Source organism: Balaenoptera acutorostrata, chromosome 1, assembly GCF_949987535.1.
Source record: "Balaenoptera acutorostrata chromosome 1, mBalAcu1.1, whole genome shotgun sequence".
NCBI classification, from domain to species: Eukaryota; Metazoa; Chordata; class Mammalia; order Artiodactyla; family Balaenopteridae; genus Balaenoptera; species Balaenoptera acutorostrata.
In genome coordinates, this window is record NC_080064.1 from 60116580 (window position 1) to 60188668 (window position 72089).

Here is a 72089-nt window from a genome sequence, read left to right on the forward strand (position 1 = left end):
CTTTTACTGAAGTGAGCCCAATAACAGAGAAGTGACCTTTTTGGATTGTCAATGACAGAAAAAAAAATATGGATACTTAAAAAAAAATCCTTTTGGGCTTTAAGAGAAGGTATTTTTCTTGCGGCGGTATTCCACAGTTCAGTGGGGCTAGCCAGATCTTATACTAGAAAGGATGTACACATGGTGTCTGAGGAACATGCCTGCTGCTCTTTGTTCTAAATTTCCCCACGCTGCCGTTCAGGACCATGCTCCCCATGGAAATGTTACATAAGGCCCTCCTTTATCCTGAATTGTTTATTAAAACCATTTTGAAATGAAGATTTTTATCTATGCTACCATCATCCACATCGATAAAATATTTTCCTGCTTATCCTCTCAAGCTCTAAAGCATGCCCTGACTCCTGAGATGATTACATTTTATGCTGGCTCATGGCATAAACTTTCAAAACCACTAGGTGAGTTGTCTTTGTAGTACAACTCATTTCTTGATTGATGTACAGTGTCTGACATGGCTTTGTTCTCCTGGCTTCCCATTGGTTATCAGATTATAGATAAGGAGAAAAGAAAAGAGTGTAACAATCAGAGCAACCCTGGGATCACTAATGATATTAGAGGTTACCTTCTCTTTAAGAGAGCATTTGTTATTTTAAAATGATTGGATCATCCAAATATGTCATGCTGGGCAAGTCAACTCAACTACAGACTGGGGCTTTGGAAAGCTTTCTTCCTGATCCCAGAGTTCATCTCATTTTTGGCTGCAGGAAATCTATGCCCTGAGAAATTAGATGTCTGGAATGATCCTTAATCTCAGCAGAAAGCTTTTTTGTTGTTGAAATGCTGCCCAATTGTGAGGAAAGACACAATTTTCCTTACAGTGCAGAGAAAGAAAAAAAAACTTTTTTTATTTAAAGGAAGGTACTTAATGCTGGCCTATTACTTTGCAAAACGGAGATAATACTTTCCTCTTGTTCTGAGAAAACTTCAGCTGTTTTGTTTTCCTTTCTTCCAAAGTGGAAGAAAATTGACATATTGAGACATTCTTTGGAAAGCACATAGGACATTTAGATTTGGCTTGCAGTCTGTAGATACTTGGCCTATCAAAAGATCCGGAAATACGCTTTGATGAATCAACCAATTTTCCTGTTTTGAAAACTTCTCTGAATCCATTATTATGTAAAACAAATAAAATTGGTTTTTCTTTCAAATATGCTTTCTAATATCCACTGTGCTTCAGTACTAGTTAGAATTGCAACTTCCTATGTGCATATACTGTTTTTCTAACACAAATGGCTACCCTCTCCTATTCTCTATGGTGCAGTGGCTCTGTGAGTGTAACAAGGTTAAATACTTTGTGTTTAAAAGATCTTTACTGAATCCCAGCTGTGGGCTTTTAATCCTAATGGAGAACACGGACAAATCTTACATACGTGTCTCATGCACCAATTACTTGGTGAAGGAAGTTGACATGCAGATGTGACCTCTAAGAAGGAAACCTCAGACAAACGATAGCAAATTATATTGAAATAGGCAGAGGCTGAGGTCACCATAGAGAAAACATAGAGTCTGTAATTCAAATGGCCAAGGCAGATTGTTGAAAACACAAATCATCAGGCTGAAAAGCATCCTGCTTAGCAGTAAAATTTGAGTTATCCTTCCATCCCTTCAGACTCTTCTCGTCCTATTCAGCCCTACTACACCAGGCTTAGGGGCTCCAGTCACAGTTTGTAGCTCACCCATTCCCATTGTGTTGCTAGCAGGTAAGGCTGTTCATGCAGAAATCACTGATGACCGTGGGAATGACTTTACTTTGTTAGGAGCAGACCCAGAAGGCTCTGGCTCCGTCAGATGTCAGAGGCTGATGTACTCGTCTGATTAGTCACAGTGGGACAAGTGTCCGGCTGCTCCCTCTGGTCAAGCTCACCAACAGTGCAAAAACCCCACGGCTGGAATTGTCGTAACTTCTACCTTGTAACCAAAAGTTGCCCAGAGCTGGTGAGCACGCAGGCTTGACAGAGAGCTGTGGGTAGGAGAGCCGGGGGCCAGCACGTGGCTATTTCAGAACAGCAGCTCTAGCTGAGGAGAGAGAAGGGCAAGACCTAAGATAAAGTGAGCTTGGAGAAAGCATCTCCAGGAAGAAGAGGCTTCCCTTGGGTCTCCTGGTTCCCCTGGGATCAGATTCCTGTGCTAACCATATGCTCTGTTAATGCTTCTGCCCTGTGTCTGGCTGTAAATGACTCTTATTGAATGCCTGTGTACCAGGCACTATTCATTTAAAGTCTATTCTGTCAGGTATTAGTATTGTATCCTTCATGTTTTACAGATAAAGAAAATGAGGCTTCGGGAGATTAATTTGCCCCAGTTTAAACAGTTAGTGCATTTGTATTAGGATTCAAAGTCAGGTGTACCCAACTTTTGTGTTTTTAACACAACACACAGCTTCCCCATTTCCTCTCCACTCTTTGCTGGTCTCTTTTCTACCCTGAAAAGTCTCAGGTTTGATTGTCAAGTTAGTATCCTAGAGCAGAATTCTGCCCAGAGCATCCTTACTGAAGGAGTTGTCTAGACAGGCAGGTCATCAGGACAGGGATACCCACTGGTACTAGTACTAATTGACGGACCACAAGGTTCCAGTGCAAAAGGGGCAAGGCTGGGTGGACCTTGCAGAAACCCAGTTTAAAAGAGGAACTTTCGGCAAACAAATAGCATCGACTACACGACACCGACCAAGCTCAAATTATTCTCACGCATAAAGTCTAATGAAAAACAGAGGCATAGAGATTGATTCTGTTTTGTTTTGTTTTGTTTTGTTTCCTACTTGAGTTGGACCCACTGCTGGATCTGTATTAGGTCTAGGCCCATGTTCGCTTTTATGATTTACTTATTCCATTCTGTAATAGACCTTAAATTACTGATGTTTAATGAAGATACACATTCCCAGACTGATAGGTCTTAGGCCAAGACATTGATGCCACATAACCCTATTATGCTATTCCTAACAAGAAATACAGAATTTTTCTGATTCCCTCAAATCAGCAATGAGGAAAGCCTAAGAAGAGGAGAGAGGGAGAAGAGTGAATGATGTTGCTTTAGCTGAGAAGAGCTGGCATATTTGAAATCAGTCTCCAGCCATGAATCCCCAGCCTGCAGTCCCTTCTGCCTACAGTACCACCGCTTTGAGGCTTCTAAGGGACAGACTCTATGTCTAGGAAAGTGAGACTCAGAGCTTTTGAATTTAAAAACAAACTCTGGTTGATTTTGATTAGCAGCATTCTTTTGGGTTTGCTGAGGACAAGCTGTTGATGGAGAGGTGGACTTAAAGAAGTTTAGGATATGATCCCTAACTCAAGAAGCACAAGGGCAGGGGTGGTGATAGAAGGGAGAATGTGTGAGATGGCACAGTGCTCAATACAGGTACTGGTAAAAAGCTGAGTGCCAGAGTTGTGGGATGGAGATTCAGACGAAGGCGAAATCTTGCCATCTTACACGCCATATTCCAACCATGATAGTAGCTCATAGTTGTGAGTACAATTTTGAGAGGCTCTATGAATAATTTCTTTTCTTTTCTTTTTTGCTCAATGGCCTGTAGTCAGTCTGTCTGGCTTTGACACCCACCTTCACCACCTAGTAGTTGCGTGATGGTGTCCAAGTTTCTTTCTGTGTCTGTGCCTCCGTCTCCTTATCCATTAAACAACAACACTTGTACTAGTAATAAATACATCATTGTATGAAACGTGAGGAGTAAATGAAATAATTCGTATGAAGCACTCAACACAGAGCTTGGCACATGGAAGAGTCAGTAAATAATACTATGGCAGAAAGTGTTGATTGTCTGCTTAATATCCATTCTCTCCTTCCCTGCTGACAAACTCCAACTGAGTTGAGTGGCATTTTCCCTAGACGAATGCTCACTCTCCAGCCTCCCTTGAACCAGAGGTAGCCACGTGGTGCTATTCTGGTCAATTTGCTGTAGGTGGAAGTCTCCTTGATGTTTCTGGGAAAGGTTTCACTTCCCTATTCAAAGGGAACATAACCTGACATGTGCCTGACATAACCCCTTCCCCAGTTTTTCTTCCTTAAATATGGATCTAATGTCAGGAGTCAAAGCCACAATTTGTGACAGAAGCAACAAGCAAAGGGAAATTTCAAGAGAATTGAAGATATGCCAGCCCAAACCCTGTCAACCTACAAAACCAACACCAGCAGGAACCCATATCCAGGTTTCTTTTTGTGTGAGAAAAATGCCCCCTAATATTTATTTTTATTGTTTTAAATTGACTCTATCAGAAGGTCTTCCATTATTTGCAGGTGAAAGCATTTTTAACAGAGTTACGTATCACCATTTTTTTTTTTTTTACTTAAACCCAGGGATAATTTTAATCTTTGTAAAAACCCAGGAAGGTAAGGTATTATTATTCTGAGTTTTCTTCAGATGAGACTTAAATTGAGGCTTAATAATAAAAAGTAACATTTTAATATTAAAAATAATTAACAATGATAATACTACAAATAATGAATTATAATAAGGTAATAAAATGTTAATGTAATAATAGCTGACAGTTTTTGAATGCTTATTATGTGCCACTTGCATTTTATTTGTTTAATCCTCATACCTCTATAAGGCAGGTATTTTTATCACCGCCATTTTACAGATGAGAAAACTGAGGCACATAAAGGTTAAAAAACTTGCCCAAAGTCACAGAACTGAGATTCAGATTCAGAGCTTTTGGACCACAGATTCAGAGCTTTTGTGCCTAATTATTTAACTAATTCTACCTGCCTTCCTGCAGTTCCCAAATGTTTTCTGTCTTCTCCAGGTCTTTTTGTACATGCTGTTCATTGTGGCTGGAACAGTCTTCTCTCCACTACCTTTTCTTGGCTAAATGTCATTGATGTTTCCTACCTCAGCTTAAATATATCTTCTTGGAAGCCTTCCGCAACACTCCCTCCCCTCTATGTGATTCCATTTTCTCTTGTATTCACTCCTGTCACAGAACTTAGTCCACTCTTTTGCATGTTCTATTTATGAATCTTGCTCGCCCCTCAGAGATCGTCTTTCAGGACATTGGCTCTATGCTCTGTTCACTAACATTGTCCTAGGATTTGTCTTATAAAGACATTCAATTAAAGGTGTCAGAGTTAACTGATGCTTTGTTCTCATTGGATGCTTCAAGGGAGGAATGGTGCCTGAGGAGGTAAGAACAAAGCAGATTTAGGGAAAGGAGGAATGATGGACTCAATTCTAGGGGACCCAACAGGACTTGCATGCAGGCCAGTTCATGCAGTGCCAGTGAAATTATGCTCGCTATTTTAGCATTTACTGCAATCAGCCCTAGGAAGGCTACTAAGTCCACAGCGAAAAAAAAAAAAAAGGAAGGAAGAAAAAAAATGCTCTGAAAAGGTGGCAATGTGTGTCTCTGGAAGGCAAGCCTAGACATGTGGTGGGAGTTAAAGAAATGCAGAATTACAAAAAGAATCCCTCCCACGGATGTCTAAAAATGACGTTCCTAGCAGCTTTAGGTATCACAGTTGTTCAGGCAGAAAACTATTTGATTAACTCACTGGCATTATCTCCGAGGTGTGGGTGTCTTGGAAATCTGCATGCACAATATTTCCTTAAGATAAGCTACTGGGCATTGTTGTATATAGGCTTCATTGCTGCTCTTCAGCTCACTCTGTATATGGCTGAAGTCATGCACTTTAAAAATTGTCCCTCCCAAGGTTAAGATAGGTGTGCTGTGGTCATTTTTGTGCCTGGCCTTTGGGAACAAGATAATGAGATTTGACGTTGACATGAAATAGAATTTCTGAATGTACCAGAATGGGCAACATACCCAACCCCACCCCCTTCATTCTCTCTACACTGCTTTCCCTTGAAGGTTTTCAGGTAGCTCCTTTCTCATCTGCATTTTTCCTTTTGTTTTAGATATTTGGTGAATCAGACTTGGTTCATCTAGGTGGCAGAGTTAGTCATAGTGTGATATTGAAGTCTGCAGAGGCCACATACAGAAGGATCACCAGAAAAAATGGAATGAGTACGCGGGTTACTCAGTAATCCCTACTCTGACCCATACCTAACCCTGGGTCGGAAATACTCTTTAATCGATTTCCATGGTTAGAGAAGAGAGCTTTCCACCCCAAGTTTAAGAAGCCCAAGCAACAAGAAACCTGACTTCCCAAATGTGACCTTTCTTAAGTCCATTGATTTATAAATGATTCAGTTTCTCTGTTTGATTTAGTAGTAATGATAAATGATATTTTAAAATCATAGGAATACCTAACAGTTTTATTTGTTTGTCAAATTTCAATCAATCTTAGGGGGTGGCAGGAGCAATTTGTTGATAATGACTCTGAAACTATGTATTGGTTCGTAGAAAATTATACTTAATCCAGGGGTTGGCCAATTTTTTTTGTACAGGGCCAAATAATAAATATTTTAGGCTTTGAAGGCCATACGATCTGTGTTGCAACAACTCAACTCTGCCATTGCAGCCCCAAAGCAGTCAAGGCAATACATAGAGAAACGGGCGTGACTGTGTTCTAATGAAACTTTATTTATATAAACAGGAGGCAGAATTTAGCTCACTGCAGGACCATAGCTTGATGACACCTGCAATTAACAATTTCTTTAGTGGACAGAGGGAGATATTGATAGAGATTGGTGACACAGAAGCCATGCATTTCCCATTGCTGTTATAGAGATTTGCAGCATTCAGACCTTTTCATTTTTAAAGTCTTATTGGTTCCTCCCAAGAAACGCATGAGGCAGCTCAGCAGCAGAAACTTTTAGGTCAGTGGTGCATTCTGGTTGAAAGCACAAGCTTTAGAGAGAGACTGGTGTTGGAATCGAGTTCTGTACTTAAAAGCTGTATGAACTTGAGCAGACTATTACCCTCTTAGTACCTCTGTGCCTAATCTGTTAATAAATGATAATAATAGTATCTACCTCAAGTATAAAGGGCCCTTCAATCAATGTTTGTGATAAATGCAATTATTATTATGATCTTCCCTATCTATAAACCGGGGCTAACCACATGGTACTTACGAGTATTAAATGAAGTAGCATATGTAGAGCTTATATGCACAATGCACAATACTTAGTGCTATGCACAATGCTTAGTGCATAGTAATGCTTAATAAATGTTAACTAGTATTCATATTTCCATTTTACTGATAAAGGAAGTTTAAAATGATAAAATAGTTCTGCCAAATCTTTATAGTAAATAATAGCAGAAGTGGGTCTAAAACCTAGTCCTTTGGACTCCAGAGATCATGTTATGCCCACTAAAAATGAGGAGATGTACATTAAACCTCCCTGGAAAGGTACAAAGTGAAACTCAAATGGAAACATTTTTCATTAGAAGTGATAAGATATAGACAAGCCCTCACTTTCCATTAGTTGCATTTATTGATTTGTTTATTTTTAGTCACATATTTTGTCACATACTTCTCTATAAAATACCTTGATTTGAGGTATATTTTTCTTATTGGCCAGTCAGGAGGCAACTTGGCCCTGGGGATAGAGCACAGGCTTGAGAGCTGTTAGGGAGAAGAGATTTTATATTGTCTTTTCTACGAGATATATTTCATCCTTTATAAAACAGACCCGATTGCCTAAATGCCCATGTTTTATTCCATGTTGGTACCATAATCTTAACCTTATCCCAGTGAAGAAAAATAGTGGACATATACACCAAAGTGGGGGGAGGCTAGAGACCTCTAACTTGTGTGCTTGTGTGGCTCAGAAAGATGATCTGAGTCAATTAGATTAATTTCCACTCCTGTTCTTTCTCCCATGGAGAATGTCAGAGCAGTGAAGGGCTTCAGAGAGGAGATGGCACTTGGAAAGTCATGAAGGGTGAATAGAAATTCAGCAAGAGCAGAAGGGGACAGACATTATAGGCAGAAAGTACAGGCTAAGCAAAGGAGGGTTGACTGCAAAGGGAAGAGAGATCCTAAAGAGAGCTGCCAGGAGGCTTTTGAGACTGTTGCTTGGTAACCACCTAGCACAGTTTGGTGACTGTAGCTGAATCATTCAAATAACTCTTGGCTGCCCAATCCCTTTCTCCACCCCCATAAGTGTGAACACAGAGTGGAATCTAATTCTAAGTCAGCAGCTGATACAGACATCAGTGATGGGGAGTAAGTTATCTCAGGGACATCTCTTCTTAAGTTGTGGGTAAGTTCTTGCCTTCTCTCCTAGGGACACCCATAGCCTCCCTTACCCATGTTCAAGTTGGCCCCTGGACTAGTGAGCTGTGGCTGACTTGAAAGAAACTCACCTTTGTAAACACAGTTCCATGAATTATACCTAATTCTAGAAGAAGAAATAAACTTAAAACAGAAGGGAGATGAGGAGGAAAAGTCCCCAGGGGAAGGTGCAGATGAGCGTTTTCATGTACCAAAAAAACACGTCAACACTTTCAAAAGATGGCACTTTCAGCACGGGCAGGCAATGAAGGAAGAAATTTGTCAAGATCCCATGTGTTTTCCTGATGATACTTCTCCTCCCTCAGTGAATAAATTGATAAAATATCAAGAGCTGTTCTGGAGGTAACGAGCACACAAGAATTTACAGTAGGGGTTGTTCACTGCAGCAGTTGACTGTCTATTTGATTCTAGCCCAGACAGTCTCCTACTCGCCTACAGAGAAGGGCGGAGATTCTTCTGGTCATGACTCATGAGGCCGGCGGCCAGAGGAAGGGGGGAGACCAGCGTGGAGAGCTCAGGCTTGAGTGGGCCCGTGCACCCTTGCAAGCCGGGGACTCGTGTGAGATGCCTGCCCCACGTTTGCCTCCATTTGCTTTTTACTTCTCTCCTCCTTTCTCTTTCCATCCCCACAAACACACGCACACGTTGGAGGGAAGAGGCTATTTCTGGCTTGCTAGCAAAGACAGAAATCACACCCAAACACAGAAAAGCTAGGAGAGGATACTGCTGAGGGAGTGAGCCACATTTTTGAATAGCTGAGTTGAAGACCTTTCAGAAGGAAGGAGACCTTTTGTGACATTTGGTTCTTCCCTTGTGATTGACTTGTTTTGCTTCAATGGCTAAAATTCTTCTGAATTTCTATCAGCAGTTCCACGACAGTTTTGGAAAGAATGACAGAATGGCTCCATTAAACAGAAAATTCCTTCTCGACAAGCCACTTGAATGTTTAACATGTATTTCTTTAACTTCTTGGAAGAATGGCGTTACCCGGCTAATGCCTGGGGGTCTGGTCATGTTCTATTCTTTTTTGATTCATATATTGGGAAGGAAATGAGTCACACCTGATTAAGGGGTTGATACCACCTACTCATGCAAATTATGTGTGTGGACGGGGGCAGGATGAAGCAGAATGCCATAGGGTGGGCAACGTTCCTTCCTGTGCTTGAGTGTTGACTTTGCAGACCGCAACTCCCAGCATCTCCATCCATGAGCTGTTCTGTGACCAACTCTGCAGAGAAGCAGTGTGTGTGTGTGTGTGTGTGTGTGTGTGTGTGTGTGTGTACCGAAACAGCTTTGGTTCATCACAAAATGTCAAACTATTATATTTATATGGTCCTTATTGCCTCTATGGAAGAGACTGTTTGAAAGCCAAATGAGACTGCCAGGCACAAATTATGGTAATAACAATAATGGTTATTTATTATTTGTTTTGTGTTTGGTAGTGTGCTAGGTGCATCTCCTCATTTAATCCTCCCGATATTCCGCAAGTAGATATTTGTAACCTCTACTATAATAATCTCAGGAAGGTTAAATGAGTAAACTCAACCTCAGATCTGCTTATCTCTAAAATTTGTGTTATTATAAAATAGCATCCTCAATCTGACTTTGGAATTGCACTGTGAAACCCACCATGTTTCAAAAACATTTTTATAAAATGTAAGGCAGTGAGATAGAATATTTTATTCATAATGCACTGCAAAGCCAGAAATTTAAAATGATTCAATATCTGTACTACTCAATTTAGCACATAATTTAATACTCTCACAAATTGTTCTTTCTTTTTTTTTTTTTTTTATGAAGACCAATCCTTGAGGGCAGATTTTTTTTTATACTTTTAAAATGTAAACATATATATAGAGTCGGTATTTTGAATATGATTCAAAATTTCTGTGTCTGTTTTACTTCAACTGCATTTTTTTCTTTTCACCTTTTGACTTCCTTCATCCACTTCTCCCACCTTCCACCCCCTGCCTCTGGCAATCACTAGTCTATTCTCTGTACCTATGATCTTGGTGTTTTGTTTTGTTTTAGATTCCACATATAAGAGATATCATATAATATTTGTCCTTCTCTGTCTGACTTATTTCACTTAGCATAATGCCCTAGAGGTCCATCCATGTTGTTGCAAATGGCAAAGATTTCATTCCTTTTCATGGCTGAATAATAATCCATTATGTATCTACGTGTGTGTGTGTATATATATATACATATATCTTTATCCATTTTTTTAATCCATTCATCCATGGATGGACACAGACTGCTTCCTTATCTTGGCTGTTGTAAATAATGCTGCAATGAATATGGGGGGTGGTGCATATATCTTTTTGAGTTACTGGTTCTTTTTTTTTTGATAAATACCCAAAAGTGAATTGCTGGATCATATGGTAGTTCTGTTTTTTGTTTTTTTTTTTTTTTGGCTACATGACATGCAAGATCTTAGTTCCCCAACCAGGGATCAAACCCGTGTCCCCTGCAGTGGAAGCACAGAGTCCTAACCACTGGACCACCAGGGACTTCCCTGGTAGTTCTATTTTAATTTCTGGGGGAACCTCCAAACTTTCTTTGTATCCTCTTCTGGACCTAACATAAGATAAGAAATCCAATTACAGTAAAGACAATAGAGCAGATGAGACATTAACATGTGTGTGCCCAGCACAAGGAGAGATATTTTTACATGGTTCCTGTGGAATCACATTTTATGTGAGGATTCGATTATAAAGTCAGCACACATGGTGATTATTTGTTAGTCTTTTACCCAGTATCAAGTTGTCTTTCTTTTTTTTTAATTTATTTTTTGAAGTATAGTTGATTTACAATGTTGTGTTAATTTCTGCTGTACAGCAAAGTGATTCAGTTATAGATATATAGATAATTTCTTTTTCTAGAAACATACAGCCCACCAAAACTGAATCAAGTTGCCTTTCTAGTATAATCCCTCATTTTCCAGCCATGTGGAATTTGGATGGGACTGGTCTCATCACAGCTCCAAAGTGGGTCCTGATTGAATTAAACTAATCAGTGAATTCCATCCCCTTGGCTACAGTTATTGATTCAGGGATGTCATATGACTCACACAAAAACAACCAGGACACAATTCCTGAGCTTTGATTTGAGCCATGAGAAAATTTGAATTCCTATTTTTGTAGCTTCAAGAGCCTTTTGAGGACGAAGAAGGAAGGACCTTCATATGAACCTGCCCAACATTGAAAATGCAGAGCTATGAAATGATGAGAAAGACCTGTGTCTCAGGAATATTGTTTGAGTCCTGAGTCACCCCTAATCTAGGAGTAGGAACCAATTTTCTTATTGCTTAAGGAGTTTGAGTTGGTTTTTCTATTCCTTACAACATGAATCCTACCTGATTCTCCAGGAAAGGCAAAAAGAAATCTCATATGTTATTACTTTATAAATAGTTATGAGGCAGGAGATAGATGGGCTCCAGGCCAGACATTTACAACTAGCCTCCTGTTCATATTTCTTGAGGCAGGGGATAGATGGGCTCCAGGTTAAACATTTACAGCCAGTCTCCTGTTTATACTTCAAGATAGAAATACAACAGGGACAGGGTAAATCTCTGAACTTGGTCTCCTGTGGATACTTTAAGATAACAGTAATGGCAGGGGCAGAGATGGGCTAAGCACTGCTTTGGTAAAAGATCAAGAGGTCACATATTTCTCATGCTTGGGGTCAGGGAGACCTCGACTGCATGTGCACAGAAAGGCTCCTCAGGGGTCAAAAGGGAGGGGACACCAGACCATAATAAGTTGTGGTAACTCCCTCAAAGGCCCTTGCACTGGAATCCATCTTGGCTAAAGGATGTGCACACACATAAGGCAGGGCCCTGAGGCAAATCAGCCATGGGGTCAAAGCAAGACGATTGGTCAGAGGAAAACAAAAACCCGGAAGACTGCCCCCTTATAAATGATTTAAACTTCCCAAAGGTGCTACTTCTCTTTCAGCTCGCACATGCATCTGGTGGCATGTCCTCTGCTTTTCTAATAAACACCCTACTTTCCTCTTTACCTACTGTCTCCTTGTCAAAAAACATTTTTTCAAGGCAGACAAGAACTGGGACCCAGACTTTGTCTGCTGGCCCTAATGGTCTAGTGGTTGAGATTTGGCGCTCTCACTGCCGTGACCAGGATTCGATCCCGGTCTAGCTCCCAGCTGCTGCTCACTGTTGTCTCTCCAAAATCAGTCATCGAATCTCATAGTAGGGCCAAAACAACCAATTTTTGTTGTTGTTGTTTATCATGGAAACAGATTGCTGTTTCTTGAGTTGGGCAGGTAATGAAGTGATTGGCTTTCATTTAAGGGTCACATTAGGAAAAATATATTTCTTTTAACTCTAGAGTAACACTGTGCTGTTAGATGCTCAAAATGTGCAAGGCAAGTGGAAACTGGGTTAATCCCAGGAAACAGCAGTTTTTTGTGCTTGCTCTAGGACATTTGCTCACTGAGTGGATGTTAGGTAACATCACTGTCTTAGTCAGCTCGGGCTGCTATAACAAGAATACCATAGACTGGGTGGCTTGAGCAACAAACATTTATTTCTCACAGTTCTGGAGACTGAGAAGTCTGAGATCAGGGTGATGGCATGGTCAGGTTCTAGTTCCAGCCTTCTTGCTGGTTTCCACATGGTGAAGAGAGAGGACTCAGGACTCTTTATCCCCTTATAAGGCCTTCAATTCCACTATGGGGGCTCCACCCCCATGATCTCATCCAAACCTAATTACCTCCCAAAGTCCCCCACCTTCAAATATAATCACATTGGGGATTAAGACTTCAACATATGGATTTGGGAAGGCGACAAACATTCAGTCCATAGCAATCACCCAAACTATTTAAAATCCTTCCCCACGGCAACTCCGCCAAGTACTTGTACTTGAAATCACATAAGAAAAAGAAATATATCCAGAATATGACTCCACAGAATTATCTAATTTTATCTTCACAGCATTACTTTAAGGAAGAAATCAGTATTTCAATATTCTGCATATGAGGGCATTGAGACTCAAGGAAATTTAGAGTTTTCTTTCAGCATTGTAAAGATGGTAACTAAAGCCAGGATTTACAGCCAAGCCTGTCAGACACAAGCTACATGATACAGGAGATCAATAAACTCTTTTTTGATTAATTGAAAATCTTATTAGATTTCAATTTAATGAAAGTTATAAATATGGTGGCAAATTGCTACCTCTCAGGAATCAATGAGCCTGTTTAAAAATGTGGTATTTAGAAGTCTTGGCCTATCCCCTTGACTGAGTTTTTTTCGAACTGTACTTCAGTTTTAGAATCATGGCAGTCTTTAAATTACAGAATACATGGGGAACATGTAGTGGCATGTCCCTCGAGTAGTTCTTTATGGCTAAAGAATGATAATTGCTTTTGAAGCAAAGAAGTCACACAGTGCAATACGGCAGAAAATAGTTATTGGAATTAAGGAAATAATAGGTATTCCTTGAATTCTTCAAATTTGTATCACTTTGATAGAGCCCATAGAGTTGAGTTTATGTTGCATTTAAGTGACTCCAGTAAAGAAGGATGAAATATCACTTGTTTTTATAAGTCAAAAGGGAAACTACTTGGCAAAAATTACAATTCAGTGCCCTAGTTTTTGACAGCCTATTGGGGGAAAATGTCATACTGCAATGCCAGGGAAATTGCCAATTTCCCACAAAGGAAAGCATTTTTTTTGTAACTAAGGAAGTTTAGTGTGCAGTAGGATATGAAGACTTGAAAGCACTTGAAGCGTCTCTAGAAATGGCTGAACTGTGCTTACCCCTCTCTGTGTCCACATCAATCAAATGCAGTTTTTGTCAAAGTTGCTTTACTTTGCTCCCTAACTTATCATGACTTCTGTTGAGATTTGGTTATGGGGACGGGGCTTGGAAATAAAATAACAACAGTGGTTTTAGAGGTTTTCTTCTTTTTCATTTTTTAATATATTGATTAAAATAAATTAAGCTTCAGCTAATTTATCAACCCTTATAATGAATTCATCAGACCTCTGAAAACATAGAGAAGCACAAAATTGTTGCTACCTGTTTGTATTAAGCTTTGGCATTTAGTATTCCATGGTTTATCATGGCAACCATTCTTTGTATTACCCTTCTTTTTTAGTGTTGGGAAGAAGGAACCAGGAAGAAAAGCAATTAACTTACAGTTTCCTGAATTGTGTTAATACAGGTAGTCTTTGTACAGTCTTTAGATTTTGTTTTCACTGAAAAGATAAGAAGTAGTAACTCATTTAAGGCAGAGTGTCTAGACCCATATACATCTGAATTTTGGCCTGTAATTTTCTTTAAAGTAGCAAGAATTAAGAAGCATTTTGAGGGCAGCTATTTATGCATATGTTGAAGTAATCTTCAGTGGTTTTTGTTCTTTTTTAAAAAAATTTGTTTATGTCATCATCATCCCAAAGTGGGAGGACAGGTTTTATGATTCACATCTCCTAACCCCCAGTGTGATGTCTGCCTCATTACATTGTATTGTCCCTGGGGTAGGGAATAATTTTGTTGCCCAAGGAAATATACAGACTAAAATATATGAAAAAAACTGTCTTGTAATTTAAAAGTAAGGATTCACATACAGTTGAATAACTCAACACTATGAAGGGTTTTCTAAAAGAAAAAAATAAGTAAGAGACAACACTTGAATTCAGGAAATTTTACTTTATAGGATAAACTCCATAAAATGCATCTGACATCCTCCTTCATCTAACTGCTTCCTACTTTTCTAGCTCATTTCCTGTCATTCACCATCTTACACTGAGTATTCCAACAACACTAAACTGTTTGAATTTCCTAGATACATCATGCTGGAAGTAAAAAAGAAACAGGTGGTTTATCAGAGACTAGGATTTGGGATTGTCCTGCAAAAGCTAGAACCATGGTATGGGCTGCCAGGTGGGACCTGATGACAGACTGCTCCTTGGGAGTTGAACCAGAGAAAGCACAGCTGCTGCTGGAAATGCCATCATGCAGAGTGAGAAATATATAAATCTCTTGCCTTCTCCTCTATTCTTGCCCTTGCCCACCAGTGACTTCCATTGCCCACACCAACCAGATGTCAGTTGCCAAGGGGAGCCTGGGAAAGTTAGTTCCCTGCGACGCAGAGCAGATCAGGGAGGAGGTAGGGAATGGATCTCAGAGCAAACATGCAAATGAAATTTACAATCTGTCTTAAGTTGAGCTTACCCAGAAGTACCCTAAAATGAGGACTTTCATTCAAGCAGTTTCTTTGGGAGGTGAATCCAGGATATAAAACAGAAGTGGAAAAATGATGTGTGGGAGGTAAGGAAGCTGATACAAGGAAAATTAATAAGCAAGTTATCACTGTGGGAAGCTGGGGCTCAATTATGTTGGGAATCTCTGAGAAATTGCGTAGAAAATGCCTCAGAATCCCACCTGAGGGATGAGGAAGCTGGGATATGTATGCACCAACTCTCTTCCCTCATTGCTTGAGAACTGCTCTTGCGAGGGAATAGGCCATTATCTTGGTTGTACTTCCAGCCTGCCCTGAGCATGGGGTGAACATTCTCAAAGAAAGATGATCAGAGAATGTCCAGAGGCAGAAAAATCACAAGTGCTTGCAGTAAGAACCTGTCAGCAGATAAAGGAATGATGAGGGTCAAGCGGCAATGAGAGCACCTGCTACATGCTCAGGACTGAATTAGGTGCTTTCTTTCTGTGTGTCTTTTGTACTTTCTTCATATGTCTATCATTGTGTTTATTACATAGCTGTTTCTAATCTATTCTTTTCTTCCTTAAACCAGAGCTATTTCTTATTCTTTATCTAGTCTCCACCAATCAGCCACAGAATTCCTTATATATATAAAATATTAAATTGATGTTTTTAATCCTATCAGGCCTAACTCCTCCCTTTTTGTAACAAATAATATGAAATATCCCATTTAATGTCCTGAAATTTAAATAATAAAACCTATTTACACACATTTTTTAAAAAATCAATATTATATCCTAACTCTAATAAAAAGAAAAACATCAGAAGAAACCAATTTATCATAAAATAGCATGTGTATCATTAGTAAAGGATAAGGCATGAATACACTAGAAGGCATAATAAGTGGTTAGACACTTGCATTTACTTATGAAAACTACATGAAAAACAGAAAACTTTTGAATATTATTTACATTTTTATCTTTGTTAGTTGAAATATAAGCTAATATATAGACTCAGTGTATATATACATAGACATAGTGTGGATGCAGCAACTAAAAGTGCAGAATGACATGGAAGTGTTGTATGGAAACTTAAATTTCATAAGATTATTTCAATTTATGATGCGCTTTTCCAAAAGAGTGATCAAGTCTTGATAGATTTACTAAGAAAGTACTTTTTGCTGATTAGCATAATGGCACTTCTGAAAAATTCTGTGTAGTTAAAACAGAGAAAATGTGTGTGTATATGTGTGTTTATATTTTCGTGCAAAATAGAGTTAGAACATAAGCTCAGATATTATATAGAGATTATTCATCTACATGAATCTCCCACAGGATATTTGATAGTTGCCGGATGTGAGTTACTTATCTAATGTGCAGGACTGGCCTGTGCGTTGAAGTATATATAGCATCCCTGGTCATTCCTATACCCTAAATTCTAAGGGGTCCCCTAATTATTGTGACAATGAAAAAATACTCTCAAATTTCTAAAACACCCCTTTGAAAGTGAGACTTGCCCTTTGAGAACTACTTTGTTAAATGTTTGTTGACTGCATCTGCTTCTCAAGCAGATAGGCCCCAAATAGTGGATTAGTTATGGATGGGTGAATAGGAAGTTGAAATTACCTAGGAATATAAAAAGTGGAAATTCATCAACATATCAAAATCACTTTCTGAGTATAAAGATGATTGATGGCTGTTTGGAAATATATATTTTTAAATGTGGCTATTTATTGGTATATTTAAAACTGTCCTCCAGAAGAAAATATAATGAACTTGGCCTTTCAGCTCAGCATTTTAATAATGGCTTGGAAAAAGATACAGGAGCCATGTTTATCAGATTTGGAGATAACACAAAGTTGGAAAACATAGTTAATGTGATGGGTGATACCCATGGTAAAACAATGAGTTAAGACAAATACAATGATATTCATATTCTGGTCCCAGAATATGATTGCATCAGTACAAAACAAAGGCATAGGCTCTCTTATACACATCAGCTCATTACTATCTTAATAAGTAGAGAGACACTGGTTTCACCTGTTTCCATGTGATATTTAACTACAACAGATGTCTAATATTTAACACAGACAAGGTTATAATCCCACTATACTAGACTTGTTTATGGTAATATGTTTAAGTCTGAGTGGTGCCCTTTCAGAGGAGCATTGACCAACCTAAAAACTTAAAAAAAATAATAATGCAAGATCTGAAAACTCCTCCATTTGAAGAATGATGAACAGAATTGGGGATATTCAGAGTGGAAAAGAAAATATTTAGGGGAGACATGGTTTACACATGAGTGAATTAAGACTCAGAGGTTAAGTAATTTGTGCAAGGTAATAAAACTAATACATTTAATATATCAAACATGCATTGCTAAGTGATGGACTATGGATCATTTGCAGTGTTCATAATAAGCACATGTATTGGCAATATAAACAATGCCCACATTTTAGTAGCTTACTAATTCAGCGACTTATTAAAGTTTATTTACACACATTTAAATTGTCCCATCTTTGATCTTTTCAAGTGATTTTCTTTCCTACATGGGGTGAGTCTAGAACTCAGCCTTCCTCCATTTTGTCGTTGCTCTTTCCTCTAAGTTCTCAGCATCCTCCACATTTAGTCAGCCAACAGGAAAGAGAGAGCATGTGTGGTAGCACAACTGCTTCTTAAAAACTGCCTGGGAGGTGACATACACATATTCCATTAGCCAGAAGAAGTCACATGACCAAACTTGGAATCAAGGGAGGGGGAAGAGAGCAAGGACTCAGGAGGAAGCTGAGAAGCATAGGCCTGAATTAGGCAGTTGTCTCCCAAATATTGCTGACTATGGAAAGAGAGAATGAATTTGTTGGAGGAGCCACTAACATTTTCAGCTAGCATCAGCAAAATAAACTTTTCCACTTATTTTACAATTGAGGACACCAAAGCTTATAAATATTTAAGAACCTTTCCCAAGGTCTCATAGCTTTTAAGTGGGTACTGAATTTTTTGTCTAATTTTAAAGTCTAGGTTTGTCTTTACACTATTCTAAACCATCTCTAGTGAGAGATAGACCTTCCTATTACTACATTTTGCTTTCTTCCCCAAATGAGTTCAATTTTCCTATTTTTACTTACTTTTCTGATCAGCCAATGGGATCTTGACTAGTTCTAACTTTTCTTGAATCAAGCGTTACATCTCCTTTCTAGACAAATTATTCTGTTAGTCACCCAGAGGCATGCCACCAATAATCTTTCTTCTGGGAGTGGTTAAAACAGATACATCCAAAACATACACACACATACATTCACACACACACACATTCACACACACACACAGCTGCTTACACATACACACACTCACAGTCACTCATACACTCATACTGACACACACACTCACACTCACATATACACGCACAAGCTCCTTCTCTGACCTTTTCTAACTCATACATTTTTCTCCTTTGGGGGATTAAACTACTCCTGGCTCCCCTTTGCTGGTATTTAAATAAAGTCTGCATAAAATACTGAAGTCATTTTCTTCCTGGCTTTGCTCAGTCTCCATAGCAACCTGCTTAGCAACAGACTTCTTTAAAAAGGAATCTCAAAAAAGCTGCACAGGACCATATTTCTTACAATTGTACTAAAAATTGGAAAAAAATTAAAATAAGAACTCTCATCACAACTTACACTAACTTTCCTCTCAATAATTCTCTGGTCTGTTGACCTGCTTCTGCTCCTGCCCTGTACTGTCCATTCTCCACAGTGCAGTCAGAGCCACCTCCAAACACAGTTCAGTTTGTATCATTTTCCTTCCAAAATGTTTCTTTCCAAGAGTTCTGTTCTCATTCTGATACAGCCCAAATTTTGATGAGGGCTCACAAAGCCTTACGAAGTCCCCCCAGTCTCTGGGACGTGTTCCTTGTTGCTCCCACAGTCCTTTCTTGTTGTCACTCCCATCTGCCAAGCTCATTGCCCCTTCAAGGCCTTTACTTCTGCTGTTCTCTCTGCCTGGGCTGCTCTGCCCTGAGATTATTACATGATTCATACCTTTTTATACTCATCATCTGAATTAATCTGCATGTTTTTAAATAGAAATGGACATCATCTTTTTCAATAAGTGGTGCTGGGAAAGCTGGACAGCTACATGTAAAAGAATGAAATTAGAATACTCCCTACCACCATACACAAAAATAAACTAAAAATGGATTAAAGACCTAAATGTAAGACTAGACACTATAAAACTCTTAGAGGAAAACATAGGAAGAACATTCTTTGACGTAAATCACAGCAGGATCTTTCTTGACCCACCTCCTAGAGAAATGGAAATAAAACCAAAAATAAACAAATGGGACCTAATGAAACTTAAAAGCTTTTGCACAGCAAAAGAAACTATAAACAAGACAAAAAGACACCCTCAGAATGGGAGAAAATATTTGCAAACGAATCAACAGACAAAGGATCAATCTCCAAAATATATAAACTGCTTAAGAAGCTCAATATTTAAAAAAAAAAAAACCCAATCAAAAAATGGGTAGAAGACCTAAATAGACATTTCTCCAAAGAAGACATACAGATGGGCAAGAGGCACATGAAAAGCTGCTCAACATCACTAATTGCTAGAGAAATGCAAATCAAAACTACAATGAGGTATCACCTCACACCAGTTAGAATGGGCATCATCAGAAAATCTATAAACAACAAATGCTGGAGAGGGTGTGGAGAAAAGGGAGCCCTCTTGCACTGGTGGTGGGAATGTAAATTGATACAGCCACTATGGAGAACAGTATGGAGGTTCCTTAAAAAGCTAAAAATAGAATTACCATATGATCCAGCAATCCCACTCCTGGGCATATACCCAGAGAAAACCATAATTCAAAAAGAGACATGTACCACAGTGTTCATTGCAGCACTATTTACAATAGCCAGGTCATGGAAGCATCCTAAATGCCCATCGACAGACGAATGGATAAAGAAGATGTTGTACATATATACAATGGAATATTACTCAGCCATAAAAAGGAATGAAATTGGGTCATTTTTAGAGATGTGGATGGACCTAGAGACTGTCATACTGAGTGAAATAAGTCAGAAAGAGAGAAACAAATACTGTATATTAATGCATATATGTGGAATCTAGAAAAATGGTACAGATGAACTGGTTTGCAGGGCAGAAATAGAGACATAGATGTAGAGAACAAACGTATGGACCCCAAGGGGGGAAAGTGGGAGGAGATGGTGGTGGTGAGATGAATTGGGAGATTGGGATTGACATATATACACTAATATGTATAAAATAGATAACTAATAAGAACCTGCTGTATAAAAAATAAATTAATTAAATTAAATTTAAAAAAAAGAATTGACCATCATCTGAAAATACAACCTTTATTTGTTTATGCACTTATTATGCATGTGATTTCCACGAGGGGAGGGGCTTTGTCTTCTTCACAACCTTATTCCGACCACTTAGCACAGGGTTGGCAATGAGTAATCACTCACTGTTGAATAAAATCAACAACTAATGCCCAATGTTTGTTTAGTGCCTCCCACATATCAGGCTTTCTCGAGGAATGTATTTGTTTGTTTGTTGTTTCAGAGTGTAGACAAAATGACTGAAGTTTCTAGAGAATAGGGCCCAGTGTCTATGTCCATCCTGAAAGTAAATGCTTATGCATTAGGGACATTCCACTCCAGATTTAGATTAAGAGCAGAGCTGGGATTGTGTCAGGCGGCCCAAACTGGCCATAATTAGTCTGCAGAGGTGGAAAAGGACTGTCCATGTAATTTTGCTCACTGCATTCATCTAGACCCTAAGATCATGCATAAAACATGTTTGCTTTAACTTTACGCAAAGTTCAGTATGCTGGAGTTTGAGGGAAATTCATCTTTCAGACAGGTGGTTTCCAAGATTATAAAATTGAGCACAGGTGACTAAAGGAGTTTGCTTAAGAGGGGGAGGAAGGATTCTTTAGTATTTTTTACTCCTGCCCCTCTCCTCCTTTCCTGGAAATGGTGCTTGATAAAGAACATTGATTAAGTGGGTACTCTACGGATGATGCAGATTATTCCAGAGGAAATAAATGCCGTGTATAAGTTAATCAAAAGAATTTCCCCGCATTGACTTTACCCCTTAGCTCTTTAATTAGCTATTCAAGAGCAGCACTCTTATATGTGTCTAAAAATAGACAGAAGCTTCCTCAGGAGAAAAGTAAGGCAACCTGTTTTCTCTGCATTTCAGTAGTGGTTCAGATTTGCACTTTAATTTCATAAGACTGATAAAAAGTTTGTATATTTTTTTTCTTTTAAAAGTGTACATCTGTAACAGAAAAGACATGCCCAGAGGTTTTACTCACGTAAAAGCATAGTATTACATTACGCTTGCATAGAACTTGGTAGTTTGCAAAGCTCTTTAATATAGATACTTTGACTTTTCTTCCTCGGATACAAGTAGGTGATGTTAACATTAAAAAACAGTTGTGGAGGCATCGTGATCCCATTGGCACTTAAACTGGCAGCCCCTCCCATCCTGGTGTTTCTGGGAGTCCCAAGGAGATGTTTGACCTTGTCTCACAATGTTGTGTGTCAGCTACTGCTACCATAAGAAGCCCTTTATTTTCTTTCTCATCTGTACTGGATTCTTTTGTTAATGTTCTCTGTTCTCCAGATTACTTTAAAAATACCCACTAGTGCCTCTGTGAGAATGCTAATATCGTTGCTGACCCTTGAGGTGCCAGAGGAGTGCTGTGATCTCCATGGAAGTGGAGAGAATGCTTTGCTTTAACCTATTTTATGCTACATTTTCTCCCCTAATTCTTCCACCTTCAGGGACACTTATGCCAAATATATAGATTCTTTGAGCAGGCCCCCCCATCAACTCACAAATTATGCTCCGATTAACCCTAGCACTGGATCTAATTGAGGCCCAAGTGGGAGTCTGCTATACATTATTTCATTAGGTTTCCATGACAACTCTATGAGATATTTAGGGCAAGGCGTTTAGGTGAGGTTTATTATCGGTTCCATTTTATGTATTAGAAACTAAAATACAAGGAATTTGATTCATTTTTTAAAGTTTTAAAAAATAATTATAAAGAATTGTCAGGTTAAAATAGGAATGAGATACCTTTCTACTTACCTTCCCCCACATCCTTTTTGTTATTTCTTTGTCTAAGATCAAAGTCTCCTTTTTTAAGCTCCTCATGGAAAGACTTTCTTTTTTTCCCAGATTTATTGACGAATAATTGACAAGTACACAGGTAATTTCTAATTCTCTTTAAATGAGAAAAGCTGCCCAGGAAGGAATGAATTTTCTGTGAGTGGAGGTTTGGAAGCAGAGACTGGAAGGTACAGTGTAGTGGTCAGATACCAGATGGAGAATATGGACTCGATACATCTCTAAAATCCCTTTCCAATCCTTTTGTGGTCAATAATCCCACAGCTAAAACTGAAATCAAGTGAACAACAATGTGACTCTGCTAAAGGAAAGGGAGAAGGTCTGGACTTTTATTAAAAGAGGGGTGAGGAGAACACAAAGCAAAATGGTTGATGAAATCTGAGAGAAAAATCAGAAGAAAGGCAGAGGGAGGAAGTTTTCAGTTTAGGCAAGAGCAGCAGGGTCTGGAAAGAGTTTGTGGATTACTAAATCCATTCAAGTTCAAAGGCAGAGAGCTGGTGACCTGACATGAGGTCTTCTATAGCTGTAGGAGTTTGAAGAGGGGGCAGGGATACTGCCAGTGGGTGGGAGATGGGTGGGATCAAAGTCTTGAGTTAAGAAGCAGCTTAGCCCCAAAGAGGCATCTCAGAACCCTCTTGCATTTGGTTTCAGCTCCATGTCCACACCTGGGAGCAGCATCCCCCAACAGACACCAGGGTGATAGTGCTGGTAGTGGTAGAACAGACCTCTCTGCTACATAAGAACCAATCAGGGGAAACCAGTCTCACAGGAAAGAAAAACTAATGACAATTGTGGGACATCCAGAAATCTCTCCTCTGCCTTAGTTTTGAGTAAACATAACTCAAAAAGTTCTGGGACAAAGAATTGTGACTTGACCATTGACATAGACCATTGGCCTATGTCAGAACTATCTGTTACTCTGTTACTTTCTATATATCTATTTAATTGGTCCTTCCCCACAGATTACTGTTCATTGATCTTACTAAAGGTTTTCCAGCATCTGGGTTTTCTGTATACTTGTTTTCCCTAGGACACTGGAGCTCATTGCCTTGTGTGTGTGAGTTGGTAGGGAGTTACTTAGTTGCACATCATCTTTCTCCTGAAGTGACCTTTTTCTTAGCTTTGACCCATGGACCATAAACACTTACACTGCTAGGCTCTTGAACCATTAGGACGTGATGCTCTGTCTGGCATCCCATACAGATGGCTTTGCCTCATTTATCTCAGCATTGGAAACTGAGCATTCTAATACAAACACCCTTATGCATGATGTAATATTTATTTTAAAATTGTATATCTTTTTTGCAATAAATAATAAATAAGTGAGCTCAGACAGCTTTAATAATCTAGTTAAGGCTTGCATCAGAAAAGAAAAGCAATTTTTATTTCCAGATGGGTAAATTGAGACAGGTTAAATGTTTTCTCCTGATAACAGCAAAATGTAACAGAGTTGGGAGTATAACTCTGCAACCCTGGTTCCCAGTTCCCTGTTCTCATCAATAAAACACAGTCAACACCCTGCTCTCTTGCTCTGATTGCTATATTTACATGCCCCAATTCTCCCATTAAATCTAAATTGTATTTAGCATTTCTAGCAGAAAGCTTTAATTTTTAAATTATTTCTAAGAGCTCTGAGGAGAGGGTATTGGCATTCTATCTTGAGAGCACAGGAGAAAAAGTAGTAGAAAAGTTAAGTGACAAACCACAGGACACAAACAGACTGCTATTGCCAGAATAGACAGAACTTCATAGAAATTCATTCCCTCTACTTTTGAGTATGAAAATTTTCTTAGTGAAGTGTTTAAAACAATCCTAAAATCAAAATATGACAAAATATAGAGAAAAACTAAGTATCCATTTGCCCACTAAGCTTACTCTTTAACTTAATACCTTGAATAGTTAATTATCTTTATCTAATTCCTATGTTTTCCAAACCCTGTTTGGCTCTACCAACAGGCTAACATGCATAGTGACTATAATGTGTTGAGTAACTCCAGGAAAAACAGTAAAGATTTGAGCTTACACAGTCTTGCTATATTTATATGTGCTAACTATTGACATCCATATACTCTTAATTGCTGAGTACACATGAGATCACTATTTACTGTGAAAGACACTGATAGGATTGAAAGGAAAACATCATGATAAAATTGCCCAGTAATTCAAAATATTAGCATGTGACTAGGAGACTGAAAATACCACCAATACATTCAGAAATTTCTGTTCCAACGCAGAGTGTGAGTGAAGATAAGATAAATTTCAGATTTTAATGCAAGAAAGTAAATAAGATTATATATTTCACCAGGACTTGGTAAATGAAACTCTCAATTAGAGTAGAACAATTAAGGGATAGAATTTGTACAAAATGTAGAAGGAAAGATGGGAAAAGTCTTTTACATGGGTACATATCCTATACAAGATATAATAATTTCAGAGATTTAAGCAGGGAGTGACATAATCTTCATAGAACTGCATGACATATGATTAGAGGGTGGAAAACAGGAGTCAAAAACCAATTTGGAGGTTTTCCAGTGATGTAGATGAGAAATAATAGATGTTTAAACTAAGGAAGATACCATCTTTGAGAGATAATTAGGAGGAAGAATTGAGAATGTGAGACTTCAAAGAGTCTACTCTAGAACAATGGGTGGATAGTGGCTTCATTTACCAGGATAGAGAATGTGAGAAGTGAAAAAAAAGACTTTGCGAAGACATTGAGATTTAGAAATTTTCTTTGATATCTTTGTGAGACATTCAATTTAAAATGACCATCAGTCAATAGGAAAATCATGCCTGAACCTCAATCAGCAAGTCTGGGAAGAGATACTCATAGTCCTGAGGTTTATGTTGTACAAAATAACCTGGAGATACTGTTCCATGTGGGAAGAGACTCATGGATTGAACCTTGGAAATTCCACATGTAATCAACTAGTCACATCTTTGTGATTAGTGTTTTAAAGAACTAAATATAGCACTAAACATAGGTCTATGCCAAGAACTTAGGAGCAGAAAAGGAAATTGAATTGACCCTTGAACAGTGCAGGGGTTGGGGCACTGACCTCTGCTTAGTCGAAAATCTACATGTAATTCGTAGTTGATCCTCTGAGTACACTGTCCCTCATCCCTGGATTCAACCAGCCTCAGATTCTGTAGTACTGTAGTATTTACTTTGGAAAAAAGTCCATGTATAAGTGGACCTACCCAGTTCAAACCTGTGTTGTTCAACTGTATTTTGTTCTGCAGTCTGTTCTGGTAAATTAGGGATGTTTTCCTTAATCTTGGAGGATGTCTTCCAAAAGAGAAAGAAGACTTAACCTATGTAGCTTCAAAGGCTTAATCCAGAAAAATGAAATAAGGAACAACTGTCTAATAAATTGAACTGTACCAAATAAGACAGTTTGGTTCGGCAGAAAAAACTTTCTAGACACTAAAGCTGTGTCTGACATACAGGCAACACCCAGTGAACATTTGTTGAATGAATAAGACTGATCACTTTGCTGAGAGTTGTAAATAATGATGAAATATTGAATGAGGAGTTCCCTAAAATTGATTTCTGTCCAGTCTTATGTATCTAATATTTTACATTGAATAGTTCTTTGGTCCATTTTTTTGAGACCTTTAAATGTAAAGACTTATCTGAAGATAAGACTTCCCTGTAGATATAGCTCCATAAAATTATCTTATCATCACCCTTTCCTGAGAAAATAGTATATATAAATGTGCTGGAGTCTACTTTGTCAAACATAATCTGTAAATCTAATAAGACATTTGCTCAGAACTATCACTTTGCCAATATCTTTACTTTGAACATGGTTGGCTTCCTAAATATTTTTTAAAGACTTTATTTTTTAGAGCAATTTTAGGTTTACAGTAAAATTGAGAGAAAAATACAGAGATTTTCCATTTACCCCCTGCCCTCACACATGCATAGCCTCCTCCATTATCAACACCACTCACCAGAACGGTGCATTTTTTTACCAAGGGTGAACCTACATTGACACATTATAATCACCCAGAGTCCATAGTTACCTTAGAGTTCACTCTTGGTATTGTACATTCTATGGGTTTGGACAAATGTATAATGACATACAGCTATCATTATAATATCATACTGCCCTGAAAATCCTCTGTGCCCTGATTGTTCATCTCTCACCCCTGCCTCACCCCTGGCAACCACTGATCTTTTTACTGTCTCCATAGTTTTGCTTCTTTCAGAATGTCACATCGTTGGAATCATACAGTATGTAGCCGTCTCAGATTGGCTTCTTTCACTTAGAAATAGGCATTTAAAGTTTCTCCATGTCTTTCCATGGCTTGATAGCTCATTTCTTTTTAGGGCTGAATAATATTTTATTGTCTGGATATAGCACAGATTATTTATTTACCTGTTGGAGGACAATCTTGGTTGCTTCTACATTCTGGCAGTCATGAATAACTGCTGTAAACATTTGTGTGCAGTTTTTTGTGTAGACATAAGTCTTCAGTTCCTCTGAGTAAATACCAAGGAGTGTGAATGCTGGAACATGTGGTAGGAATGTTTAGTTTTGTAAGAAGCTGTCATACTGACTTCCAAAGTGGTTGTACCATTTTGCATTCCCACCAGCAGTGGAGGTTTTTTTCAGTATTTTAAGATTTTGTTCTTCTTTCATTTAAGTTTCTCCTTTACTATTGTTGTATCCATGTAAAATTATAGTGATGAACATGGCTAAAACATTCATTAATTAGCCCATCTCCCTGGATTTGGGCAGAATAGTGATTAGATAATTTTGGATTAATGGGGTAATAAAAATATACATTACAGCAATTTTGTGACTTCTTAGTTTTATAATTTGTCAGTTTTGTGCACATTTAAAAGTGTGAAGTACATGGAAGCATGTATTTTCTTTGCTTCATGACCTCATCTCTAACCTCTATGGTTTAATTTTTTTTAAAAAGGTACTAGATTACTTCTATATACAACTTAAAACATATGTGCACAATATCTCCTAATATTAACCTGTATGTATCATTCCAAAATTTGTTTCATTTTATCTTCCTTTTTTCTTACTGATGATCCAATGTATATTTTCTTATTTTATTTTTTATGAAAATGCATTCACATTTTAGATTCTATATATTTTTCTTTATTAAGTTTTCAACATCACTAAAATGCTTCTGAACTTGAATGGTGTTTATCATTCTCAAAAAACATGTTTCCTTGTATTCCACCTCTGGGTTCTCTGAGAGCCAGTATTAATATGTAAAACACATTTTTTTTTATTGCTTTACAGAACTTTCTTTATCTTTAAAACATGGTACAACCTTATTATGCTTCCCTGATGCAATTAGGACAGAATATGTGAAAAATGTCAACACGAATAACAGTTGAATGTTTGACACTGAACATGTGCTATAGTCATTTTAGGGGCAAGTCTAAATTGGAAACTCTAGTTAGATAAAGGTCTGCTTTCCTAAATAGATGAGTCAATGTAAAGAAGCAATAGCTTCTTCCATAATATTTATACTATAGTTAACATATGTAAGCTATTTTTTCTTTGAGTTCTATGTGAAACTTTGTAGTTCAATATCCTACCTAACATACTAATGCAAAAACAGAAATAGCATATATCTCATTTGAATATGCATAGCACAAAGTATAAAAGGGCCTCCATCCCTATCATTCAGTTTGATGGTGGGAATACATGCCTTTTTGTTCTGTCCAAACTGATCCAAATACTGATCAACTAGTTATTACCAAGTATTTACTTTGTTCTTGGAATTTGCATATTTGTGTTGAAAGTCTGATGCCATCAATTAGGATTATAAGGTAATTGGTCCAGACAAAGGTACTAAAGAGATAATCAGTCCAGATTTGATTTAACATATATTTAACACATGTGTATTAATCATTTCCTATATACTACATATGTGAAGAAAGAAAATTAATATGTTAGTGCAACCCAAAGTATTAGCTGTGGGTAAGAGATGGTTTTAGGTAGCATGTTGAGGTAGTGTTAAATGACAGTGGATCATACACTGGGCAAGCGCTTTTCACTTCTCTTCCAAACCTTCTGATTATCATCAAAGAGAATATTCAGTTTGATGCCCCCATATCTTTAGCTCTTCTCTAGACAAATTCTCTCTCTCTCTCTCTCATGAAATCGAGGGGCATCAGTCTAAGAGCACAAGGTGGAGAACAATATTACACTTTAATAATATGATTTTTATTTTTGTCATTTTTATTTTCGGGCTTCCTCTCTTATTAGAGTAAGTGATATTTTTTTAAAAGATAAGTCAATTTAAGTGAAAAAGCAAAAAGTTCAAGTTGAAGGAACATTAACAATACATGTGATATACCGTTGCAGCAAAGCTGGTAGATGGTTACACAAATGCCTGGAGATGGTAAGCACTGGAAAGTTATATCCTATGTTCTTGAGCATCACCATTTAGATTATTTTTTTGTGGGGCAAACGTCTATTCCTGAATGTTACATATATTATGCCGCTAATCTAAATGCTGTGCTTTACACTACTGGTTATATGGGGACAAAGATCATTGCCATCCTGTTAGTTTATTTTAAGGTTTATATGAAAAGACAAAATTAAGAAAAAAAAAACTGAGAGCTAGTCACTGCCTCTACTGCATTTTTCATCAAACATGAGAGCTGAATGTGCCCCATGAACTTGTTCTACGATGCACAGCACTATGGTTGTGCATTTTAAAACAGTGAACTTTGTGTCTTGTTTGGTTATAAAATTACTAAGTCACCACACTTTGGGCACTTAAAGAGGGTAGATATGGCAACTTTGGATAGTACAGTATGGTACAGGTTATATATACTACAGGTGCATATCATTTCAGGTTATGAATGTGCTTCTGAATCAGGAACTGGCAAAAAAATAAGCAATTAACAAATCAGGTACTGACTGTGGTTTTCTGCTCCACATAATCAGAAAGAATAGTGGCCTTTTGTTTGTTTATTACTATTATTCCTTTATTATGAAGAGAATGAATGGCAGAAATGAGAATCAGACTTGGAAACCATGATTGCTAGAGCATGGTTTTTTTCACTCATAGCAACAGCATGAATACCCCCAGACAAATACCACAATCAGACTACAAGAAACAAGTGAAATCCTGGACTAACAGTTAGGAAACTAAGCTGTGTGACCTTTGGCAACTCATTTAACTTGTTGGAGCCTCAATTTCCTCAATTGTCAAATAGAAAAGTTAATATTTTCCTTGTTTGTCTTACAGATTTGCTGTGAGGCTTAAAGAAAATGCTGTATATGAAAGAGATATGAAATTCTGAACTGCCATGCAAATGTAAGGCATTATTATCCTTATATATTACCTCCTTCACTCTTTTGTGATGTTGATCATTTTCTCTACCCTGCTCCTTAGCCCATGATCTTTCATATGTGTTCCTGTGTGTCTATGCTTCCTATTTCCTGATGGATGCAGAAGCTTGACAGGCTGCCATGAAGTCATTGGTATTTGGCAGAGAGATCTCTCCTGTCCATCTCTTTGCTGGGACTGCCTCCGAGGGACTCTGCTGGATTTACTGCCTTGGGCAGGGCTCCGTTAACATCATCTGTTCTCCTGTTTTCATGAAATAAGAGAAGCTTAAGTTCGAGACAGAGAAGAGTCAATATCCCAGAGGCATTTGGTGAGCACTTCTTCCTTGCCCTGGACCCTGGTGACACATAGATAAAACTAGGGGTAATAGTAATTTGCAAAAAATTTCAAGTTTCCTGATCCAACTCAAATTTCATATTCCCTCTGAAGCCTTTTCTGATCGCCCCAGGCAGAAAAATAGATCCTAGATCTTGTGTTCTCATTGCACTTTGATAAAACCTCCATTATGACACACACTATGATATATTGTACCAATTTCATATTTTTAAGCTTCTCTTTTGCAGCTGATCTTCTAGAGAGAAGAAATCTGTCTTATTTATTTCTATCACCTCAGTACCTACTCTGTGTCTGCTGTATAATAAGTAGTCACATTTTGGGGGGAATAAAAGAGTGGGAAAGAAGGAAGAAAAGATTAAAGAGAGGGAAAGAAGGAGGGAGAAAGAAGAATAAGTGAATTTTCTTTATTCTCTGGATTGGATGATTTTTTTTGCAGCATCCCTAAATCTAAAGCTGTAATTTAAACCTAGGTTTTAGTCCTAGATTATTTAGCAAGGATATATTATTTTCCTAGGTGGTGAGATACCTGTGATAACTGTTGGTCAAAAGGTTTGTTTCTTCCTTAGAATCCATTTTGACTACAGGTTTTTTTCTTTGCTTTTAATACCCCCCAAATTTTTTTTCTTATTTAAGTGCTGTGTATGTGACATGGTAAACATATATAAATGGTATTCTCAAAATGTTTTAATCAGTTTTTCTTTTGCCTATGAGATTATTTTGGTTTTCTAGCTCCAAAATGCCAAAAGAAAAAATGTAGTGCATTTTTTAAAAGTCTAGACAATTTTGCCTTTTGATTTGAGATCTGGGCACTCATCTTATTCTTGTACTGCAATTAGAATCAAGCAAATCATTAAGCATGTCTAAGAGGACATCCTATGTGAATTTAAATAGCTTATATTTTTAGTTCACTTTTCCCAATTTTAAGCCACTGCACCACACATAAAGAGGCCTATCTAGGTCAAGTGTTTACCTAACAAATTTCTTGCTATATTTTCTACTGAGATAATCCTGTATGATTATGAAAGAAAAAAAGAAGGAAGGCAGAAAAAGAGGGAGGCAGGGAGAGAAGAAGACAGGAAGAAAATGGGGAAGAAACTTTTTACTTAGATTTTTACAACATCTACAGTAAATGTTTTGGAGACAAGGCCATGATACTGGTAGAAAAACAATCAGAATGGAGAAAATCCTGCACAGATGTAAAAAAAATCTAAGAATATTTGTCTTTCTGCTATGCTCTAAGAATCTTTAAGGAATAGCCCTATTTATTATTTTTCTTTATTATACAGCATTCAATATCAGCAATCTCCATTGCATTTGATGTTTAAAAGTTGCTTATTTTCCTCTTGAGATTTTAGTACAGGCTCATTAGAAGTGATCTTATCAACACTGAGTGATGGTCTTCAGAAGAGAGCTAGCATTGTATAAATACTGATATTTCATTGAGATCAGAAACCATATATTTTTCAGCTTTTTATCTTAGGGCTTTGTAAAGTGGCTGGTATGTAGGAGACATAAAAAAGCATTTGAAGAAAATGCATAAATGATTGAATGACATATGAATGACAAAATCAAATTTAAAACAAAACAAAATAAAACAATAGCCTAAGTATTTAATTTAGTTGGAAATCACAAATGTTTACTGTGTGCCTGTCATGGTTTACACACTGAATCCAACACTGTAAATTATATAAAATTAGTAAGTTTCTGATCTTCAAAGAACAGTTTTAATATCAGTCACATATTCTATCATGACAGAATCAGCATCAGTTTTTGCTTAATTGATATAATTGTGACATTATGCATTGGTTACTAAGAATGCCATGATTACCCTCACTAACTAGTTTTCTGACTTTTATCCAGTTTGCAGAAACTCATAGAGGAAAAAAATCTTCATGTGATGTGTAAAACTTTGTACCAGGACAACTTAACATTCTTTCATTGTTACTAGTAGAGTTTCGTATGTTTAGGCTTATCTTTTGCAGCTGGTCCTATGGAGCTTGAAGTAATTTCATTTTAGTTTGAAAATAGTTCATTTTTTAGTCCCTAACTGGTGAGGAACCAGATATCATGGTGCTCAAATAGGATAATGAGCCAAATTGAAAGTAACATGCAAGCTTTCATTCACTTAACTGTGACAGAGCAAGCAAGAGGCAAAAAGTAGCCCTGGCTCCTCAGTGTTCCATTTCTTTCTGTGGAACGCACCAGGCAAGTCAGGTGGATTAGCCCAGGCAGGGGAATCTTCTTTCTGTGGAGGAGCCTGGACAGAAGGTCACTGCCTTTTTATAGACCTGTGTGCGTGGTAGTGGCGGGGGGTGCTGGTAAGGGATGGGAGTGGAAAGGTACTAAGTTAAGTGGAGAAAAGTACCTCCACCAAGGCCCTCAATAAGGAGGCCTCTGAACTGAATGGAGGTGCCTGGATTAGGAGGACAGATATGTATATGAGCATGTCTGGCTGGCCCAGGGATGGGGGGGCTTGAGTCCTTGACTATAACTCCCTCCAGGGCTGCAATGCACAGGCTATACACCAAGTCTGGTGTGGGGAAGGCAGCTTCCTCCCATGAGGCCTGCAAGGAAAAGCTTTGTAATTGCCTATGGTTGGGCCAGAAAGATCACACATAGGATTTGGCCTGGCACCAACTCCTCACTTCCCCACCATCTTCCCTCTGCTCTTCAGCACTGGGGAAGCATCCACACTAGCCCCCTCCTGTTCATGTCACTCTGCCTGGAATTCTATAGCCTCTGGCTCAAAAATATCATTCCTTTCCATGCATTTACTATCTTTCAGACACTTGATCTCATGGTCAATTACCCTCTGCCTCTATTAACCTTCATTTCCACTTCTAATCAGCCATGTGCCACAAATAACAGAATAAAGTGCTATCCCTGAGTTCCCTTGGTACTGTCCAAAATTAAACTATCCTCATCTGTCGTCTCTTGCATTGCTTCCTCTCAAGCACAAAAATTGTTTTCCGTGCATATTGATATTTTAGAATACTGTTTTCCTAAAGTATTAAATGAGTCCCCTTATGGCCAAATGGTATTTTTTGTTGCCAACCCAGCTACCTGAATTATTTTACTTCTATTGTCGACATCTCTCGCCCCGACCCACCCCTCTCTTTGCATTCCAGTACCGAGCCCTACATTATCCTCACATTTTACTTTCTCTGCTCTGTTCCTGCTTCTATACTACAGTGTTTGCTGGAGCCATAAAGTTTGGCTTACTAGAGGTTTGTTCTGTCCAACTACAACTTGGCTGTGGATATTTGCTTGGCAACTGTCTGTTCATCCCTCATTGGATTTCTGGCTCCCTCTCTTCAGTGGCATATCCAGCCTTTAGTCTTCTATCACTTTTCTTTCCCTCACCTCTCCTTACAGCTGTCAACTTTCTCTATTCCTTCAGTGAGATGTGAGCTCACCATCTACATCCTTAGTACCCCTTGTATATTGTATATCCTTTATAATTCCCCTATAAGAGAAAAACTGCAATAATGTAGTGTAGCATAATGGTAAAGGACATGGAAGAAAATATAAGACACTATATTCACATCTAAATTAAAATCTAATATGATGAAGTAACAGGATCTGGACTTCTCCTCAAGTAAAAAACAACTTTGAAAAAGACCTTGAAAAAAAAAAAAGAGAGACAACTATATGGAAAAATTGTTTTTAATACACCGGAATTAAGTTACAAAAGATTACCCATGAAAGACAAGAAACAAATGAGATAAGCCCTATGATTTCCTAAGCTTAGTGCCTTGAGAGAATTTCAGGCTCCAGCTGAGGGAGAGGGAATTCAGGTAAAAACCAGCTGACTCTCTGAGTTGAAAAGATGAGTAGTTAGTTCAAGAAAACCAACAGGCTTGACAGAGTACCAGAGAGCTGCATGAAGAAAAACCCTTGAAATTTACAGAAGATCCCTCTCAAGTATTCAATCATGAAGTGATCAGTGCATGCATGTGAAAAAACAACTTGAGGCTGGAGAAAAAAGGGAACATTGCCTCTATACTCATGCAGGGCTGGGAATAGTACCTTTGTCCACCAGCCTAAATGGAAAAACTTACAGGGCATTGGTAGAGAAGTCAAGAAGGTCTTTCTTTAATAGTGAGGAATAATTAACAAAATATAAAGGGAAGATTCAAAAGAATCAAATTGTTTTTAAGTAACTAAGCTATATTTCACAATAAAGCTCAAGGGTGTTTATGAGGACAAAAATATCTGGCACATAAAAAGGTAAAATTCACAATGTATGCACCCAATCAAATATTATCAGGTATGAAAGAAAGCAAGAAAACATGACCCACAATGAGAATAATCAAAAATTGAAATGAACCCAAAATAGACAGATATTAGAATTAGTAGACAAAGAATGCTAAGATAATTATTATAACTATACTCCATATGTTCAAAAAGTTAAGTAGAGACATGGAAGATATAAAAAAGACCAAAGTCAAAAGAATGCCAAAGTAAATGAAAAGAGCATAAGTGGGCTGTTGAGACAACTTCAAGCAGCACAATATGCAAATGCAGAGTTCCTAAAGCGAAGAGAAGGGAGGTAAGTCTACAGATGCAAGCTCAATGAATCTCCAAAACAAGAACCATGAGGAAAACTAAACCAAGGCATATCATGATCAAATTCCTCAAAACTTGCAATGACAAGAAAATTGTAAGATCAGCCAGAGGAAAAAAAGACACATTTCATACCAAGGAGCAAATTTAAGGATGACAGCAGATTTCTCCTTGAAAATAGTGTGTGTGAAAGAAATATAGCAACATCTTGAAAGTATGGAAATTAAAGAAAAAAGTCAATCTAGAATTCTGTACCCAGCAAAAATATATTTTAAACATGAAGATGAAATAAATGCACCTTCAGACATACAAAAGCTGAAGGAATTCATTACCAGCTGACTCACAGCACAAGAAATATTAACGGAAGTCCTTTGGGCAAAACAAAAATGATACAAGTTAAAAATCTGGATCTACATAAATGAATGAACAGCACTGGGAAGGGTAACCATGTGGGTAAATATATGACTGTTTTCTTATTAAATCTCTTTAAAGGATATCAACTGTTGAAGCAAAAGTAATAACAATGCATTGTGGGTTTTATTACATATCTGTTAGTAAAATGTGTGGCAACAATAGCACTTAGGCCAGAAAGAGAGAAATAAGAGTATATTATTCTTAGATTTTTATAATATGCATGAAGTAGTATAATATCACTTGGAGTGTACTGTAATAAATTAAGGATGTATACTCTAAACTGTAATGCAATCACTAAAATATTTTTTAAAAGTTACAGCTAATAAGATAAGAGAAATAAAAAGGAACCTTAAAAAATGCCCAGCGACTCGAGAAGAACACAGAAGAAAGGAACAGGGAGAAATGGGACAAATAGAAAACAAATAGCAAGATGATGAACTTAGCTATCTCAGAAATCACATTGAATGTAAATGATTTAAATACCCCAGTTTAGAGATAAAGATTATTTCAATGGTTAAAAAAAAAGCCAGACCCAACTATATACTATTAGAAACTCACTTAAAATTAAAATTTAGCACAAATAAAGTTCCAGACTCAGATGATTTCACCAATAAATTATAACAAATATTTAAGGAAAAAAAAATATCAGTTCAATAGCAACTTTTTTGGAAAATTGAAAGAAATACTTTCAAACTCATTGATGCATAAGGTCAGTGATAGATGTTATTGCTGTACATATAAGGGATTGATCAAATCTACCTGGGATGATTAGGAAACCTTAAATTTTCTTCCAGTAAAACCTTGTTGGTTTTACATTTCTTTTCATTGACAGTACAATGCTATACCTTCAAATAATGCCTAATATCTTTCCTGTTAGTACTATAAGAAGTATATTGTAACCAAAGACAATGACTAGCAAAGGAATGCGTGTTAAAATGCATCATGAACAGAGTATCAGCTGTGAATGCATTAAATATCTATAAAATAATTCTAAAATCTTGATTTATTTATCATTTTCTGAGAAACCTTTTAAAGGTTATTGTAAAAATGAGGCGATTTTTCTTGATAGAAATTTTGTATATCATTTCTTTAATGCAAGCTACTCCAATTACCATTTAGCTAATGAATCCTTCAAATTTCATTTGCATAATTGGTGCCAATTTTGACAAGGGGAATTTATCCTGCTGTGATAAAAGCATCATCGGACTCACCAATAGAGTGATGATTATTTAGTTTGAAATCAGCATGGACATGCCACTGAACAGACAGCCAGAAACACTGGCTTGTCATTCTAGGTTTCTAAAGTCTTAGCTTTCTTTCTCATTACAGGGCCTGGGACTCAATGCATGATTGACTATACTGATGTTATAACTAGTGATGAACCTTTCATTTGACTGGCATCTTCAGATGTACTAAAAGCCCTGGTCTTCAAAATGAACTACCTTTTTTTCAAATGTGAGGGCATTTTTATACATTATTATCTATATAGTGGTGACTCTCAATTCTCTATTTCTAGAGCTCCAACTTTGCTCCTGAGCTCCATGGCCATGTATTAAATTGCCCACTAGATACCTTCACCTGAGTGCCTTGTATTATGCTGGCTCTGTGCTAAACATTTATCATACATTATCTTATCCTTACAACAGTCTGGGAAAAGAGATATTGTCATCTTTATTTAGAGATGACAAAAGTCAGGATCACAAGTAAATTCCCAAGGTCATGCTGCTAACAGGGGAAGGACATAGGATTCAAATTGAATAACTCTGAGTCCAAAGCTATTTTATACTGCCTCCAAACTTATATTACATCTTAGACCTAATCTGACTTAAAATTGAGTTCCTAGACCAAATAGTATTAAGTTTGAGATCCTACCTTTTAAAAAAGTACTCCATATTGATGAATAGCACAGAATTCCTTCAGTCAAACAAGTGTGCTTCTGCCTTCCTCCAGCCCACTAGTGGTTAATAACAGCAGCCAGATTGCAAAGGCTGTGTTTGGGGATTTTCTTTAAGTAGAATGTAGCCTGATTACTTGGGGAAATAAAGCAGTGATAGGTGAAGCAAATTACCAGACAAAATTAATCTAAAAATGATCATTCTCTCAGACCCGAGTATACTTGACAATTAGTACAGACCCCTACATTACAACTAAGGCAATTCAAGATGATTACCCAGGTATGAAAAATTGATTCAGACCATCTAGTCTTTGGTATTTTGATCTGCTTTGTGTAAATACAACCAGATTCCCATATTTTATAGAATTCACAAGTCCATGAACTATTACTGAGTTTGATTATTATGGTGAGGAGTCAGAGGATAAAGCCAAACTAATATTTCTTGTTTCTTATTAAGTATTATGAAACCCAGTTTCCTCCTGAAATTGCTGTGTGGATTAAATGTGATATGACAAAATCAGTGAAAGCAGTGTTTCCTGTGTAACACAATTAATCACATGTTTCTATAAAGCAGAGGTTCACTAATTGTTTTTTTTGTTGATTTAGATAAGTTAATATGAGAGTCCTAGCCACTACAGGATGGAAACTAGCCATTATTAAAAAGTGGAGGAATATGTAACAAAAAAAAAGAAAAAGAAAAAGAAAAAGAAGCAGGAACTTACTAGAAATCAGAGCTCCAGTAGTCAGGGGAATTTCAGGAATTTGACATTTATTAAGTAATGATGATGGTCTGGGAAGAGTGTGAAAAATGCTTAATATGCTTTGTTACATCTATCCAGAAGGATTTACTGAGTGCCTACTGGGCTGTTCCAGGCATGATGCTAGTTAAGAAGCCTGTGATATCAGTGCTATTTTGTCCTTTTTTCCCCCTTGCAAATAAACTGAACATTGGAATTCTAAATAACTTGCCCAGGATTGTACAGTCTGTGTCAGTCAAAACTTAAACCTGGGCTTATTTGACTCCAAAGCACATGTTCTCAAACCCTGTGCAATTCTATCTTCTACATTCATGAAAGTTTCTCTTACCAGACAGTGAACTTAGCGTAAAACACATGGCTTCCAGAAGGGAAAAAAATTGGGGTTTAAATTCTGGTCCCGTGTGTCATTAACTTACAATCATTGGCAAGTCCAGCCTCATAGCCCTCAGTTTCTTAACTAGTTTAATGAGAAATAAAACTCCCAGTTTATCTGGTTTGCAGTGATGATTACAGGAAACAATGTATGCAAATTGTGTGGCATATTATCTTGTACTCAGAAAAAAATAAACATTATTATATTATTTTAGAAGATTGGTGACTTCTTCATTTTTTATTCTCAGCATCTAGCACAATGCCTATTATGTTATAGATACTTAAGAAATGCATGTAGACTCAATAAGGAATAAAGGCGTGAATAGATGCATATAAAGCATCCAAAAGGCTATATACCTCTCACAATAGTTTTCTCATTCAAAGTCAAGATATGCTTATCTGTTCTTGCTTATCTGTTTGCTTCTGAATGATTCCTGCTTTGAGGTAATATTAATAATGCTTCACCTTGTATTTTTAAAAATATGTCATGCCAGAGCATGTAGCAGGAACTGAGCAAGCACAAATTACATACAAACTAGGACAAGAGAAAATAATCCATTAATCCAGAGTGTGAAATAACTCTGTTATTGGATCAAAATTACCAGAGATGATTGAAGGGCTTCTGATTTTATAAAATAATGCATAGAAAAACATACTTTAAAAAAATTTCTCAGCCCTTCCCAACTTGATATATAGATTCAATGCATTCCCAAATGAAATCCCATCAGGTTATTTTGTGGATATCAACAAACTAATTCTAAAGTGGAGGCAAAGACCCAGAATAGCCAACACAATATTGAAGAAGGACTGATACCACTTGATTTTAAGATTTACTATAAAGCTGCAGTAATCGAGACAGTGTGCTGTTGGTGAGAGAATACACAAATATTGATAGATCAAAAGAACAGAATAGAGAGTTCAGAGATAGACCCACTTAAAAATTGTTAACTGATCTTCGACAAAGGATCAAAGGTAATGCAATGGAGCAAAGATAGTCTTTTTAACAAATGGTGCTGGAACAGCTGAACATCCAAATGCAAAAAAAAAAAAAAAAAAAAAAAGAATCTAGACACAGACCCTTCACAAAAATTAACTCAAAATGGACCGCATACCTAAATGTAAACTGAAAAACTATAAAACACCTAGAAGATAACAGAGGAGAAAACCTAGATGACCTTGGGTATGGTGATGCCTTTTTAGATACAACATCAAATTCATGATTCATAAAAGAAATGATTAATACACTGGACTTCATTAAACTTAAAAACTTCTGTTCAGTGAAAGACAGTATCAAGAGCATGAGAAGACAAGCCACAGGCTGGAAGAAAAGATTTGCAAAAGACATTATCTGATTTAGGACTGTTATCCAAAATATACAAAGAACTCTCAACAACGAGATACTACTACACACCTATTAGAATTGCCAAAATCTGGAATACTGACAACAGCAAATGCTAACGAGGGTATGAAGTGACAGGAATTCTCATTCATTGCTGGTGGGAATGAAAAGTGGAGCAGCCACTTTAGAAGACAGTTTGGTCATTTCTTACAAACCGAACAAATTCTTACCGTAGGATCCAGCAATCACACTCCTTGACATTTACCCAAAGGAGTTGAAAACCCATGTCCACACAGAAACCTGAACATCAATGTATATAACAGCTTAATTCATAATTGCCAGAACTTGGAAGCAACCAAGATGTCCTTCAGTAGATGAATGGATAAATAAACTGTGACCCTCCAGACAATGAAATGTTATTCAGCGCTAAAAATAATGAGCTATCAAGTCATGGAAATACATGCAGGAAACTTAAATGCATATTGGTAAATGAAAGAAGCCAATCTGAGAAAGTTACATACTTATGATTCCAACTATATGACATTCTGGAATAAAAAAACAAAACAAACTATGGAGACAGTAAAAAGATCAATGGTTGCCAGAGGTTGAAGGGGAAGGGGAGAATGAATAGGAAGATCACAGAGATTTTTTAGGGCAGGGAAAATACTCTGAATGATACCATAATGATGAAATACATGTCATTACACTTTTTATCAAACCCATAGAATGTACAACAACAAAAGTGAACCATAAGGTAAACTGTGGACTTTGGGATTATAATGTGTCAATATAGGTTGATCAATTGCAACAAATGTACCATTCTGGTAGGGGATGTTGATAGAGAGGCTATGCATGTGTCAGGGTGGGGGGGTATATAGGAAATCTCTGTATTTTCCCCTAAATTATCCTTGAATTTAAAACTACTCAAAAAAAGTATTTTTAAAAAATGTATTAAAAACTTCTAATACATAAACATGTTTGGAGCTGTGCTTGAAATGGATTCTCTAACGCAGAGATGAAACAGAAGTTTGCACTGTAGCCAAGGTATGATTTTTAAAAAAAAAAGTATTCAGATAAGCACAGAATTGTTTTAATACAAACAGGCACAAAATTATGCATGGAGGAATTGAAACTAAAAAATACTATTATTTTAGGAAATGGGTATTTAAATTTAACTGACATATTATTGGGAAATATTTGTATATTACCTTTACTGTAAAACATGAGAACAAAGATAATGAGACTGATTTTATCTTATGGTCTATGGAATTGATGATATTATTTTATATTGCTGACATGGGTTTTTGAAAACTAAGTAACAGAAAAAAGTTTAAAATATCTAACTTACGTTCTATTGCTTTTATTGCAGGGCTTAACAAATTGTGGTAGATTGTTGTTCAAAATATTCACTCTCTCCTCTCCATGGCTTATATGTACCAGACCCTTTGCTTTGGGCTCTGCTATGTGGCTTTCTTTGCCAGTTCCATACCTGTGTCTTAAGATTAGAGTTGCCAGATATAGCAAATAAAAATACAGGATGTCCAGTTAAATTTGAAATTCAGATAAGCAATAATTTAACTTAGTATAAGGATGTCCCAAATATTGTATGAGATGTACGTACTTATGCTAAAAAATACTTGTTGCTGGGACTTCCCTGGCGGTCCAGTGGTTAAGACACCGCCTTCCAAAGCAGGGGGTGTGGGTCGATCCCTGGTCGGGGAACTAAGATCCCACATGCCTCGCAGCCAAAAAACCAAAACATAAAACAGAAGCAGTATTGTAATTAATTCAATAAGGACTTTAAAAATGGTCCACATCAAAAAAAAAAATACTTGTTGCTTATCTGAATTTCAAATTTAACTGGGCACCCTGTATTTTACTTGGCAGCTCTACTCAAGAGCCGTTGAATGGTTTTGCTTGTCCTCTTGCCACTGCCATGGAGAGGATATATGTGCCCTGGCAAGCCCACTTGATTCCAGGAGGTGGAGAAGAGGTTCATAGATCAGATCTATTCTTAACCTGTAAATGAGACCTGCTCAACTGAAATTTATCTAGATCAACTGATTCTTCACCCATCCATTCAAACTACGGATGTGTAAGCAAAAGAAATACTTATTGTTGTTTGTCACTGAAATTTTTGTGGTAATTTTTTATATAGCAATAGCTGACAGACACACAGATTTTCAGAAAATAAAAGGAGTAAAGAACACATTGGCATAATTATCAAAAAACACAGAATCAATAACTTTTGTGACTTTTTTCTAAGTTGATCAAAGGTTTCATGGCGATATACTCTATAGTAGATATTTTAATTTATACCCAGATAAAATTTGTTCATTCAGTAACACAGAACAGTGTACCATCTCTGTGAGATTTACAAATTATTGTTGATTGATTACTGGACTGAATCTTTTCCAGATCACACCTTTCTTGTTCTTACCTGTTTTCTACCACACATAGACCAACTGTTAACACTTACGAGTCTCATTCACTTATCATTTTGTTCAGTGGATATTTACTTAGTGCCTTGTTATTACTGCTTGACAGATTATTTCAAAATTTAGTGGCTTAAGACAACATTTATCATCTCATAGTTTTTGTGAGTTAGGAATAGGGAATGGGCTGGCAGAGTCCTTTTCTTCAGGGTTTCTCACAAGCTACAATGAACATGTTGGATAGATTGTATTCATCAAAAGACTCAACTAGGGAAAGATTCTGTTTCTAAGGTTATTCACTTAGCTGTTGGTAAGATTCAGTTCCATATGTGCTGTTGGACTGAGAGCTTGAGATTCTCAGTGGCTATTGGTCAGAGACTTCCCTCAGTTCCTTGCCACATGGGCCTGTCCAACATGGCAGCTTATTTCATCAAAGTATGTAAGCCAAGAAAGAAATGGAAAGAGAGAAGACCAGCAAGATGGAAGTCAAACTGTTTTATAAACTAATCTCATAAGTGACGTCACATCAATTTTGCCATATTCTATTCATTGGAAGCAAGGTACTAGGTCCAGCTCCCACTCAGGGGAGGGCATCACACAAGAGTATGACTCCTGGGAAGTGGGCATCATTGGGGTCTGTGGTAGGTTGAAAAATGCTCTCCCCCAAAGATATCTGTGTCCTAATTTCTAGAACTTGTGAATGTTACCTTATGTGGCAAAATAAGAATTTTTGCAGATGTGATTAAGGATCCTGAAATGGGGTGATTGTCCTGGATTATCTGGGTGAACCCTAAAAACAATACATATATCCTTATAAAGGGAGCCAGAGGGAAATTTATACAGAGAAAGGAAAAGAGGATACAAAGATGGAGCATAGAGTGATCTGAAGATGCTGACCTTCAGAATTGGGGTAATGCAGCCACAAGCCAAGGAATATCAACAGTCAACCAAAGCTGGAAGAAGCAAGGAATGCATTCTTCCCTAGAGCCTCCAGAGGGGTACAGCACTGCTGACTTGATTTTGGCCCAGTGATACTGATTCTGGACTTGTGGCCTCCAGAACTGTGAAATAATAGTTTTCTGTTGTTTTAAGCCACCAAGTCTGTGGTCATTTGTTACAGATGCCACAGAAAACTAGTATGGGGTCATGTCAGAAGCTGCTTACCATAGTGCCATTATATATATCAGGGTATTGTTCAGGAGCCTTTCAGTCTTTCATATTCAGCTAACAGAAAGTCATACTTAAACTAGCCTAAACAAGAAACAGTTGTTTCAATTACTATCCACACTTAAGACTAAAATAATGTCATATATTTTCCTTCATGGTTACTTTTATACTTAGGCAGAATAAGAATCGTTGTCAAAATGTGGTGGCAAGATGATTGACAATAGCTCCCGCTTTGCATCCTATTCTCATAAATCTGAGCCAAAAGAGTAATTCTTTCCTCCAGATATACCCCCATAAACCCAAGAGTAATTCTCATTGATAATGATTGTGTCATATGTCATCGATGAAACAAATCTGTGTTCAGAGGTATGTGATGGTCTGATTTTCCAGGCTGGTTCCTATATCTCCACTGGGCATGATGTTAGCTCTACAAAACTCATGGATTAAGAGGACAGGAGTGATTTCTTAACAAAAATTAGAAACTGTTATTAGAAAAAGGATGAATGTATTCAAATAAGTGAAAGGGAAAAAAGGAATTTATATTTCAGTCAATCCTAGTGAGAAGTAGTATGAAAAAAATCAATCAGTCTCTGTGTTTGAGGAATTTAGAGTCTTATGTTGGGTGCAAAACAATAAAGGCATAAATCTACTGTGTCTCAAGTAATTACTTTCTCAGAAACCAAGACTAAGCAATATCATAAATACAGATAGCAGACACACACACATTTACATATATATATACACATTCTGCTTTAAGCAAGTACCTCCTTGACCTTCTTGGTACTCCCTGGAAATATCACGCTATTCTACATCTCAGCACCTTTGAGATATACTGTAATGTACTGTTTAAAAACATGGGTTGTGTGACATACTATCTTGGTTTAAATCATGGCACAACCATTTTCTAGTTCTATGATATTTGGTAAATTACTTAGCCTATCTGAGATTTAGCATTCTTGTTTTTACAATTGAAATAAGATTACCTACTGCATAAGATTTTTCTAAATCAGGATTTAATGAGCAAGCACATGCTTAGAATTTTAGTAAAATGTCCAGCGGTTACTCCATAAATATTATTTATCATTATCTCTCAGGTTTCCTGGGTCTAGAATATTCTTTCTCTGTTTTTCCCCTGTCAGTGAACTTCTTTATAATAAAGGAGTAGAGTAAGTCTGCTCTTCTTTGAAGTCTTGTTTCATAACTTTTCTTACACATTGTCTACAGCAATCCATGGTAACATCTTCTCTTGGTCTTACTGCTATTACCACATCACCACATAATCATGTGAACATACACTTTAGCACTTCTTTCTCTTGCTAAATGTTAAGAGCTCTGTTTGACTTATACTGGGCCTTCAATAGGAGTTTATTGAAATTTACATGAAATATTATCTTAGGGAGCATGGTGAAGCCTTTGACCTCATTGCAAATCCCTGGAAATCAGAACATTTTTACTCCTTTGACTGTAGCAGAAGTTCACATAATGGTTTCTACAGTCTAATTAATCTATGTATTTTTTTAACATCTTTATCGGAGTATAATAGCTTTACAATGTTGTGTTAGTTTCTGCTGTATAACAAAGTGAATCAACTATATGTATACATATATCTTCATATCCCCTCCCTCTTGAGCCTCCCTTGCACCCTCCCTATCCCACCCCTCTAGGTGGTCACAAAGCACCGAGGTGATATCTCTGTGCTATGCGGCTGCTTCCCACTAGCTATCTATTTTACATTTGGTAGTGTATATATGTCAATGCTACTCTCTCACTTCGTCCCAGCTTCCCCTCCCCCGCCATGTCCTCAAGTCCATTCTCTACGTCTGCGTCTTTATTCCTGTCCTGCCCCTAGGTTCATGAGAACCAATTTTTATTTTTTAGATTCCATATACATGTGTTAGCATACGGTATTTGCTTTTCTCTTTCTGACTTACTTCAGTCTGTATGACAGATTCTAGGTCCATCCACCTTACTACAAATAACTCAATTTCGTTTCTTTTTATGGCTGAGTAATATTCCATTGTATATATGTGCCACATCTTCTTTATCCGTTCGTTCATCTGTCGATGGACACTTTAGTTGCTTCCATGTCCTGGCTATTGTAAATAGTGCTGCAGTGAACGTTGTGGTACATGTCTCTTTTTGAACTGTAGTTTTCTCAGGGTATATGCCCAGTAGTGAGATTGCTGGGTCATATGGTATTTCTATTTTTAGTTTTTTAAGGAATCTCCATACTGTTCTCCATAGTGGCTATATCAATTTCATGTATTTTTTTAAATTGGGATATAGTTGCTTTACAATGTTGTATTAGTTTCTGCTGTACAACAAAGTGAATCAGCTGCATGTATACATATATCCCCTCCCTCTTGGACCTCCCTCCCACCCACCAGCATTCCACCCACCTAGGTCACCGCAGAGCACCGAGCTGAGCTCTCTGTGCTATACAGCAGGTTCCCATTAGCTATCTGTTTTATACCTGGTAGTGTATATATGTCAATCCCAATCTCCCAATACATCCCACCCCTCCCCGTGTCCACCCATCTGTTCTCTACATCCACATCTCTATTCCTGCCCTGCAGATAGGTTCATCTGTACCATTTTTCTAGATTCCACATATATGCATTAATATACGATATATTTTTTCTCTTTCTGACTTATTTCACTCTGTGTGACAGACTCTAGGTCCATCCAGAGCATTGTCAATATGTCAGAATATTAGAAAGAAATAATATTAATTGTGCACGAAGTGTTGTAGTATATGATTAAAATTGTTGTTTTCACGCTTTTTCAATGACAATTTTTCTCGAGACATTTTTGTCCTTCGAGAAAACATTAAACCATTTGAATATTTACCATCATAATCTATGTTTGATTGCCTTTTGTAAATTAGATTGATAGATTAATAGGTGAGAGAGGAAGAGAGATCGAGAGAGAAAGAGAGAGGGAGAGAAAAAGAGGGAGAGAGAGAATAAGAATCTTTTTTAAAAAGTCCGAATTTTTGTTTTTTTCTAGAGGTTTGTTTGAAAAGTCACATCCAGAATTACTCAGTCCATGGCTGTGCTCAACAATACACTATTACTGAAGAAAAATAGTCCATTTGGATTTACTCCTAGTTGGGGGTGGTGAATCAATATTTGTGGAACAAAACTGAACTGAGTTGACAATCCTTCTCCTGTAACTCTTTTATATAGAGAGCCCCTGAGTTATTTCTCAGGTCTAAGAGGTCTAAGTTTGAAAAGCTTAATGAATAGCAACAATTGTATTTCCTAATGCCTTCTTTATCTTGCCTTTCTGTGCCCACCTTCCACTGCTCTTATAAACACTCTTTTAACTTTGTTTATTAATCTCCTAAACAGCGTATCAGCAAATGGGGCCAACTCACAGATGGAAAGTTAGAACTTGGGCCAGACAGCTAACGTATTCGTCCACTGCCTTCCAGAGTTAGTCAAGTGTGTCCAGCTGGTTTAGCATAATAGGAAGTTATTAATACATAACATCATAATCAGTGAATTGAGACTAAATTTTCTTTCAATAGAAATAAAACTACACAGTCACAGTGAGTTTTCTACAGAATCTATGGGGAAAAGCACAACCAGTTTAAAGTTATGATTCCTCAACATCTAACAGAAGCATTTCCATCACTGGAAGCAGAATGTATATTTTCCTTGTAGTACATCTTACATTTCATTTTTCTTGAAAACCTTTCAATCAATAGCTAATAATAGCTAATAGGGTAGATTGTTAGGGCATTTATAAATAGACAACTTACAGTGTTTAAATCTAAATTTTTTTGCAAGTGATTTGAATTCCACAAGGTATAAAGCCTAGAATGCAAAATTCACAAGCGCCATTAAAAAAAATTCACAAGTGCCACAACAACCTGATTTAAACATTAAATAAGGGCTTGACAACTTACCACATATTTTACAGGGAATATCTTAGTCACTATTATTGTCTAATTATGAAAAGAACTCTACATAGTCCCTACCAGCAGACATGCTCAGTGATATGGAGAAGTGAGACAATTCTAAAGCTAAATTGAGCAAGTAAACAAAGCACTCACACTTAAATTATCTAAAGGAGTCCAGAACTTAAATTACGGAGACAAATTTTTCAATTTTCAAATTTCTCTCTCTGGATTTGGCCTCCAACATTATGATCTTCATTCATCTTATCTCTTTGAAGAATTCATTAAAAGTATAAAACCCTAGATATAATCCTAGGATGATGAGATTGACAGTGATACCATTATTGTCAGTGAATGTCAATCAATCTGTAAGGAGATGGATGCCATATTGTAAAGAGCATGGTCTTTAGGGGCAGTACAGTATACTTAAGGGATGGTCTCTAGGGCTTAAATATTCCTCTGCCAGTTACTAGCTTGGATTAGTTATTTAAATTCTATGTTACACTCTAGTTAATAAACTCAATATAGGATAATTATAATAGTACCTACTTCCAAGAATTCTTGTAAGGGTTATATGATACAATGTAAAGCACTTAGAATCCTGGCATGTAATAAAAACTCAATAAATCTTAGACATTATTATTACTATACTTATTTTACTAGTAATATTATTGTTCAGATCCAGAAAGAAATGTATTTAAATCATAAGTTTGTCACTTACTAGCTTTGTAAACTTGAGAAAGTTGTTTAGCTGCTCTGACTCTCAGTTTCGTGGTATATCATAAGGCAATGTATTGCCTCATAAATATGGTACGAGGCTTAAACAGAGTATTCCTTGGCAGCTTGTACTATACTGTGAAACACCAATATAATTCCTGGTATAGCATTTGATAAGTGATAGCTATTTTTATTGTTGCCTATTATTTTTATATGGTAAACAATATCTTAAAGGCTGTGAGCATAAGTTAAAGAATATATGTGCTAAGGCTTTTTCAACCTAATTAGAAAGTCAAGACATACAGAGTAGACTTAGAAATAAACTATCCAAACATTCAGATATTTTTGATAACTCAAAAGAAAGAAGTTGGACCTTCCCAATATTAGACTTCTTATTTCTTTTTAAAAAACTACATATGTTATGGTGCTAATGTATTATGAATATTATTAAGGTATACAAATATACACTTTAAAAGAATGAGATAAAATGTTATTAAAGGTATACAATCATTTTTACTCTCACTAATATATTGTTATTAATATATAAATATATTATAAGTAAGGGGAAAGCAATGTGATTGAATATGCCTCAATGTCTTTTGTTTTGTTTTGTTTTGTTTTTTTTAACATCTTTATTGGAGTATAATTGCTTTACAATTGTGTGTTAGTTTCTGCTTTATAACAAAGTGAATCAGCTATACATATACATATGTCCCCATATCTCCTCCCTCTTCCGTCTCCCTCCCACCCTCCCTATCCCACCCCTCTAATGGTCACAAAGCACCGAGCTGATCCCCCTGTGCTATGTGGCTGCTTCCCACTAGCTATCTATTTTACATTTGGTAGTGTATATATGTCCATGCCACTCTCTCACTTCGTCCCAGCTTACCCTTCCCCCTCCCTGTGTCCTCAAGTCCATTCTCTACATCTGCGTCTTTATTCCTGTCCTGCCCCTAGGTTCTTCAGAACCATTTTTTTTTTTTTTTTTAGATTCCATATATGTGTTAGCATACGGTATTTGTTTTTCTCTTTCTGACTTGCTTCACTCTGTATGATAGACTCTAGATCCATCCACCTCACTACAAATAACTCCATTTCATTTTTTTTATGGCTGAGTAATATTCCATTGTATATATGTGCCACATCTTCTTTATCCATTCATCTGTCCATGGACACTTAGGTTGCTTCCATGTCCTGGCTATTGTAAATAGTGCTGCAATGAACATTGTAGTACAGCCTCATTGCCTTTTAATCTTTAACATTTTGTGACATGCCAATATAAAGGTCTTATTTTGGTTTCATTTTTTTTTTTATTCCTGATTTTTTGGCTGCCATAGCTGAAAAAGATTTACAAATCCAAATGGTAGAAGGGCATCAAAAAGTGCAATTTAAAAAATTATTACACAAGATTTTTAAGTTTATTCACCACTTATGGACAGTTTATATCAAGTTGCATCTTGTAAATTTCCTTCTTCTCTGATTCAATTGGTTGTTTTTCAACCTAACTATAAAGCACTGTGCTTTTACATTTTTAAAAGAGGGTTTCAAACCCCCTCCCCACCGAATACTATTTGTGAGAATTTTAAGAAGGTTAAAAGACTATGTTTCTGAGTTTTTAGAGACTGCAGATATGAGCGTTTTTATGGGTGATATACAGCATTTTTGGCAGCAACACTAGAGAAGGATGGAAATAATTCTAAGCATCTATTTTCCAGATACTCTCTCCACAGCAAGAATTTCTTTCAAAAAGCAATTATTTTCTTGCTTATTGTTGAAATATCCCTTTTAGCTTGAAGGGATGAATTAAAAGAGTTTATTTATTTAAAGATCTGATAAGTAGCAGCTACCCGACAGCCACTTGTCATACCAGAAAAAAAATCAGCAAATTTGGAACTGTTTTCTTTTTTAAAACAAAAACACATAATTTACCTTTAAGGTCAACAACTCAACTCTTCTTACTATATTGCCAAAAGATTTTATAGCCAGGTCTCATTTTATTACATAGTATTGTACAGATTTTAGTTTTAAATCTTTATTTTCTTTAACACAGTTGACCATATAATATCCCATAAAATGCAAAATGTTTTATGTTCAAACTCAAACCATCCAATGAGAACACTACTGTCAACACTTCTGTTGTGTGAAGTGTTCATTCTTTTCTGGGATTATTTTCTGATAATAAGCTTAGGTAGAGTGAGAACTGAATAAGGCAGAGATTGAGTATGGCAAGATAAAGAAGAGGTTGGCCCATTTACTGAATATTAGAAAGTTTAGTTTCTTCCTCATATTTATATTAAAAATAAATATGATGTACTCTATTTTTTCCCCGTTTCCAATGGATCATCTTACATATTCCTGGGTTTGCAGCTCCCACTTTGGAGATTACTGCAGAGACTGCAGACTTTGAATGTAATCTATGTAGGAAAATCAGCAAATGCTGGAGTGGTGAGAAAAGCCTAGTCCATTGGGTTGGGGTCAGGGGGAAGTAGCTTTTAGTGGCTTGTAAAGATTATAGAATATTTCCATTGTTTCAGAAAGCTGGTCTGGAATGAGACCTCTTAGAAGGCCTAGGACAAGCAGAGCTTTTCTTTGTTGCCACTGGTACAACATCCTAAATTTCTGAAGAAAAAAAACCAACTTTATTTTAGTCTATAATATCATAAAAGGAATAATTGTCCTTCCTCAATTAGTCAAATAAAATTAGAACTCCAAACATAATAATACTAGCTATTTATTGAGAACTAACTTTGTGTCAAGCATTGTACTGTTTCTGAGGATTATTTCATTTAATTCTCAAAAGAAATCTGTGAAAAAATTTTCATAGGGGTAAAGTAAATAATCCATGGTTATAGGATTGGTAAGTAGTAAAGCTGTGGTATGAGTCCAAGTGGTCAGAAGTGGTGCCATGTTTCTGGTGATGTCACACATTCTGTGTGGCAAGGACACAAGTGGTGTGAGGAGGCACAGGTGCACACGTTGAGTACAAAATTTAGGGGAAAAGAGTATGTCAGAAAACTCGGTAATCAAGATAAATAATCTTTTAATGCACTAATTTTTTTTTTAATGGTTTTTTTTTTTAATTTATTTATTTTATTTATTTATGGCTGTGTTGGGTCTTCGTTTCTGTGCGAGGGCTTTCTTTAGTTGCGGCAAGCGGGGTCCACTCTTCATCGCGGTGCGCGGGCCTCTCACTATCGCGGCCTCTCTTGTTGCGGAGCACAGGCTCCAGACGCGCAGGCTCAGTAGTTGTGGCTCACGGGCCCAGTTGCTCCGTGGCATGTGGGATCTTCCCAGACCAGGGCTCGAACCCGTGTGCCCTGCATTGGCAGGCAGATTCTCAACCACTGCGCCACCAGGGAAGCCCATGCACTAATTTTTAAAAATCAAAATTAATGCAAAAAATCCATGGTAAGCACAATGTCAAAATTTTAAATAAAGACAGGATCACTATTTCTGATTTTTCCTTTTGCCTGAGGTTCCAGTGTGGTTCTGTATGACACTTTATTTAAAATTGTGATATTTCAGCATTATGGATTTTTTTGCATTAGTTTTTTTTAGCAGTCCCTTCATAAATTCTTCGAATCACTTCTTTTGACCCTTGCTGGAACCGTGACTGATACAACTAATTAGTCAGAATCTCTGAGGGTGTGGAACAGGAAACTAAATTTTTGAGAGCTCCCTAGGTTAGATTTTGTAAATACTGACCCATGGTTCTTTCTCCTGCTTTGTTTTCTGGTGGTGTAACCAGGTAAAATAACCAGTTGGGCACAATGATTTCATTACACTAGACTTTTGCAATAACATGACCTGTCTTGCCGTCTGTCTTGAACACAGAATTATTGGGGGGCACATAGTAAACACTCATTAAAATGTAGCAATATTTTTTATTAGAAGACTTTTTTTTCCCTCTCCTTGATAAATTTTTCTTGAGAGATGAGGAAGTTGATGTAGTATAATTAAGACCTGAAACATTGTACTGGGCCTTCTAACATTGCAGAAAATGAAGGCAGCCACAACAAGTGATTAATAAGCAAAAACATTATGTTCTATAAAAGAATAGTACCATCTAGAGTTGCCTTCGACCACACACCTTTCACCACTTTCTGTTCAATGTTATATTCCCAGGTCTCACGCTTTACAGAGCACCTCAGTTTCTAGGAGGCACTCTGTACACAGAGGAAAAGAAAAAGAGAAAGGCATGGATTTCTGATACAAACAGAAGTGGATTCAATCTTGGGCAAGACACTTGATCTCCCTGAAAGCTCAATTTCCCCACAGAAAAGGCAATGATTATCTGAGTATTTTTATATTTCATTGTGCCTTATGGGATTATATTTTCCTAACCCTTAGTTTATAGAGCTTGGTTAGTTATACAATTTTTAGAAATAAAACATAACCTTTGCTCGGTTATTGCTAACAAGACACTGTATTTTTTTAGCTAATGAGGATAGAATCCTAATGAGAAAAGGAAAACTAAACAAAGAAGGGCAATTTAATTTGAGCTTCTCCTAAGGATATTAATCCAGCCTGCATCCTAATATGTGGGTACACGACATGATTAAAAGCATATCTAGTAGGCACATTATTAATGTTCAATATCAGTCACACTACCTTTTGGTATACATTTGTTGAGAAATTTACAATCACCTTATAATAAATAAGATACCAAGGAATCAATTCCTACACATTTGTGGAACCCAAATATAGAGTATATCTTATTCAGTCTTTTGTCTTTCTGACTTACCCTAATATGTTTAATGAAATCACTAAATAAGTAAATAAACTATTCTCAATCCCACATTATTCAGATACTTTATTTTGAAGTATACAAGCAACTATCTTAGTGGCATGATTATATAAGTCAGTTATGCTTGAAGAAACCACAGTTTTAGCTGACCCATAATATAACCGTGTTATATATAATTCCATGATCAAGATTTGCTTCAGTTACTTGTTGCTGCCATAAAAAAGCACTAAAAAGTTAGTGATGTAAAAATAGTTTATTATTTTTCATAGTTCTGTGTGTTGACTGGGCTAAATTGGGTATTTTTTCCTACACTGTACAGGCTGAATGAGGTCACATTCAATGGGGAAGTCCACTGGGGCTGAAGTGGCCAAAGTTGCATCTTATCCACCACAGTGTTTCTACATGTAGCCTCTTGATATATACTAGTCTAATGACTGTCCCCAAGAGGCAAAAAGCAGATGTCAGTCTTCTTAACACTTGGGCCAAGAATGTAATTTCAGCTGCATTCAAGCAAATCACGAGACCAGACCGGTTTCCAGAAGAGAGGAAATAGACTCCACCTCTTGATGGGAAGAGTGGCATGTGTGTACAAGTGTGGAAGAAATGTTGATAACCGTTTTCAGAGGCCATCTGTCTCTGTAGTCTGCCACAGCAATTCACACCCCCCAATCTGCAAAACACCTTCACCTCTCCCCAGTCACATCCCATTATCAAATCAGCTCCAAGTCAAGGATCCTGTTACCTTAATCAAACTCATATATGGATAAAGCTCCTCAGGGGCAGTTATTCAGATGTAAGAACTTTGGTGCTATTTCCAACATAAAATATATGGCATTGGCATTGTGACTGAGTAGTTGGCAGAGGCCTGAATTGTGAAGAAGATTGTTAACGAAGGAAGACCAGAAAACTGGGAAAATTGCTATGAAAGACTGGAGAAAGTGTAGGGTATGTTAAGTATTGGCAGAAAAATTAAGATTATTGTCTGAAGTTACTTAGAAGAAGTACCTAATGAACTCTGTATGGCTTGGAAGCTTTCCAGGCAACATTTTGAAAACATTTTTTAAGCTATGTCTAACATGTAAATATAGGTCCCAGGGAATGCTTTCGTCAAAGGGCTGTTTACAAAGATGACAGGATCAGCATGCATCTTTCAGGCTCAGATTATATAACAGCATACTGTTGCAAAAACTCTGCTGCAGATGTTGCTTCATGGCAAAGAGTAACTGTAAATTATATAGTTAAACTCTGTACAATAACATTAGATAAAAGGCACTTTATGTGTGTTACTCAATTAACACTCAAAACAATGCTACTGTAGGTACTACGGTAAACTGTTTAAAGAAATAATGGGGAAAATGAGTCTAAGAGAGTTTAATAAAATACCAAAGTTTATGAAGCTAGGAAGTCACAGAGCCATGACTCTAACTTTATTCATTTTCATCCAGCTCCAAAGCCCATATGTATTTTCCATTTGATGAACTGTTCCTTTATTTATCCTCACAAGTGCATGATGACAAAACTTTTGGGAAGGATTTGATTTTTATCACTAACATCTAAGCATTCCTCTCATTGGAAAATGCTAATAGAGATAGGGAACAGATTTTCCACCATTTGCTTCAAAGAATTGAGATTATAGATGGTAGCGATAGTTTCATTCCATATGCATCAAATCACTGATGTCTGGAAATGTACTTATTGTTTGTTTTTTTAAGTCAGAAAGTAAAGTTTGAATATCTAAACTAAATAAGAAGACCTTGACCCAGTCAGCATAGCTGGTTGGTTTTACCAGTTGTAGTGGTAATAAAAATCAGTGGCATTCTAAACACAGAGGACTGAAAAGAAGAATCAAGTAGAGTTTTAGAAAAGTAGTTCTAAGTTTATGAAAATAAAATCAATTAGTTGGAGAAGAAATGTGCAGTGAAAGAATCAGCACTTCTATTCTCATAAATAAAGTGTGCAAAAGTCTCTTACTGCTGAGGAGAGGAGAGTTGCTATACTTCACACCACAGAACTTCATAGAACTGCTGAACTTCAAACAGACTAGCTACAGACATCTATGAAAACTCAGGAAAACAGTGATTCTTCCAGGGTCACCACAGAGGCTGGAATAAAGATGAAAGGAGTTTACACCCACCAGTTTGACCTAGATGCAGCTTTAAAATAGGCTCAACAGTCCACTCGTCCATTCGTTCTTTTTATCATGCATGGGTACTGCAGTTCCTACTATGTGCAGCGAGTATTGAGGTAAGCACTGGGGATACAGTGGTGAGCAAGACACACCTGGTTTCTGCTTTCATAGAGCTCAGAGTATAAGGGAGCATAAAAGGAGGACAAGTGAGCAGGCATTTTTAATACAGTGAAACAGGTCAAGTGCTGTGTTACATGAGCCATAGCGGGAGAAAGGATATATGTCAGGGAAGGCTTCCTGGAAGAAATCACACATATGGTGGAACTGAGTAATGAATGGTAGATTGCCAGGTTAAGAAGACTTGGGAAGCCAGTTATAGACAAGGAAATGGCTTGTGTGAAGACTTAGTAGTGAAAAAAAGCAAGATAGATTGGAGGAATGGAATGAATTATAAGCTGGTGGAGCCCAAGTGTAAAGGAGGGAGTAGCCAGAGATGATGCTGGAGTATTGGGCCAGAACATAGTCTGGCGAGTCTTGTGAGACTTGTCTAGGCAATGAGAAGGAGTTTGCACAATGGGAAGTACTGAGGGGAAGAGAAATGTTCAGATTATTTCTGGCTGCTGTTTAGAAAATCAATTAGGGTCGGCAAGATAAAATGTAGTGAGACTAGTATGGTAGCTATTGTATTATAGAATCAACAGGATTTGATGATTGGCTGTAGAGTTGATGAGGAGGAGGAGTCAAGAAGGCCTTCCCAAGTCACTGGATTAGCCAAGGGTGTGGATGGCAATACTATTCGGTGCATAGGAAATCCAGGAGGAGGAGCAGCCTTGGGGATTAAGGACAGGGTGATGCAATTAGTTCAGTTTGAGGCAAGAAAAGGTATGTGTGGGTTTACTGAGAACCTATAATAAGAGTTCAGTATGCTTTACTGTTTCTTTTGAATTGCAATTTAGCTTTTAAATAAATTAAATGTTTTCAAATGTTTGATTTTTAAAATGTTATCAGCATTATTTCTATTTCTGCTACTATAGACTGTCCCCAACTTATGATGGTTAAACTGAACAATTTTTTGACTTTACAATGGTACAAAGGTGATACACATTCAGTAGAAACCATACCTTGAATTTTGAATTTCAGTCTTTTCCTAGGCTAGCAATGTGCAGTACAACACTCCCTTGTGATGCTGGGCAGCTGCAGCTCCCTCAGCCTTATGACCACGATGGTAAACAACTGATTTCTGCTTAGAAGTGTAATGTTTTTCACTTTCTGTACAATATCCAATAAATTACATGAGATATTCACCATTTTATTTTATTTTATTTTTTATTTATTTATTTATTTTAAAGGTAAATTTATTTTATTTATTTATGGCTGTGTTGGGTCTTCGTTTCTGTGTGAGGGCTTTCTCTAGTTGCGGCAAGTGGGGGCCACTCTTCATCGCGGTGCGCGGGCCTCTCACTATTGCGGCCTCTCTTGTTGCGGAGCACAGGCTCCAGATGCGCAGACTCAGCAATTGTGGCTCACGGGCCTAGTCGCTCTGTGGCATGTGGGATCTTACCAGACCAGGCCTCGAACCCATGCCCCCTGCATTGGCAGGCAGATTCTCAACCACTGTGCCACCAGGGAAGCCCTTCACCATTTTATTATAAAATAGACTTTGTGTTAGATGATTTTGCCCAACTGTAGGCTAATGTAAGTGTTGTGAGCACCTTTAAGCTAGGCGAAGCTAAGCTATGATGTTTGGTAGGTTGGCTGTGTTAAGTCCATTTTCAACTTATGATATTTTTAACTTATGATGGTTTTATCAGGGTGTAACCCCATCCTAAGTTGCGGAAGATCTGTACTATTACCATGACCATAATCTGCAGTTTTGAACAGCTCCAAAGTGCTAGGCTTTGTACTAATGAATTATATTATTTAAATCTTCATAGTCATCCAATGAGGTAGGCACTATGAGAAAACTGAGGTTTAGCAAGATTACCTAACTTACCTAATGTCACACAGGTAGTACCTAGTAGAGGAAGAACTTGAATCCTGTTTGTTGCCAAACCCTGTGTTCACAAGTGTGTTATATTGAACGTAATGGCTAACTTTACAGTTAGAAGAAGAAAAATCCATTCACGAAAAAAAGAGATATTGATATTGTCTCTGTTAAGTTCCAAATGCCATTTCTACAGAGATAAACATAACATCAAGCCTACCTTAAAGAGCACACATTTTAGTGAAAGAGGCAGAAAGCAAACATATACTATTTCATGCAGTCTGTAAAAATTGCTTTGAAGGAAGTAGGTCAGTGGCAGTGAAGAAACAATGAACAAGAGGCTTACATCAGAGTGGAATAAGGGAAGGTCAAGTAAGTGAAGTAAGTAAAGTCAGGGAAGTCTGCTAAAAAGTTGCAAATGTCACAGAAACAATGTAGAGCATAGGACATTGTATGATCTGACAGAATTTCAGAATAGCGGGATCACAGTGTGAAATGGAAATGGTAAGGGATATAGCTGAAGATAATCAGAAGTCAGATAATTAAAAGATTGAGTGCCAGGGTAAGGTGTTTCGATTTTAGCCTAGAATTAAATCATTGAAAAACTTTGGAGGAGAGGAATGACATTATTAGATTTACATTTCTAAACAGATCATTCCAGAAGCCAAATAGATTTGTAAGATACCTGGTATAGAGACCATGTTCACAGAGTTTGCAAACTAGCTCAGAAGTTGGCCCCAGAAGTACTTAGCCACAATGATGGAAAACAAAACAAAACACAAACACAGCAAACAGAACTTTGAAAGGGAATGCCTTTAAAAGCGGCAAGAATCCTCCAGCTCCTCATAGCCCTCACGACTCTGGATTTTCTTAGAGCTGTCTGCTTCAGTTATGTATATTACCATCTGGTCCCTTAATTAACAACCTTTATGATAGTAAGAAATGAAATGATGAAGACCTAAACTAAGACTGACTTTAGGATTAATGCAGAGTAAACAGGTTACAGAGAGGTTAAAGAGATCAAACACAGAAATTGAAGTCCATGGAATTGGAGGCAGGGAATATAATTCGTGAATCGCCACAAATGATAAAAAGACAACTTCAAGGTAGTTGAGTTCACCCTCTGAGGCTTTGCAGTCTGGTGAGAGAAGCAGAGCAGGTGAGGAAGTGTGGGAAACACGGACTTTAAAGGGTGGACTTAGGAAGGGTAGTTCATAAAGGATACTTTGAGGGTAGGCCAGAGAGCAATCTCTGGCTGTCTTTGCCCTTCTCAAGCCTGTGCCATTTGACTGGGAATAATGATTAAGAAAAAGAAGAAATTAGAAAAAAAAAAGGAAATGGCTCCACATATACAAGTAATGTTCATAGATTCATAGAGTTGCAGTCAGCTCATTCCAACCTCCATCTTCTCAGAGGTAAGTAGGAGAGCCGGTAAGCCCAGACTAATGCATGTGAGCTAAAAATGGGGGTCTTCTTAAACCTGATTTGTATAGATTTACGTTCATATTTATTTAGTGGAAGTGGGGAAAATCTCATTTTTTAAAATAGTTATTTAAATCACACAAGATATCTATTAATTGATTCTTATTGTTTAAAAAAAAATCCAAATACTTTAGAAGTACAAAGAGCAAAAAATGAATCCCTCCTTACATTCCTGACCCCCAGTATTCCTATGCTTTCTTCATACATTGGCATATGTTATAGTTTACAGTTTAGTATACATTTTTCCAGAGATTTCCCATTACTTTTTTTTTTTTTTTTAATTAATTAATTTATTTATTTATGGCTGTGTTGGGTCTTCGTTTCTGTGCGAGGGCTTTCTCCAGTTGCGGCAAGTGGGGGCCACTCTTCATCGCGGTGCGCGGGCCTCTCACTATCGCGGCCTCTCTTGTTGCGGAGCACAGGCTCCAGACGCGCAGGCTCAGTAGTTGTGGCTCGCGGGCCTAGTTGCTCCGCGGCATGTGGGATCTTCCCAGACCAGAGCGCGAACCCGTGTCCCCTGCATTGGCAGGCAGACTCTCAACCACTGCGCCACCAGGGAAGCCCCTCCCATTACTTTTATATGAAAATGTGCAGATTATTTCCTATTTGAATTCCATGCTGTACACTAAATTTCCATATTGTGTAGTGAAGAATTAACCTTACCCAAAGAGAAGTCTGGGCTTTGCCCTTGATTACTGGGAAGAGAGCTCTAGGACCCTGTAATATTCTGCCTGACAGGAATGCCTTTGTGTCTATGGGAGTTTTGGCCACTGGACAATCTAACAGTGTGATTTATGATGAGGACTTTGAGCTGCAACATACCAATTCCAACTTCCAGAAGAACTGATGACTAAAGATATTAGCCTAACTTCTAGGAGGGGCTTGAGAGTAAAAGTCAACCATGCAGGCAGTATGTGATAAAGCCCCAATAAAAACTCTGGACACTGAAAGCGAGCTTCCCTGGCAGGCAATACTCTGTGCAGATTGTCTACAATGTGACCAGGCTGTCCATGACTTGGTGGAGAGAGGACAACTGGAAGCTCCATGTTTGGACTCCTTTTGGACTCTATGTGTCTTGTCTCTTGGCTGATTTTAATCTGTATCCTTTTCCTTCAACAACTTGTAATGTGAGTGTAACAGTTTTCAATGAGTTCCCTTACTCCTTTTAGCTAATTATTGCAGCTAAGGGTGGTATGGGGAACCCCATGAACTTGCAACTGGTGTCAGAAATGAGGATGGTTTGTAGGGACCTGTGCCCTCAAACCTCACAGTTTAGATAACTCTGGGTACATGTAAATATGGGTCTGCTTGATACCTAAAAGGTTAAACCTTTTAGATATATAAAGAGTTTTATTTTCTTTTCCAAAATTTTCTTCACTACCTATGTATTTTCCTTTTCCTTTTAATTGAAGAATTAACTTGTCAGCATCATCTGAGAATATAGGCTTGGGATAGCTTTGAATTTACAGATTAACGTGAGAATTTTATATATTTATAATATTTAGTTTTTCCATTTGTGAATTTTATATGTCTACTTAAGTCTTCTTTTATGTTTATTAGTAAAAGTTACCTCTTTGTTTGAATAGGTAGTGGTTATATTAGGTATATTCCTAAATGTTTTATAGTTTTGGTGCTAATTCAAGTAATATTTTCTCCTTTTTTAATTATTTATTTCTATTGTATAAAGTAGTGATTTTTTTGTATGTAGATCTTTTTATCCAGTAATATTACTAAAGCCAATTATTAATTTTATGAACGTTTCAAATAATTTCTCCTGGATTTCCTTGATAGAGAATTATATCATTTGTAAATTCTGACAGTTTGTCTTTTTTAAATATGTAAAGTTTTAATTTATTTTTCTAAATCTACTGCTTTGCCTAAAATCTCCAGTAAGATATTGACTAATGACAGTAGTAGTTGGTATCTACAATTTGTTCCTGAGTTCAGTGTAACTTTTAAAACTACTTACCCTTAAGTATAAGTTTTGCTGGGAAGTTCTGGTATACACATGTTGTCAAATAGGTTTCCTTCTATTTCTAACTTGCTAAGATGTTTTTAAACAAAAATCATATCAAATGCTTTCTACATCTATCAGGATGATCAAAATTGTTTTTTCTTAATCTACTAATGTAGTGAATTATAATATATGATTTTCCTAATGCTAAACCCTCCTTGTATTTCTTAGAAAGAAATCCTTTTTGATTAGAATAAATTTATTCCTTCTCCAGTTTTGTTATTAGGACTTATGCTTCCTTTGTGGAATTATCTTGGAATCTTTTTATCATTTTACATATTCTGAAAACTTAATAATGTTGGCACATATTGGTACTCTGCTTCTCTTTGGAATATAATAGCTATGGAATATTGAAATATGTATTTTTTGATCACATATATCTGCCTACAGAATATATATATATATATATGTATATAAATATATATGTATGTATATGTCACTCCCTCTCTCTATGTGTACATTGAGAGAGGTGGATAAAGACAATTAAAACTAACCTGCATGGTTCTGGGAAGAGCAAGTAATTTTCTAAGAACAGAAATGACTGACTAGCCCCTGCATGAGTACAAAATATTCAGGTAATAAATGACTGATGGTGATTTACAAAATCTAAGGTTAGCTAAAACCTAAGGTTAGTCAACATGACATCAGTGTGTCTCTGTTGAACTGTAGCTCCTGAGATGTTATCTCCAGGAACCAGGGCACAGGATTGGGAATAAAAGTGAAAACCATTGCTGCTACACTGACTCTGACTCCTTACTCAAGAAGGTTGAGCATTACAATTGGAGTGGCTAAGAAATTGCCCAGGTAGAATGAGGTTTGGTGTTAATGATTTGGAGCCTTCAAGTGTCGTACTCCTTGACCCCAGGTCCTATACCATACTGTACCTATATTTTAACATCTCCTCTCTCCCCACAACACACGGCGCTTCCTAAGTAAATGACATTTAAGAAGTTATCGCCTGAACTGGGAATCATCCTTAACTACTACCTTTCCTTCATCCCCACATTTCACTGATCCAGTTTTTGCAATTCTATCTCTTTAATCTCTTGGAAATCCCTTTACTCTGCATTAAGCCTATAGTCGTCCTTCGTTTAGATCTTCATCATTTCATTTCTTACTGTCACAGAGGTTGTTAATTAAGGGAACAGATACAAGTCAGGGATAGAGTTAAAAATTATAACATAAACAATTGGGTTCTAAAATTTGCTAGGAATTGCCTATAAAATTTTGTGATTCCAATAATTTTATAGGCAGAAATTTGGCTATCTTTTCTCCTTTTTCTATAGTTATCATTCAGTTCAGTTTTTTGAAGTGTTCTTGAGTTAAGTTTTAAAAATTATACATTATATTTCTAGGCTTCCAATGATTACCTTTGATTTTGAAGCTGATATTTTGACTATTTTTTCTAAGAATAATAATGTCTAGAGTTAATATTTATATTCTCTCTTTGATCAAAATCCAATCCGAGGACCTTTGCAGTTTCACTTATCACCAAGTTCCTCTTCCATCTGCCCCTCCCCAATTTTTCATGTAATGATTGTATTGGATTTTTGATCCACATATTATTTCTGATATTGCATATCAACATTTATTGAAACTTTACTATTTTTACATTTCTTCACTCAGCATTCTTTCTTAAATTTCAGTGTTTTTCTTGATTTCACATTTCACTTTCCTGCAGAACGTACTTTAATTGTCTTCACATGTCATAACTTGCTCTTCTTGACCAAAATATTGGCTAAGTGTAAAATTATAGTTTCAAAGGTATTTTCCAATTTTTTTTTCTATAGAAAACGTAAGATCCATTCTACAGTATAGGCACCACCCAGATCCCTAATGCAAATCTTTTTCTTTTTCTTTTGTGAGTAACTTAGTGATTTTGAAAATTTTAGCAGTTTTTCTTTATTCTTGAAGTTCTTAGGTAAATCAGGATATGTGTATGTTCTTTTCTTTTTAAATTTATGCTGTTTGTCACTCAGTGGACAATTTTAATCTAAGACCATATGTCTTTATCTCAGTGGGAAGGTCTTCTATTATTTCTTTTCATCAATTATCTCTATTGTTTGATTTGGAACTCCTTTTAGACAGATATTAGATATCCTGCATTGATCTCTCTGAGTCTTAATTTGTTTGCACTTTTAATTTCTTTGTCTTTTTACTTTTTAAAAAAATCTCTTTGACTTAATTTTACATGTCATTAAATTGTTCTTTAGCCATTTCTCTTCTCTATTTCACCATTCTGATTTTTCTCTAATTGCAGCTACTCTTTTCATTTTAGTAATTTTTTATAGTGCAGATTCTTAATATTTGTTATTGCAAGAGCTCCTCTGTTTTTTGGAGAATGTTAATTAAATAATTTTTTAAAATCCCCCTTTATTTTTGGAATTTCTCATCTTTTTCCAAAGTTAACTGTTCTTTGCTTACAATGTTATGGAATGATTAATGTATGTAAAAAATCTCTCCTTTTAAACATGAAGTAAAAGTGTCCACTGTTTATTCATTGACAATCGTAGAGACTAGATGAAGAATGCAGATACAGCATCATCATCAATTCTTTCTGCATCAAATCTGCTAACATTTACAGAAAAATATGTTTAAAATATACTAAATACAGAATATCTTGTTTACCTTGTTCATTCTCTTTCAGTTCACTGCCTTTCTCCAGAAGTCTGGTGATCCGTGGTTTGCCAATCTGAGTTAGGAGCGAAGGACTAGGCAGATTAGTCAGGGTACTGAGAAACAGTTCCTTTCCACGTATGCCAGTCTCTGTCACCAATAGCCCTCTCTCTGACTGGCTGAGGGGGCTGCGAGGTTTGTATCTTTGTGGAGGATGCAACAAGTAAGCTTTCCTTCAGGATGTGTTGGGGAAAATACAGGCAGAAGAACTAGTCATCTTGCCCCATGCTTCCACCAATTACCAGAATAAAAATGTTTGACTTGGCTTGGAAGCACTGTAAATCATTTCATTTCTGTCAGGAACCACCTTTCTTTGCTTTCCACTCTTCCCCCGTCCCTTTACCCCAACTTCAACTTAGGCTGCAAACTGGCGTTAGCTCAAGCTTTGCTCTGCTTTTCTCTCAGACCCCCAGGCCCACACTAGGAGCCTCAGAAATGTCCCTGCTGCTCCTTGTTCAGTCAGAGCAAGGGAAGAGAAAGAACTCAGCATTCCAAAAATATAGTCCTGCTTAGGTAAAATCTCCGGGGTCCTCTCTGACTCTTTGTACAATCTGACTCTGAGTTTTGAGAATCATTAAAATTGCTTGAATTTACATTCCAGCTTTTCTTCATATTCTGGAGGCTGTGGTGTTCTTAATTTTGTCTCTGGCCAATCAGTTATGTCTGCAATTCACCTTTCAGGTGGTTCTCAAAATTTCTGTTCTGCTGAAGTCACTCTATCTTATTTTCCATTATATTCTGTACTTATTATATTTAAAACATATTTTTCTGTAATTTTTAAAGGATTTGGTGCAGAAGGTAGATTTGCTGATGCTGCCGTATCTGCATTCCTCACCTTGTCTCTATTATTATCAATTAATAAAGAGTGGATAATTTTACTTCATGTTGAAAATGAGAGATCTTTTATATGCATTAATCATTCATAACTGTAAAATTCATAATTATCTCCCAATTCATACCTTTTCTGCCATTCATAGGTAATGTTAGTCATTGTATTAGTCTGGGTTCTCCAGAGAAACAGAACCAATAAGATATGTGTATATATATAGAGAGATTTATTTTAAAGAATTAGCTCACACAATTGCAGTGGCTGGCAAGTCCAAAATCTGCAGGGCAGGCCAGCAAGCTGGAAACCCAGAAAAGAGTTAATGTTTCAGCTTGAGTCTAAACGTAGTCTGGAGGTAGTATTCAGTCTTCCCGGGGGGAGCTTCAGTCTTTTTCTTTTATGGCCTTTAGCTAATTTGATGAGGCCCACCCACATTCTGGAGAATAATCTGTTTTACTCAAAGTCTGCTAATTTAAACATCAATCTCATCTAAAAAATACCTGCACAGAAACCTCCAGACTGGTGTTTGACCAAATTTCTGAGTACTGTGGTCCAGCCGAGTTTGCACATATAATTAACCATCACTATCATACATGTTCATTAACATAAGAATTATAGTTACATGTGTATCATTATAAAGCCTTACTCAAAATACATTTTAAAAGTTCACAAATACTTCTTGAAGTTAAAATTAGATTTTTTAAAAAGATCATTTATTCCTAGCAGAGATTCCCATGTCATGCATTACTCAATTTCAGAATTTCAACTGTTTATAACGATTGAGTTTAAGCAGTCCTCAGTGGACCAAAGATTGCTGTAAAATTCTCAGCAGAGATAATTAGTACTGTAGAGGAGGTTACTGCTGTTTATTGTTGTTGCTTTTAAATTTTTATTCAAAAACAAGACATCTTTGGTGGATGAGTTAGTATTTTTGTTCCCACCCTTTACGCCCTCCTTATCTTACAACTTTGTGTCGGTACATTTTGCTATGGACCTTCCAGGAGAGTAGATAGAGACTGTATCTCCGCTTTGTTGATATTCAGCTTGGCTCTGTGCCTTGTTTTGAGTAACTAAATGTGCACAGGTGTGCAAGCAGAAAGTATAGTTGCATGGTTTGACTTATCCTATTGAGCTTCTGTGGTTCCACATGAGGACAGAATTCACTGAATAACCAGTTTTAGAATGAGAAACATGTGGAACAGACCTAAACTGGACTTATAGTACGAAATAGAGCCATACCAAGTGTCCCACAGACCTATGAATAAGGAAACATTAATTTCCTAAGTCACTGAAATTTTGGGTTTGTTTCTTATACAATTATTTTACAGCAGGAGCGGACTAATACTGTAGGAAAAAAAGACCAATTTACATGTCACTGTTACTTGAATTAACTGGTATTATATTTTATCCACTCATCCCACAAATATTGATTGAGCAACTACTACATGCCTGGGATCACTCTGGGCAGTATTAGTACTTTTCTATTGCCAGCGATATTTCTTTGCTTTTCTTATATAGGACACAAGAAACCTGCCTTGCTGGCTTCCTATTTAATTTAGATCCAGGTAGAGCTGCTGTTGAAGAAAAAAAACTCTTCACATTATTTTTCAAAATAATCAGTGTCAGTCACCATGTGTCTTGAAGGAAAAAAGTCAGACACAAAATATGATGTTCTCTGATTAACAAAGTAACAATGGATTTTAAATGTCTTATATACAAATGAAGTTACAGATTGTGAGTGGAACACTGCAAGATAGACTGCAGTGACAAATGACTGTAAAATCTCAGTGTTCTGCAACAGCAAAGATTCATCTATCGCTAATGCTATGTGTCCATCATGGAGTGGTGTATGGCTCTTCTTCATGGCGTATTCCCTCTGGGCCCTCTGCAATATCCAATGTATAAAACATTGTTGACTCATAACAAAGAGAAAGTGTGAGCTGGTGCTTAAAATTTCTGCTTGAAATGGAATTCAGTCATTTCTATTCTCACTTACTGCCTGATTCTGTCATCAACTGGTCATGAAATTATAATTGTCCTCCAGGGAGGGGCAGCAAAAAATTATGAATCATAATATACTTGTTGCATGCAAGCAACTAGAATATATAGCTTCAGAATTATTGGTTACATTTCATAAGAGAGGCCTTTAAACTTTTGAAGTCCCTAATTTTAAAGGAAATTCTTCAAAAATAAGCAAGGAGTTTTATGATGAGGAGATAGAGAACAGGTATAAATCTGACACAGATCTTACTCTAGCAAGAAATAGAGTGTGTATTTGTGATAACACTAAGTCAAATGCCTTGCAAACATTCCAAAATTTTATCTTTATCAATGAGCAGTAAATGACTTTAGAGTTCAGAAGTTTGCTTCCTGCAATGTACCTGAGTCCACAATCTTTTATCCTCTCCCGATTTTCATTAACATTTGCTAATAAGATCCCTTATAGCCTCTGGTATCAGCATGATTTTTATTAGATATAACTGAATCAAAGAGTATGGAGCTTATAGGTTTTCTACTTTGACATTAAAGCTTATAGAGCTTATATTTTTCTATCTTCTCAATAAAGCAAGTAGCAAAATCCCTGGCATAAAGTAGGACTAAGAAAACCCTCCTTCTCTGTCTACAAAAACATACTTCCACCTGCCCTTAAGGATCATTTAACCTTTATTAAACCTAAAAGTAATGTTCACCATTTATAAAGCACTTTTTGAAAATTCAATTAATTCTCATCACAATCCTATGAAATATGTATTACTACATTCCCTTCTTTATGGATGAATATATTGGGACTACAGGAAGTTAAATAATTTTTGAAACATCACATACCTCAGCAAGTATTTGCTAAAGAGACCTTTGTTCAAAATCCCATACTTCTTCCAGCACGTTTTTTTATAATGCCTATAATTTGCTTTAAAACACTTCAACATAGTTAACGTGTGCCAGTTATTTTTAGCTCTAGGGGCGATTAGACAGTACCATGCTATCAGGACTTTAGAGTCCAGAAGTCTTCAGCTAGCAGTATGATAAAGGGCCACATTCCAGAGACAGCAGAGAAACACATCCTCTGCTATCAACACCTAATCCACAACTGATACTTTACTAAGTGGACAGTAGATATAAAAATGGGGTTTTACTGATGAAATTAATGTTGTTATTATCATCATTTATTTTATTTATTTAACATCTTTATTGGAGTATAATTGCTTTACAACGGTGTGTTAGTTTCTGCTTTATAACAAAGTAAATCAGCTATATATATACATATATCCCCATGTCTCCTCCCTCTTGCATCTCCCTCCCACCCTCCCTATCCCACCCCTCTAGGTGGTCACAAAGCACTGAGCTGATCTCCCTGTGCTATGGGGCTGCTTCCCACTAGCTATCTATTTTACATTTGGTAGTATATATAAGTCCATGCCACTCTCTCACTTCCTCCCAGCTTACCCTTACCCCTCCCTGTGTCCTCAAGTCCGTTCTCTACGTCTGCGTCTTTATTCCTGTCCTGCCACTACGTTCCTCAGAACCTTTTTTTTTTTCTTTTTAGATTCCATATATATGTGTTAGCATACGACATTTGTTTTTCTCTTTCTGACTTACTTCACTCTGTATGACAGACCCTAGGTCCATCCACCTCACTACAAATAACTCAATTTCGTTTCTTCTTATGGCTGAGTAATATTCCATTGTATTCATCATTTATTTTTAAAAGGAGACTTGTTTGAAAAATTGAAAACATTCAAGATATGTGGTTTGGCTTATCCATCTTTGCTTGTTATTTGCTCCTCTCAGAGACAATATCCATGCTTTTGATCCCCTAATTGGTCATGTGTCCTGTTATTGGTTTTGGAAGAATGCCTGGATTGCATGACGCCAATTAGATGGATTCCCTGTCTCAGGAATTTTGCCGTGTCCTCATCAAAACCACTTAGTGATGGACTCACCTAGAGGACACAGAACTGGGGATTCTTAAAGTGTAGAAAACAGATTGTATGAACCCCTTCTGTACCAGCTTTCCTAATAAATGTCCATGTAGGGGACAGAACTGAGGACTAATTCATGACTTGCTTTCTTTATAACCCGGCAGCCATGTTATGGGGAGTAAGAAACACCAGCCAGCTCTGACTTTACCGGCAGCTCCTTTTATCTCTGACCAAATTGGTACAGGTCAGTTCTCAATTACACTACGTATCTTCTCATGAATGCCATGCAGCAGCCTTTCTTGAATGCTGGTCTTTGTCACCCGAGATTACCTGTGTGTTAATATTGAGGACAGTGACATTGTGACTAGAGCATGATTTTTTTCAAGGCCTTGAAATGCTTTGAGCTCCGTAAATAGTTGTATAAGCTAGAAATTAACTCCTTGAGAATGTTTCTTCAGATGCTTTAGAGTCCCCTGATTCTTTCTATAAAGCTATGTAGAATGAGAGGTTCTACTGCTATTTTAAAAATTAATGTTCTTTATATGCAGCAAACACACAGACAAAATATTGATACTTAGTAATAAAAAAACCTCTTAGCAATTATACAAAGCCCATCTTTAGACAGCTTTACAAATATCAGCTAATTAAATTTTACTAAACATAATTTATTTATAAGATAATAAACATATGGTGAAAATAAGAAGAACAAAGCATAGTCATAGAAAATTACACCCAAATCAAATGCTAATTGATCAAAATTACTTTTTCTCCTTATAGGGTACATGACCCCACCATCTTCAATATTTTTTTTGTTAATTCATGAAAGTTGGATAAATTTATCCTGAATTTCATGTCTTTACTATGCCTTAGATATTGCCTTCAATTATCATAACCGTCATTTCAAGGGAAAAGACTTCTTTAACGGTTATAGTAAGATACAATTTTGAATAAAAAATCAAGTTGCATTGTTATTGAAATCAGGCATAAAAAGTAATTTTCCTTTGGTTTTCCACCTTAGATGCTTTGATGCTCTGATTACCACCAATTTTTGTCTTTCTTGCTATGCTTTCCAAACTGGTACTATTATCGTGATGGTGAATCTTTGTTGATGGCAGAAATACTCAATTTTGCAACGCCAATCAAATTTAAAATTTTTTATACAACTTCACAACTTCTCTCTCCCTGTTTACTTCTCTCTCTTTCTGGTCATCCTTCCCACAGTGTCAGTAATCTGTAGAACAGTGAGGTTTGGCTTTCGGGGTAGAGATAAAAGACTTATTAAGCTTACAGTTTAGGAGAATTTGAAAGAGTTCTTTCTGTTGACCATTCAGAGCACCACCAGCTCAGGCTCTCTTCTGAACACTGCCAGCTCACAAGGTTAGAAAATGTTTTTCATCCCATAATTTGTGAGCCGATTTCTAGTTAGGGAATTTCAGAACTTGTCTCTAGTAAGCTGACAAAAAAAAAAAAAATCATAACATATTAAAGGGGGTCCCACACCTGCAGAGAAAGGACAACCAAAAGATCAGATGGCTGACAAAATATAGCTGCTGGAGGAGAAAAACATCAACTTGAATAGAAAAGTAATACAAACACAAGACTATTCAGATTAAATACAGAAATTACTTTTTGGAAATAAAAATTTCACCATTAAAACATGATTTCCAACTAAACGATTTGATAAGTAAAGTGAAGAAATTGTGACCATTGTTGAGACCTGAATTAGTATCCAAAAGATCAAATAGAAGAAGGAAAGAAAAGTTCAGAGCAAATATTTTAAAGTGCAGATATGGATGGAAAAGAGGTTCTGAGGATAGATCCAGGATATAACATGCCAATAATAGAACTTCCAGAAAAAGTGAAAGGAACAGATGTAGGGGTTACACTAATTTAACAACCATTTAACACAAATATCCCCAGGCTAAAGAAAGACCAGATTTTATCATTTTAAAAGATGCACTGAGTTGCTGGTATGAGTGATGAAAAAAAAGGACATGTACCTAGGCATTAAAATTTCTAAATTTAAAGATAAAGAAAAAAAATCTCTTAACATTTCAAACAGAAAGATCAAACTGCCTGCAAAAATAAAATATGCTAGAAGATGGTGGAATAATACATAAATAAATAAATGATACATAAATAAATAATAAATGAGTCAGAAATAAAAATTAAAACATTAGAAACCCATATCTGACCAAGGTATTAATACATAAGGCCAAAATAGATAGATGGATAGATGGATAGATAGATAGATACAGTTACTTAAGAATTCAGAATATGTGTTCCCTTACATAGGGTAATATATAATTTATCATTCCAATTGAGAGTGAAAAGTGCCACTATTAATAATTATTCTACAATAACAGGCATAAACTAGGACTTGCTAGGAAAGCTGGAGGGGAATATAATTTATCATCCTAACTGAAAGTGAAAAATGGCATTATCAATACTTCCACCAAAACAAGTAGGACTTCCTAGGAAAATAGGGCTGAATTGTCACTACCCATATACCACATTTGAGAAACATTCTGAAGAACTTGATCCATTAAAAAAAAAAAAAAAAAGAATCAGGAGATAAAGCATAGAACTCAGGATGGGAAAAATGAATCAGGAGGAAACAAGTGGTGAGCAATAAAACTAACAGTTAAATTTAAATAAATGGTGACAGATCCTTTGAGAATGAATGTTATGTTTAACATTGCAAGAATGCAATGTTAAATGAAGTTCCTGAAATATAGGAAGCATATTCAAGATAAATTCTAATAATAGTACAGAAATAAGAGTAATAATATGTCAAAAATATTTGGAGTAAGAATAGGAAAAAGAGGAGAAGTAAAGTATTTTTATCACTTATCTGTAGGGGAAGAGAGTATGAGAGTATAGTAGAAGTAGTCTTATACTCTTAGTTTTAAGTGAGTAGAGGAGAAGTAGTACAGTCGAGTGCCCAGAATTAGCCAAAGTTGGGGTTAAGGGCACAGTCCTTAAGTCAAGACTTCCAAGTCTGTCTGGTTTCTGACACCAGCCAAGTCACAAGTTTAGGGTTCTCAAGGGCCATCCTCTCTTCAGACCAGCTTGATACAAATTTGGGGGTCTCCACAGAATTCCTCAGAATCAGTAATTTGCCAAAACTCACAGAATTGAGGAAAACATTATCCTTATAACTGCAGTTTTATTATAGCAAAAGGATACAAATCAGAACCAACCAAAGGAAGAGATATATAGGGCAGAATGGGGGACTGAGAGGATTCCAAACATGAAGATTCCACGTCCTCAGGGATGTGTTACCCTCCTAGCATTGATGTGTAACAGTATATGCATCCCAGGAAGCTCATCTGAGTTTGGTATCTAGAGTTTTTACTGAGGCTTCATCATGTTGGCATGATTGATTGCATTACTGCCCACTTGGTTGAATTCAATCTCCATTACCACTACTGTTCCCTGGAGGTCAGGCTGATCGCATGTTACTCAAAGTCCCAAGCCTCTAATCAATCACATGGTTGGTCTTTCTGACATGGCCAGCCCCTATCCTTAGTATAAATTACCTAGTGGCCCACCATGAATCATCTCATTAGCATAAATGATCAAGTGTTGTCAGAGGGGCCAACCATGAATAACAAAGTAACTTCTATTACTTGAGAAATCATCAGGGTCTAGATGTTACCCCAAAGGAACCGGGGACAAGGGCCACACCTCTCTTTGGGCTGAGACCAAAGTTTTTATTATACAGAATCGTTTCTGTGGAGGAATTATTTGGTAACATTTTCAGTTTATATTATAGAGGTTATGTACCTGAAAAAGAAATGGAAATATATAGCACAGCTTATAAATTGTACAGGGAGAAAAAATGAATGAAATTGCTGAGCTAACGCCCCAAAAATAAATTTAAAAGATGAACTATTGGTGAATGGATAAAAATGGAAGTGATGTTTACAACTCGCAAATAATTCCCTTGAAAGGGAAGGTCCTGTCCACTCATTTGTTCCTTTCTCCATCCAATTAGCTGGAATGTTGATGTGATAGAAGATAGAGAACTATTTTAGAATACAACATGGAATCTGTGAATTGAGAAGATAGAAGCCCTGGACTTAGTAGCATTTAGCCACAAATTCAACTGTGGATTACCTATCTGGATATTTGTGAGATGGGAATAACTGTGTATTATATATTACCAATATCCTATCTCGTACAGCTTGGAAAAGGGATACTAAGAAATTGCTATAAGTAGATAACCATAATGGCAATAATAATATCAGATAAGATGGCATTTAATATTAAAAGCACAAAAATGGCTAAAATAAGTCGTTGTGTAATAATGAGACCCAATATGATGACATAATAGTCATAAATGTGTATACTCCAAACAATACAGCAGCTAATTACATAGGCATAACTGTTAAAAAACATAAGAATAAAGTGAAAAAAAGATAGAATTGTGAATTTATATTCAGACTTCAAAATACCTCTCCAAAATTAAAATGATTCAGTCGACAAAAATCTTTAAAAATAAAGACTATGAATA